The 60,948-nt window shown below is 44.6% G+C and overlaps 4 protein-coding genes across 6 annotated transcripts; all 4 read left to right on the top strand.

Annotated features, from left to right (window-relative positions):
• The first annotated feature begins 3,690 nt into the window (after positions 1–3,690).
• uba3 (ubiquitin-like modifier activating enzyme 3) lies at positions 3,691–8,967 on the top strand. 3 transcript variants are annotated; one of them, XM_084705014.1, is made up of 18 exons: positions 3,760–3,808; positions 3,934–3,972; positions 4,778–4,898; positions 5,039–5,119; positions 5,244–5,326; positions 5,429–5,509; positions 5,628–5,671; positions 5,755–5,819; positions 5,929–6,084; positions 6,208–6,310; positions 6,412–6,525; positions 6,758–6,811; positions 6,969–7,005; positions 7,116–7,197; positions 7,299–7,399; positions 7,523–7,586; positions 7,902–7,956; positions 8,526–8,967. In XM_084705014.1, exons 1-18 carry the CDS (start codon positions 3,789–3,791, stop codon positions 8,612–8,614), a joined length of 1,389 nt encoding a protein of 462 aa, XP_084561140.1. In that variant the 5' UTR covers positions 3,760–3,788; the 3' UTR covers positions 8,615–8,967. The 3 variants fall into 3 exon arrangements, with proteins under 3 accessions (XP_084561141.1, XP_084561140.1, XP_084561142.1); XM_084705015.1 differs by lacking the exon at positions 3,934–3,972 and having other exon boundaries at positions 3,691–3,808; XM_084705016.1 differs by lacking the exon at positions 3,760–3,808 and having other exon boundaries at positions 3,953–4,010.
• Positions 8,968–9,035: 68 nt separating this feature from the next.
• Positions 9,036–16,744, top strand: tmf1 (TATA element modulatory factor 1). Its single transcript, XM_084705012.1, is given in 18 exon segments — positions 9,036–9,850; positions 9,955–10,668; positions 10,671–11,338; positions 11,537–11,640; positions 11,973–12,099; positions 12,190–12,295; positions 12,377–12,519; positions 13,081–13,247; positions 13,397–13,553; positions 13,676–13,768; positions 13,935–14,091; positions 14,208–14,400; positions 14,572–14,641; positions 14,725–14,817; positions 14,935–15,057; positions 15,168–15,320; positions 15,474–15,599; positions 15,784–16,744. Coding segments are annotated over 18 exon segments (3,471 nt in total). The 5' UTR covers positions 9,036–9,714; the 3' UTR covers positions 15,925–16,744.
• A 217-nt stretch (positions 16,745–16,961) lies between these two features.
• On the top strand, positions 16,962–25,526 carry eogt (EGF domain-specific O-linked N-acetylglucosamine (GlcNAc) transferase). Its single transcript, XM_084706237.1, has 16 exons — positions 16,962–17,276; positions 18,180–18,423; positions 18,783–18,883; positions 19,098–19,206; positions 19,457–19,551; positions 19,642–19,746; positions 20,125–20,231; positions 20,327–20,430; positions 21,110–21,202; positions 21,405–21,476; positions 22,068–22,154; positions 23,113–23,181; positions 23,400–23,461; positions 23,734–23,853; positions 24,279–24,381; positions 24,624–25,526. Exons 2-16 carry the CDS (start codon positions 18,223–18,225, stop codon positions 24,768–24,770), a joined length of 1,575 nt encoding a protein of 524 aa, XP_084562363.1. The 5' UTR covers positions 16,962–17,276; positions 18,180–18,222; the 3' UTR covers positions 24,771–25,526.
• A 15,139-nt stretch (positions 25,527–40,665) lies between these two features.
• On the top strand, positions 40,666–56,670 carry tafa4b (TAFA chemokine like family member 4b). Its single transcript, XM_084705350.1, has 4 exons — positions 40,666–40,780; positions 47,159–47,314; positions 53,568–53,692; positions 55,391–56,670. Exons 1-4 carry the CDS (start codon positions 40,666–40,668, stop codon positions 55,400–55,402), a joined length of 408 nt encoding a protein of 135 aa, XP_084561476.1. The 3' UTR covers positions 55,403–56,670.
• Positions 56,671–60,948: the final 4,278 nt, after the last annotated feature.

Raw genomic sequence — 60,948 nt, 5'->3', positions numbered from 1 at the left:
GGGACCTCCTTTCAATCTTACAAAAGCTCTTGGGGACTAAACAGCGGGAAAAAACATGTGAGGCAAGGTCACTGTGAGCCCTCCGCCCCTCCAGGCAGGAAGTGCCTAGCACAAACTGCATGTGGGGCCCTGCCCATCAGAAACAGGAAGTAGAAAGTGCAAACCAGCAATGACGCCCCACCCCTCACACCAGGATTATGTATTATATTGTCCACTCTCCGGTTCTGGTCTTAAAGACTGATTTAGAATAAGCTCTCCCTTTATCTCTTCCTGGAGACTCCACCATCAATTTTGTGAACTGAGGGTTATCACATAAACAATGAGATGCCTTTCAGGGAGCGAAGCAACAAGTTTCAAGTGGAACACATGACTGTTCATGGCCATCAAATGATCACTTTTAAGACTGCATTCATGTTTATACTTGCAACGTATTCATGTCTGACCCCTTTTGGGTTTGGCTACTTTACACTACGTCAAACTGTTGGCATGGAGACAAACAGGAGCTAACGGACTTGAACCATCAAAAACAAAATGTCTTTATACAGCACGTGAGAAATATTTGCTGGACTTTAGAGTTACAATGAACACACCAGGCAATTTCATCTTATGAAGTAAACACATCCATCATATTCAATAATTTAATAAGTGTCTAATGTGCAACAGGGGACGTTTCCTGCTTTAATAAAATAAATTGGGGTAGTATGTTCCCTTGTTAATTTATTCAGACATACTTGACGAGAGTCAGGTTTTAAATCTTTCACAATATAATGCAAATGTTTTATGCACAACATACATTCAGTCAAACACACACACACACACACATTAGCAACAGGACAACCCAGTTTTATGGCGATAGTGTAATGATGTTGTGAGCAGTATAGATAAATCACATGGGCCTTAATCAGCCCACTGAGGCAGAGGAGTGATCCATCACTCTGGTGACTGTGAAGCACTCTGGGTGTGCCGAGCCCTTCTCCTTCCACTGACAGCATCGCTCAGTAACCTCCATAGGAGACAAGAATGACACCTCATCATTATCACTATCAACACTACTGGAGAGTGCACGTAGGCCACTTCTCAATTAACTGTAGTCTATGACACAGTGGTTCAAGTAGAGAGAGTCTCCTGGACAACATTCCATATGTTTCTTGGACTAGTTTGGTTGTTTAATAAGTTGCAGGTGTATCAGGGGTAGTCCTGCTACTTTTTGGATTCACTTAAACCTGAGCTTTACCCACACTGGGCTTCGAACTCTGAACCTCCGGCTTGCAAGCATGACTACTAACCAGCTTCACGCCCGAAAAACTAGCTTTTCCCTGATACGGGTCGACAGTACTTATACTGAGGAGGAGAGAGTTTACCAATTAATCTCAGCTACACAGACCCTAGCATAATATTTTTCCAAGAAAGATATGAGAGAAGCAGTAAAACTAACACAAGGTCACCTGCCTCTCCACCAAGGTTCTCCATCTAAGACCGTTTGATCCAACTGACTAGCCCTTGATGATGGAGTGGTGATCTAGATTCATTCTGCACACAGTCCTCCATGCATACAACTACCCTCACAGTGATGGACGAGAGACGATGCGGCCACCTCAAAGGCATTGTGACATTCAGAAGCTGCCTTTTTAAAGGCAGGAGAACTGATAAATGATGTGGAGGAATCTGTTTATAAGGCCATAGGTGGAAACTGGAATGGGTTTTGCTTGACAGTTTAAAAAGTATGTTACAGATTTGAAGCGCTGAACTATTACTGCTGTTTTATACATATATCGATGTGTTCAAAGACATTTTGTTGTTAACTTGAAAACCAAGTTCCCAGTAACAGGTTTTGATACGCTTTACAAGTAGAACTTTTAATACATTTTAGAAAGATTTGTCATGTTGCTGAAATATCTGCCACATTTAGATAGGTCTGTATAATCGAGAATAGAAGAGAGACCAAATCACAAGAGAGGCTGTCATGGTATCCAGTCAGCTATGAAGGTCAACTCTGAGTTACCATGCTTATTAAACATCAGTTTCCAGAGGCTGTCACTTGGAACAAAAATCTAATTAATATAAAAAAAGTCACAATCTTTGTCCGAATTGCATGAAGATTCATTCTTATAAATTATACTCAGATGCATGTGCTTCTGTACACACAGATGCAAGCAAGCACACACACACACACACACACACAATACAGTGTACATATATGTAAGTTCCGACATAGTGGAGTCTGACTTTGGTCTCAGCAGGAGGGGACAAGAGATACATTATCATAATGTAGTTGTGGGTGGACAATTAATGAGTTCATTAATTAATTATATGAATGGGCTAGTAGGCATGCGTCTAAACATGCAGTGAGGCACATCTAAGTTTTATTATAATCATTCTGGCATTAGATGAACCCCCAACATTCATGAGAACAATCTGGCTAGTTAATCAGATGACACTAGTTGGCAGTTGCGTAGACTGGTAAATAAATTATAATTAGGAACTTTAAAAGCTATTATCATTTTGAACTCCTAAAATTTCTCACCAGCCATGTATTAGCACAATATACACTAATACTTGCTTGACTTTGCTATGAGAACAATCTTCATTTTTAGAGAAAGTTTCTAAATATAACCACAAAGAGAAGAGTAATATATACTAGTCACCCCTGAATAATTGATCATGCTGAAGATTGCATTTAGGCCAATAAAGTCAACTAAGATTAATTGTCCCCTCTAAAGAGTCTTTGGAGATTTTTTCCAGATTTTCTCCTCCGTGTAAGATTGTTAACTGGTTTTATAGGTAATTACTAATTTTATTGGCCAAAACTCTAAAGAGCAGTGTAATAATCATCAGTGTCATTATAAAAAAACAATAACGAATAGACTACTTAAGTTTAAAGTATCTAACACGTTATACATTAGCTTGCACAGGTTAATGAAACTATTCAAAACGTGATCTTTCAAGGGTTGTTTTTTATGGAAGCAAATCAGTGACATAATGTTTTGAATTTTAAAAGGTATTGATTACGTAATATTTAAATTAAAACAACCCGAATTTGTTGGTTTTTAATTCACTTATTTAAGATGAATGTGTTTCAATTAAAAATCAAATAAACAAATGAAATCCAAAAATTAAAGTTTCAGAAATTCAAGTTGCTCAAATTCGAACAGTAAAATTCAGATCCCCAAAATTCAATTTAAAAAAATCTAATTGCAACATCCGGGATGGGATACCAAGGTATTGCCTGCCTCAGACCGGGTCTCTCTCCTCAGACCACAGGCTGAGTCGTGCAGTCATACAAGCACGACTGATCTGCATGTATGACTACACCAGGATGAGAAGGTCCTGAGGAGAGAGGTCTGCAGTTGGACCCGTTGGATGCTTCGATTGCATTCAGGCTCGATTGCCTTACCTACTAACCGTCCTTGGTATCCCGGATGTTGCAATCAGATTTTTTCTGGGCCCCAATTTATCCGTCCCCAAAATGAAATTTCCGGCCCCAAATGTAAATTTAAATATTAATTATTAAATGGTTTTTAAAATTCCAGACATTATGTTACTGATTTGCTTTCATAGTTTTTATTGTGTAGAAGAAACCACGAAATACAAATAGCTCTATTTATCCTGTATATTACACGGGACGTACAGTAAAAAGCTTGCGTGTATCTGGAAGCAAATACTGCCTTCCACTGGTGTTCCAGTGTGTGACGCTTTCTAATTTCCCCAGTGACTGATTTTCCAATGTCCTCAGATTGGTCTTCCACCGATCCTGCAGTGCATTGTGGTTGCATTTGAGTAACAAAAATATGGCGGATTCGGACGAGCCGTAAGTAGCTAGTTGCCGAAGAAACAAGCAAGAAATAGCAAATAACTGCCCGAACGATGCTTTCAAATCTCATTAACCGATGAAAGCAACGCATGAATCAACCTTCTTTTATTCTCTCTTTTTAGGGAGAAGAAAAGAAGGAGAGTAGTGGAGCTGACTGAGAAGTTAGTAATGATTTGCTAGAACTGGCAGTAGGTTTGAGGTTAGCATACTAGCTAGCGTGCAATGCACACTGCTGCACAGTCAAGGGCTAGACTGTCAGCTAGTTATAAACGTGATTCCATCTAAGGATTTGTTTATGGGCTTTAGGAGTCACGTAGGGTTGTAGTCTTCTTGACTACACAGCATAGGCAGCTGAGCTAAACAAGTTTGGATACGTCAATGAACTAACTAGTTAAGATAGCTACTGTACCTAACTAACTTGGCAGATGAGCTGTATGGTCACAGCTAACTGGCTAGTTAAACAAGCCTACAGTGATTTTTAATAATGAAACAATTATACATTGTCCTGTCCTCACCAAAAAAATGGCAGTGACGTTTTTTGGCTATGATCCTTTGGACACCATCTATTCCTGTGGGCAGGTTAGCTAGCGAAGTTAATTGAGCTTATTCTGCTGACACCACTACTCGAGCTTGTCAAGCTTACACAGTCGCCTTTACTTTAGCATCACGACTATTCTGTTCACCATCATTTTGTCTGAAAACAATTGGTTAGCTAGCTAGCCCCCCCCCTCTGTATATTGAAACAACACAATGTCAAGTTCACACTTAAGTTTAAATCAGCTCAAAAGCAAGTATTTGCATATATGTATTGTGCTGCACATTAACCTTCAGATATGCCGTACGTCATTTGCATGCTTTGTTGTGGAATTAACTTTATGACTTTAGGAGTTATGCAATTTTTAAGGAGATTGACTCAACCTTAATCTCTATTTATCCAATTCAGCTGAACTTTTGTGATGTTTACAGGATGGTGGTGGATGGTGGCAGTGGAGACCGGGGTGAATGGGAGGGCCGATGGAATCACATCAAGAAGTTTCTGGAGAGATCGGGACCTTTCACCCATCCAGATTTTGAAGCTAGCACAGAGGTAAAGTGGGCATCTTAGGTATAGTACAGGTACTACACCTGTACTGCAGGTGTTGGATTTGAACATAGTTGCATGCTGATACTGACAATTGTTTTTATTTCCCATGTGTTCTTCACTGATCCCTTGCACATCCCTCACAGACTCTTCAGTTTATATTGGATACCTGCAAAATTCTTGTGATCGGTGCAGGTGGCCTTGGATGTGAGCTTCTTAAGGATCTGGTATGACTCTAACGTCCATTTCATTAGACTAGATTTTACCTCTAAAATGATATGGCCTATGTAGTTTGTAGTCTTATTTGAGGTATAATTCAACTAATTGTCTTTTTCTTTTCCTTTGTACCAGGCTCTGTCTGCATTTCGTAACATACACGTTATAGACATGGATACCATTGACGTGTCAAACCTCAACAGACAGTTTCTCTTCAGGTCCAAACGTCCTTAAGACTGAGTTCCTTTCTCAGTTTCTATAAATGTTATATAAGTCAATATGGCAGTTTTTTTACTTTTTACTTTTGTTTATTCCCATAGACCTAAAGACGTTGGACAGCCTAAAGCAGATGTTGCAGCTGATTTCATCAACAGTCGTATTCCAGGATGCAGTGTAGTCCCGTATCCTATATACAAGAATGATATGCTGTGGGATTTATCATTAAACATTTTTTGGGGCATTTTTTATTTGTTATTATCCAGCAACCACTCAATGAAAGAATCCTTGATCCTTGTTTAGACATTTCAAGAAAATTCAAGACTTTGATGAGACATTTTACAGACGTAAGCCCCAAAGTTCTTTTTGATCTTCACCAAATACTGAACATTTTAAAATTAATTTGGTCCCTTCCCTATCCTTTCCTCAGAATTCCACATTATAGTTTGTGGACTGGACTCCATCATTGCCAGAAGGTGGATGAATGGCATGCTGGTACATATCCCTCAAATCCATTCTGTATTTAAACAGTTAAGAAGAACTTGACTGCTTGAATTTGAATGATTGTATGCCTGGTTGACTGTAGCTGTTCATCATTTCCTAGCTTTCTATGCTGGTCTATGACGATGGAGTTCTCGACCCTAGCTCCATCATCCCTCTGATCGATGGAGGAACTGAAGGTTTTAAAGGCAACGCTCGGGTGATCCTGCCTGGCATGACCGCCTGCATCGACTGCACCCTGGAGCTCTACCCTCCACAGGTCTGCAGCCACTGTCTTCTCAACAAAGTACCATGAAAGCGGATGATCTATTCAACCCATTCAACCAGCTGAAGTATGCCCCCCCCCCCCCTTATGCTAAAACCTATTGATTTCTCTTGTCAGATCAACTTCCCCATGTGTACGATAGCCTCCATGCCTCGGTTACCAGAACATTGTGTTGAGTATGTCCGCATGCTGCTCTGGCCTAAAGAGAAGCCCTTTGGAGGTGAGCATACAACTGCGTGGCCATAAAATGTTCACACTTCTAGAAACATCCCAGTGAGTGTTGTTATTGTGTGTTTGTATGGTGTGTGTTTGTACACACAGACGGTGTGGGTCTGGATGGAGATGACCCAGAGCACATCCAGTGGGTGTACCAGAGGTCTTTGGAAAGGGCAGCAGAGTTCAGCATCACAGGAGTGACCTACAGACTCACCCAGGGTGAGGACACACTATCCCTGTTCTTAAGTCTCCAAAGGGATCTGACCTAGAAAAAGAGATGATAAAAGTATCCTTTGTTCCCACTTGAATCAGTATATACTTAGGACAGATAGTTGCAAATTGATAGATAGTCTCTACGTAGGGTACTTACAATGTACATGCTCTTTTAGACCCTTGTGTGATATGTTAACCATTGTATGCCTGTTAATATTTACTTTATATCTCAATGCAGGTGTTGTAAAGAGGATAATTCCGGCTGTGGCATCCACAAACGCGGTCATTGCTGGTAAATCATAACATTTTCAACCCTGCGCCTGTCTGAAACTTAACAGGCTGTTGGATGTGGTTAACTATGGTACAGCACTGTAAGTGTGTCAATAATATTGACTGTTGGTACATTTATACTGTGTTCCTTTAACTTTTAGTTTTTCCTTTCATTTTAGCGGCCTGTGCCACAGAGGTTTTCAAAATAGCATCAAGGTGAGCTCTTGGTCCCTGGCTGACGGTCATCCAAAGCAGTCATACATGAATATGTCTAAAGTCAATGTTATGTTGATTGAGGAACTCCTGCTTTTCTACATTATTTGCAGTGCCTACATTCCTTTGAACAACTATATGGTTTTCAATGACGTTGACGGTCTCTACACCTATACGTTTGAGGCAGAGAGAAAGGTGGGTTCTTCTGCTGCTTTCAGATTGTGAATGTGATGTAGCTACAGTACCAGCTACTCAGTTATAGACCAGCTGTTCTGTGTTTGTGATGTCCACCTCAGGATAACTGTTCAGCCTGCAGCCAGGTGCCTCAAAAGCTGCACTTCCCCCCCACAGCGAAGCTTCAGCAGCTGCTGGACTATCTGACAGAGGACGCCTCGCTGTAGGTTCAGCTGTCACGATACTACAGAGCCCACATATTTTGTGCTCTTTACACCGGCTCTGTAATTAAATTAAAGTGTATCTTGTATTTTGTTGTAATGTGTAAAATCATGACTTTTTTCAGACAAATGAAATCGCCTGCTATCACAGCAACAGTGGACGGAAAAAACAAAACATTGTACTTACAGGTGATTACCCACATTAACATTTTAGTCATTTAGCAGACACTCTTATCCAGAGCGACTTACAGTAAGTACAGGGACATTCCCCCGAGGCAAGTAGAGTGAAGTGCCTTGCCCCCAAGTACACAACGTAATTTGGCAACTCTTTTGATTAATATTATGATTCCCTAACCGCTCAGCCATCTGACTCCCACATTACTTCCATATTTTTTATGTTTCTACCTTGAAATGTTTCCGTAAGCGTTCTAGCCCAACACATCAGTCCTAGTTGTCAGACCTTTTTATCTGATAGCCTTATGAAGATTTATTTTTCTTTTACAGAGTATTGCTTCAATTGAACAGAGGACACGTCCAAATCTGTCTAAAACGCTGAAAGGTGAGATTATTGAACTATATTTATTCAAACTAAACATGCATGCAGTATAGTACTGTGGGATACTTTTGGCACTGAAGTATTCTGCAACACTTTACATCAAGGCTACATAAACTACAAATGTAAGTACATAGCAATACCTATAGTACCAACATTGTCGTTACATAGTACTTCATTATAGTTGATCTTTAGTAAGTTATTACGCAAGTGAGACTTTGGTGAGAAGTTGGGCTTTCCAGTGGTAAGTGGATATTATTAATGATCTTGTTTAATACACAATATTCAACTCCCCCTTTACCAACACCTTCCATATTGTGGCTTCTTATACTTTTGTAACAACCTATACCACTAACTCTTAAATAGCAATGACTATTTTCCTACAATATTGTTCCTACAGGTCTTGCTATGTATTACTGTACTGTAAAGTACTATTGCCTTCGTTTTCATTCTGGGAATAAGTGGCCATCCTTCTAAACTGGTTTTGCCCTTGTTTATTTTAGCTAGTTAGAGTTGCGAACTCTTCTGCTCTCATTTATCCAATGATTTTATTAATGTATACTTGTGTTTTTTAGAACTTGGTCTTACAGATGGACAGGAGCTGGCTGTAGCTGATGTCACCACTCCCCAGACCTTAATCTTCAAAATCAGTTTCACTTCATAGGACATATTCTTTATAACAGTTATAAAGGTGTATTTAAGTACAATTATGTAAATAGGAATGTGTCCATTTCTCTTATTGATTTGTGCGCCCATATCTGATTGCAATGTTTCCAATGACATGTTTTGGTGATGCTCTTTTACTGTTAAGGATATTTACAGTATGTGTAACATGCACTGTAAACTCACAACCGCCGTTACATGGTGAAAAATAGGTGGTTCATTTAAAATGGTGATACTCTACTTCTGTTTTTATTTATTTTGTTAGTGTTTTTATTTGACCTGCAATTACTCTGGTACTCCAGAAACGAAAGAGGTGCAATGTAAACAGGAAATAAATGTTTTCCTATACACTGACACTGCCTTGGGGGTGTGTCTTTGTGGAGTGTGTGTTGGATCGTTTATCAGATATTTTATTGTACTGTTCTGTGGCTAATACACAGTATTCTGGATTAAGAACATACTTTGCGAAGATCCGTGGCATATTCATGATGACACTATCAAAGTAGGTCATGAGACTTGACTGGCTCACTGCTGGCTAGTTCATCAGCTCGGATAATTACGTCATGGTGCTACGTGGAAAGGAAGTGCTAGGCTAGCTAGATGGCAAGCGTACAGTAACCAAAACATTGCAACTTGGCAAGCTTCAACACCAAGGAAGAAAACAGTCATGCCTCGACTAAGGCACGGAATTGACCTGCGATGTATGGATTTTCTATATCTATTTATTTGGCACTGACGTGTGAATGTAGCAAGCTAGCCAGCTAAATTTGTTCACGATTGTTATGGTGATTGCTGCTTCGCCATCCAAGCCAAGCAAAGGACTGCGGAGAAGCTAGCGCGTTAGCTAGCTATCTAGCTAGCAAGCAAACCAGACTCGATTTTATAACAAACTAGCTTGTGGACCAGCTTGGTGACTACATTGGCTTTTCTGGATGCAATTGTGTCTATCTCTTTACATAACCAGATTGTCGTTAACATGTGTGATATGTCTGGTCAAAAAGGTGGTCTGCTTTACTAGCTAGCTAGCTACCAGTACAAGCCAACAGTATTATTAGCAAAGTGTGCTAAGTTAGCTCGGACCAAAACAGAAGAAGAGCAAGAATGAGTTGGTTCAACGCTTCCCACCTATCAAGTTTTGCCAAACAAGCATTAACAACAGCTCAGAAGTCCATTGACAGAGTCCTGGATATCAAAGAAGAGGACCAATGGGCTGACACTGTAGTAATGCCTTATGACGGTAAGTCGGAGATTTTGTTTGTTGCAATACAGCATGCAATATAATATTAGCCTAAGGGAAATGTGATAATATGGTGCTCTGTCTTGTCCTTGTTTTGTTGTTAGATTTACCTGTAAAGACTCCATTAAGTGGAGGATGGGGGATGACTGAGTGGGACCCCCCTGCAGAGGAGAACACAACTACCCCTCCCGTGTCGTCTGAGGCAATCACCACCCCTGTCACTCGTACAGTTGTGGATGAGACTGAGAACTTCTTCAGTGCCTTTTTGCCCCCAGGGGAGCTACAGGGCAGCAAGAGCACTCATGTGGTGTCTGTGCCACCTGCCAAGTCCCACAGACGGCCACAGGAAGATGAAGAGAACGGCACAGATGAAGGGGTCAAAGCTGAAGGGGACCCTCACCAGCCAGGGCTGACAGAGCCTGACAGTCAAGAGAACTGCGAGCCTGGTGAGTGCAAGGAAGTCCAATCTGAGCCTATAAAGTCAGGGCCTGCTGCAGATACCGCCCCTATTCACCCAGACCCTCCAATGCCAGCTCAAGACGATTGTCTGGATGACTCGGACAGTCAGACAGTCATGGTAGAAGAGAGCTTGTTAGATGCGGATGTCACAGCTACCGTCTCTGAAGATTCACCAGCAGAGCAGTTACTGAACCCTTCAGACCCTCCCCCTGCCGATGACGTCATTGACTACCCTGAATCGTCTGGTGTTTCTTCTGAACCCAATAACCCCTCCCCAACCCCCTCTCTACTTACACCCCCTAAGGAGATTCTTTTAAATCCCAAAGACCCCAAAGCAGAGGACAGGCAAAGTGATACCCCTTCCCCCCAGTCAGTGCCTTTTCTTCTGGCACTTCCACCACCAGTGACATTGAGGTTTTGGACCACGAGAGTGTGCTGAGTGAGAGCTCGGCCAGCTCAAGGCAGGAGACTGCAGAGGCCAAGGCAGGCCTCCACTTGATGCAGGGCTCCTTCCAGCTGCTCTCGGCCTCTGCCTGTGGAGAGTTCCCTCGTCTGGAGGACTACACCAAGCTGACTGAGAGCTCTGGCTCGTCCTCTGATGCCTTTGAGCGCATCGACTCGTTCAGCATGCAGTCTCTCGACAGCCGGAGCGTCAGCGAGGTCAACTCCGATGACGATATCCCTGGAAGCAGGACCCTGGCATCTGTCACTTCTGGGTCCACTCCCACACCTGTTCTGCCAGCAGCAGCACTGCGAAACCAGGAAGACAAAGAGGAGAAGAAGGAAGAGGAGAAAGAAGAAGAGGAGGAGCTCTTGGAGATGATGAAGGAGCAGTCAGTGGATGAGATGGAGGAGAGCGGACGCAGTGCCACACCTGTGAACAGTGAGCAGCCCGAGGAGCTGACTGAACAGGAACAGGAAGACTCGGAGGCGGATATATCTTTGTCTGCTCCCCCAGAGGATTTTATTCCACCAATCACAGAGCAGAAGCGAAGTGTTTCAACCTGTCAGATTCTGGAGCTTCAAAAGGTAGACAAACTTAGACTTTTTCTGCTTAACTTGTAACACCAGACTTCATTAATTTGGCACAGCAAAGCTTTATTTACTTTACAAACTTAATCTGTCTTTGAGAAGCACAAGTCTTTGCTGATGGTTGCTGTTCCCTCCCTAGACAAGGTTGCCTACCACATTTCTTATGCGTGTGATTTAAAGTCATGTCCTCTGCAGGTGATTGATGAGCTGTCAAGCCGTTTGGAAAAAAGAGAGTCTCAGCTCTTGGCAGCCAGTAAAGACAAAGCAAGACTGGAGGAGGAGTGTGACAACCTTAAAGAGTGAGTTTGAGAGTCACGATACCTCATATATGACATTGACAGGCAGAAAGCACCATTCCATAAAGGTGTCTATGATAAACGGCTTTAAACCTGTCATGCCATTGCAAATATTTGCCTCACTCTCTGTCAAACAAAAACGCAGGTGTTGCACATCGTACAATCGTGGACAAGTTCTCTGTTCACTCCCAGGCATTGACTGAACGCATTCCAACGTTTCAGAAGTTTCCAATATTCATTGTTTGATTGAAACTACAACAATTCTATTGGAAGGATTGTGAAGCCATATAACTTTGTTTATTGTGTGTGATGTTTGTGACTGATGGCTGCGGCAGTGAGGTGGTCAGCTTGAAGGACGAGAGCTCCTCAGTCCAGTCTCTAAAGGATGAGTTTACCCAGCGCATTGCAGACGCAGAGAGGAAGGCCCAGCTGGCCTGCAAGGAGAGGGACATTGCTAAGAAGGTAACACCCAAGCCTACAAGCACACACCTGTAATTTCCGGTTCAATCGGTTCAGCTTTTTCTTGACATTTATCTCGGAATTCCTCTGTAGGAGATAAAGAACATGAGAGAGGAGCTGTCCACCAGACTGAACTCCAATGAAACCATGGAGATCATTCGTGAGAAGGAGGACCAGATCAGAGGACTTCTTGAGGAGGGTGAGTTATACAGGAGGATGAAATCTGTCATAGGTGTCAGCCATACGCCAGGTTGCCGACGTCTCCTTACTTTTCTCTTAGGTGAGAAGCTGTCCAAGCAGCAGCTGCAGCACTGTAACATCATAAAGAAGCTGCGTGTGAAGGAGAAGGAGATTGAAGCGAAAATCACCAATCAGAACAAGAAGCTCAAGGATCAAGAGGAGGAACTGAAACACCTGCAGCAGGTCTCTGTCTGTTTCCACTGTAGCCTACTACCCTCACTTTCTGTTAGGTGAAAATGTTGTATTGGATTGGGGAGTGGTTTGTTGGATGTCTTCTACAGGTCATGTCATTGTGTGTTGTTGATTTAATAAGGAAAAACACTGGGAACACATGCAGCTCCATCCAGCTTTCTCTAGCTTCATTGTTTCCTCTCTTCTTAGTGTCTAGTGCCCCCTAGCTGCCAGATTCCTCAGTCACACCTATACTAACCCCACAGTTGAACCTGAGGGTCAGATGGCTGAGCGGTTAGGCAGTCGGGCTATTAATCAGAAGGTTGTTGGTTCGATTCCCGGCTGTGCAAAATAACGTTGTGTCTTTGGACAAGGCACTTTCCCCTACTTGCCTCGGGGAAAATGTCCCTGCGACTTACAGTAAGTACAGGGACATTCCCCCCGAGGCAAGTTCCCCCCGAGGCAAGTTAAGAGCATCTGCTAAATGACTAAATGTAAACGGGACCTCACAGGCTGCAGTTTGGTATCCCTTTGTGTGGATAAGAGGGCTTGAACAATGTTTCTTGGCCGTAGGTTCTGGATGGAAAGGAGGAGGTGGAGAAGCAGCACCGTGAGAGCATCAAGAAGCTGAATGCTGTTGTGGAACGCCAGGAAAGGGAGATGACCTCCCAGCGGACCGACTCTGAGGAACTGCAGGAGAAGACCAGGAGCCTGCAGGTTGCCCTCGACAACTCCTACAAGTAATCAAACACACCCCACCTCAACTTGCTGGTGTCTGTGGAAGAAATGAAAACAGAATCGTTACCGTAACACTGATCTTTTCCACCTGTAACTGTAGCTATTCTGCAGATTGATCTTGTGTAGTGACGGGGTATTTCTCCAACTGCAGGGAGCTCGCTGAGCTGCACAAGGCCAAAGCCACCAAGGCCAGTGAGGTGCAGGAAGCGGCTTTGAGCAGGGAGACCCAGGCCAAAGAAGCCTTGAGTCTGGCCCTGGAGCAGGCCCAGGAAGAGGCGCGCATGCAGCAGGAGGCCCTCATCAACCAGGTGAGACCATTTGTTTGTGATCAGATTCATCTGACTATATAATAATTCTAGCTCTGTGGGCATAATACATTGAGGTCCAGTCCTGAGAGCAGCCCTCTCGTTAACCCTGTGTGGCCCTGCAGGTAGCTGACCTGAGGCTGGCTCTGCAGAGAGCAGAGCAGCAGCAGGCTAGGAAGGAAGACTACCTGAGGGAGGAGATCAGTGAGCTGCAGCAGGTAACTTCATGTCCATACATACTTGGTTCCCCAACACACTCATGACCAAATCAGTTTTTAAAGCCGTTCAGTGTATGCTTTTGCTATTAACCATCAAAAACAATAATAGTTGCTGAATGACTGATGTGCTGCCTTGTATTGATGTGATTTCTGACTGACACCATAGAGACTACAAGAAGCTGAAACCAGGAACCAGGAGTTGAGCCAGACCGTGACCTCAGCAACACGACCCTTGCTCCGGCAGATTGAGAACCTGCAGGCTTCCCTGGGGGGGCAGACTGCATCATGGGAGAAACTGGAGAAGAACATCTCAGATCGCCTAGGTGAGAACTCTGCCTTTAACTGACACAAAGTTTCACAGGCTGTGTTGTACAACTTAACAAGCAGCAATGTTTGTTCTGTTCTTGTCTCTCCTTGTCTGTTCTTGAACTCTGACCAGTGGATGCCCAAGCCCAGTTGGCGGTTGCAGTGGAGAAGGAGCGCGCAGCCACGGATGAGCTACAGACAATCAAGGCCCAGCTGGTCTCATTGGAATCCCAGAATTCCTTGCTCCGTCAAGAGAAGAGCCGTGTCCTCTGCCAGCTGGACGCAGAGAAGGGCAGGAGAGAGAAACTGGAGGATGACAGCAGCAGGTACGTGGATTTACTGAAAGATTATACCATTATTGATTGTAGCCTTTTGTTTATGATTTCTTGAGGTTAACCGACTAACTATCCATGACAAAAGGTCAGTCTGTGGGATATCCTGTGACCTCAACAATTGTAGATCTCTTTTTATAGTTTGAATCTGTCTGGTTTTTGTAGAGAACATATTGAGCTAGAGAACCTGAGGGGCCAGCACAATAGAGTCCTGGAAGAGGCCAAGAAGGAAAAGGTATAGTATGTTCCAGCCTGACCTTTCAACATCACCAGGTCTGTAGGAATACTTCCTTATACACTGCTGTCTTCTCCCACAAGCTGCTAATGACCAATCAGCTAGAAATGGAGAAAATGAAGGTGGAGCAAGAGAAGAAAAAATGCTACCTAGCACAAGAGGCCCTCAAAGAAAAGGTAGATTTTTGGGGGCGTTCTTTTTAAAGCAATTGACCTGCTATTGAACACAATTCCTAAACCAATGTAGCGTGTGAATGAAACAGTCAGGTGATATCAGATGATGTTTCCCTCCAGGAGAGGAAGGTGATGGTCCTCTCTGCAGGGGAGCCCCCAGCCTCCTCCACACCTTCCCTGTCCCGCTCCAACTCTGTCAGTGGGATGGAGCACACTGGCCTTCACAACTCCTTCCTCTCCCTGGTACTCTACCCTGACAGAACTCAGCTCCCAGTCCTAGCCCACCTACCATTTGACCAAGCGATGTCATTTGTTTCAGTGATAATAACATTTCAGTGGCTCATGTTTGTTAGGATGACCCTCTGGATCACTCAATGGGGAGCATGTCCATGTCTATAAGCGGGACCAACCTGTACGAGGCAGCTCGGCTAAGTGGAGGCTCGAGTGTCATTGAGAACCTCCAGTCACAGCTCAAACTTCGAGAGGGAGAAATCGCGCATCTGCAGGTAGCTGGATCCAGATGAACACAACATAGTTGTAGCATTAATATTTGATGTTTACCGTGGATGTATTTCATGTATCTTTTTTTTATTTATTATTATTATTTTTTATTACAATTCTAAACTACACTTTATTTCTCTTTCCTTTTTTCTGCCCAGCTGGAGATCTCTAGTCTGGAGAGGAGTCGTTCTGTCATGGCAGAGGAGATAGTGCGACTAACCAATCAGAACGATGAATTAGAGGACTCGGTGAAGGAGATCCCCAAGCTGAAAGTTCAACTAAAGGTGAGCAGAGGATCCAATTAAATTAAACAACTTAGTAAAATAGACGATGGGATAATTTGAGTTGTTATGGGGGAGAGGAGGGTGGAAGATTCAGTTGTTTTTACAATGTTTTTCTACAAGAATCCAGGTATTCTTAACAGACACAGAGAAGTAGTCACTGTTTGTGTGTGTGTGTGTGTGTCAGGACCTGGAGCAGAGGCACAACACTATCCTTCAAATGTACGGGGAGAAAGCAGAGGAGGCTGACGAATTGAAGCTAGACCTGGAAGACGTGAAGAACATGTACAAAACCCAGATCGACGAACTGCTGAAGAACCAGAAATAGACTGACCGCTCCTCACTGCCAGGACAACAACTCATGGACAGATACTGTCAAATAAGAATTGACATTTTACTGATAGTTTGATTGTGATTTCTCAATAGTGTAGTTTTAAGAAATTCCATCTGATTATTTTTGTTTCAAATTTAAATATCAGAAAGTCTAACTATTAAATAAGGAGTAATGGATGGATGGTACATGGGTAGCCAATCAACATCAAAACATATACAGGTACATTCAAGAAAATGGATATGGAAATACTCAGTACAACTAATTGCTTTTTAGGATTGAATGGCTGAAAGCAAATTGGACTATCAAGTTATATTGACAGTTTATCAGTTTCTTCTTTACAAGGCATATTGATTGTCAGTATGTCATTCTGATGGCTCTAGATCTTTCATAAGGACAATGACATGATCATGCAGAGTATTTATTGGTCTAGGAAATAGACAACAAAGGTTTGTATGGATGAAAAGGAAGTAGATAATGCATTTTACACTGTGAAGGACAGTGGGATCACTGCTACTGGACTTTATTTTATTAAGAGAAGCATTTTCCTGTCAATTAAATTTTCTGTTCATCTGAAATATAATATATTTTGGAAAATAGGCAGGTGATTGCACTAAATTGTAATCTCTTCATTTGTGGCTAGGCCTAAATGTAACCTGAGACTGTTAAATCTGTCAAAAACACTTGCTTAAACGTATGTATGTTGATCAGAAATCAGGTCGTGAATCATGTGGAGAAATTGTCTGATGCTTCTGCTGAACGTTCTGAAGATTTTGCTCTGTACAGATATGTAAATAAACATTTAGTGGGATGGTGACTTCGACATGGCTAAACAATTTTCTCGGGACCAATGTTTCTCAGGCATTAATTGTACATTTTTAAGTCATTTAAAAACATTCAAAAATTAAGAACTACCCAGAATACAGAGTACAACTTTTTCGAATTAGACACTGAAATGGGAAGTGCTCTCTGGCCACAGAGAGTTCGCCATATTTTCTCAGTTATACTACAGTAGCTATAGGTTGAATTCAATTTTTCACGCAAGAGGGGTGCTATGCCTTGCCTATAATATCAGGGCAAGTTCCTTTCCTAAGAAATATTTTAGCATTACAATTGTACTGAACCCAGGATAGTAAATTAAATCGGATCTGTAAGCATTGGTCACAAAGTTGAGTTTTGTCGTCCAAAAGTGACATAGGCTAATATTTGGGGTTGAGTCATAGGTGTCACAGCCACAGGGGTCTTTAGTTGCCACACAACCCCACCTTGTGGCGAAGAATATACTGCATGCCGGTGTGAGGTTTCCGGTGTTATGGCGCCTTTCCTCATCAACATCTTTGAGAAAGAAGGTAAGTGTGTATTCGTTTTTCAGTTGTATGCATTTGTTTTTTAGTTGTGTTGATTCCTGAAGCATTTTTTCTGATTTAGGGTAGCCTACCTCTTGCCATTTGGAATACATAAGGTCCGTTCCCTACAACATATGCTACAAAGAATGTTGCCTTTCAGCGATGCAACATAATTCTTCTTAGGCTACTGTAGGTTTTAGACAGTTAAATTGAAACAACTCACTGAGTGTTCACTACAATAAAATGAGTTGTTGGTTGTAACTGGGGATATAGGCTTTAAACAATTCCTGGTGTGGCCGTTATTTTTGCAATATTTTACTAATTGTTGCTTTTACGAACGTAGTAATGGTGCGTTATTGTGAAGAGATTGGTTGGAATTTGAAAAACGAATTTATTGTACTAGTTTGATGGCACGATAGCAGTGTCAAATCGAACTGAATTACTTCAATTGTGCACCATGCACATTGTTCCAAGCAATCCATTCGATGGACTGTTGGAATGTACCCAAGCAGTCAAACGTATTAAGTAGGCCTCATTGCGATAAGTCCAAAAGTTTCGTTGTCAGTATTTTTTTATTGACAAACAAGTTTCCTGTTCTCACGCAGAACAGCATGGGAATGAGTCCCATGCATTTCACCTCTAGCTGTAATGGTTCACATGCACCCAAACTTGTTTTCGATGTCAACTTCCCCTATTCCTGCCGTGATTGCCCAAAACAATGGTAGGAAAAAGGTCACTAATATTTCCTGCAACAGGACCTCTCTTATAGGCTAGGTATTGAGATCTCCTTTGGGGCTGGTTCCCACACAAATCCAATACCCACATGTATGTAAACCGTGGCATTACTCCCTAACCAAGATTACAGTCTCCATCTCTCTCTCGCGCTCTCTCTCTCTCTGACTGAAGTGAACTGTAAGCAAGGACGCCTCTCTCCTATGGTTGCGTGTGTATGACTATGCTGCTGCTGGTAGCACTGGGCATGGTCTGTACTTACACTGTGGTCAGTGCAGAAGAGGCTGAGAACACTAGCCGCAAACCACCATTCAACTACAGTAGCTTCTCCTTGCCACCGGAGCATGTACCCTACTTCCTGTACAGCAACAAGAGAGTGGCCAAGATCTGTCGTCAGGATCCACTTTGCCCCTTTAAAGTAAGATATACATTAATACACCCTGCCATTTTTAATCACAGACACAACTCTTTGTTATGGTGTTATATTTAATGTGTTAAATTGTGTTCCACACGGTTGCCAAGTTCTTACAGGCTTTTCCACATGGGCTGTTCGTGATCTTTTTTTGACAATTCAACTCAGTTGAACCAAACGCAAGATAAACCCTGCCGTCTGAGAGTGGGAAAAGCTCAGGGCTTAGGCTTAAGAGTCAAGACAGCTTGCAGTGTTTGTTTGCTGTGTCAAGGAGGAATCGAATGGTCTAATCTGCAGAGGTATATGCAAGATGTATCACCTCCAGGTTTGCTCATTTGCTTTTTTATGTATTTTGTTCACAATAGGATGCTCTGCTGGATGTTTCAGCTTGTTGGGGCTATGAGAAGAAATGTGCCCCAGAAAACCGCTTTAGCTATCCTGTATGCACCAAGGTGGACCCTGCATGGTACTGTGTTCACTACTGCATTTGCAAACAAAGAAACCGTTATTCTTTTCTTTTAACCTTTAACCCATACTATGGCTCTAGCACATCCTCTAAACCCTGATTCATAGTCATAGAAAAATGCTGTGGCATTCAATATTTTGCTATTTTCCTTGAAACAATATAATGTCCCTTCTTATTTGACCCAACCAAGATGTCCTGGATCTCTCTGTACCAGGGTCAGCTCAGTGGAGGCAGCCCAGGATGTGTTCTGGACGCAGGCAGACTTTGGTTACGTCAAGGAGCGCCTCAGTGAAATGAAGACTCTCTGCAAGGCCTCCAGTCCTGTATGCCCCTCCTCTAGTCTCCACAGTCCAGCTAGACGCAGGGGTCTGGAATCAACAGAAATAAACAATATGAATAAGCTAAAGAAAAAGCATACCTCCTAAATATCTGTCAAATGTAACCTCACAGCCCCATTTGAGGGGTGTGGTTGAGTAACGATAGCTCTAAACCCGCCATTCATTTTGGTTGTCTATTTCAGTGCTTTGAAAATGCTGAATTTGAAGTGTTGAAGTGGTAATGATGTACTTTTAGGAGGACTCGTCTCTGAAATGCTCCAGCCACACACGGTTCTGCCGGGCAACCAACCTCTACCTGGACCTACGGAACCCCCCGAGAGGTCATGAGAGGTCAGTGCCTCTGACTGGGTTAGATGTTGTGTGGGCCTGGGAGCTGAGAAACTGACCTTGTCCAGTGGCTCACCAGTGTTTACTGTGCAGGTATAAGGAGGACTTCCTTCAACAGGGAGAGATTGGAGGACACTGCAGACTGAACAAGAGAGCGCTGTCTGCAGAGGGAGACCACAAGAGCCCCCTACAGTCCTGGTGAGAACGAAGGACTAAGAACCACTCGTTTTGACGCATGTGAAGAATGTGCATTTGTACAATTTGGCACGTCGACTTCTCTCTCACTATAGCAAACACGCTGGCTCATTGACAGAAATAGTCACCAAACCTTTGCTATAGATAAATGTGTAATATTGGATACTTGTCGATAGTAAATGTACATTTATTCATTTAGCAGGCACTTTTATCCAAAGCGACTTCCAAGAGAGAGCTTTACAAAGTGCATAGGTCACTGATAATAACAACAAGATAGAACCAAAGCATTGCGGGTAGCCAAAACAAGAAGCACACATTGTGAACAACCAAAAACCCAAAAGATAGTAGAAATGATGCTGAATACCGTTCATCCTGGTCAAGGTATGCTGAACTGCAGACGTACACAGAGTTAGACTTCTACCCCACCGGGCACGAGCACTGTGATGTCATCATAGAGAAACCCACCATATTCATGAAGCTGGATGCAGGTGAGAGATCTTATCTCCAGCAGAGGACACTCTTGCACACGGATACTACTGAGAGGGATTGGTATGACAACTACCTGAATGTGTTCTTATTTCAGGTGTGAACATGTACCATCACTTTTGTGACTTTGTCAACCTGTACATCTCTCAGCACATCAACAACTCCTTCAGCCGAGACGTCAGCATCGTCATGTGGGACACGGTGGGTCCACTTCGTCGCCCACCTTCCATATCACACCACTTTTCTTTATAAAGTTGTTTCCCAGTGATCGTCTGAGAGCACACTCGATCTGCTGTAGCTCATATCCCACCGTGGTGTTAACGGACCTTGTTTGGTGTGTTTAAGTGGAAGGAAAACAATGTAACTCTAGTGAGTCAGAACTGGTGTTTCTCACTTTCCAAGGAGGTCACATGCTTGAGGAGTGGATCAAAGGGAAGCGTAGGTGGGAAACCAGAATGATTTATGGGAAACCTTATCCTGTCTATTGTCAACCAAACACCCCCACCTCCTCACCATCACAATTGTGGAGGTGAAGGAAGAGAGGAAGGAAAGAAAGAAAGAGAGAGAACAGAGAAGGAATGGAATCATCTGACAAACGATAAGTCTGGGCATGCCCATTAAACATGTGGTGGCCCTGAGAACACCAAGATAAGACAGACTTCCTCCAGACACTACTGAACCACAGCTCCAATTCAAGGGAAAGCATGACAAAACGATTTTAATATATTTTGCTGACTTATGACGGAAATTGGTATAGTGGCCCAAGGATGAAGGTTGAATTATGTGTTTGTTGTTTTTACTGTGTGCTGACTCACATGATAGCTCTTCATTAACTTACATACTGTCCCTATTGTCCTTCGTGTATGCTTGTCCTTTTCAGAGTTTTTATGGATATGGCGATTTATTCAGTGAAACATGGAAGGTCTTTTCTGACTATGATATCATCCATTTGAAAACTTTTGACTCTAAAAGGGTAAGTTCCTTGGTACATTTGTTTGAGCAAGAGTGCTTGCTTGCAATGGTGGGGTTATGCACACGTGAGTGTGCATACAGTACCTGTATGGGTGTGTGTGTTTGTGTGTGTGTATATCTGCCTGTCTGTGTGGGAGCTATGTGTGTTGCATAAAAACCTGAGCTATGCTTTGTTGAATAAAATCTATTTTATATTTTATCAGGTGTGTTTCAAAGACTCCTTCTTCTCGCTCCTCCCAAGAATGAGATACGGCCTGTTTTACAACACACCTCTGGTAGGCATCCCCTATCTCGGTGTATATTGAAAATGCTATGATAGCATTTCTTCATTTTCAGGAGATTTGAATGTCTTTGAAGAGCTCAGACTGCCACCGCCTGTCTGAGGCTCTCTTATTTTTTATAAAGTCAGCTTTTTGTGTGTCTTTTTTCCTCCCAGAGCCTTCCTCTTGCAGGGAAACCCTGTTTGGTCGTGTCATGCAATTTGGGTCAAATATTTATGTTATTTATTGAGTGTGTCCAGCTCCTATGTTATTTAAATGATAATTTCAAGGAGATTTGTGTAAAGATCTTATCATGTAAATATGTTAGCCTTGCAGAGGGCAGCCTTGAAGTGTGAAATATTGATATGTTAGCCTCATATCCGATGCTTTCGATTGCCCCAGCTGCGTACATCATGTTTATATTCATGTGCTCATATTTACGACTGCTGTGCTCGGGCCTATAAGAGTATATAGTCATGCAATGCTATGCATGGGTTTGTTTGATGTAGTTTTTAGTGTGTGGGTATGACATTTGAAAACTTGTATCTCATTAGGAATATGCGTGAGGTAGAGGGCTGATGGATTTCTGTGGTGTGTTGATGACAGATATCTGAGTGCCACAGTGAAGGGATGTTCAGGGCTTTCTCCCAGCATGTCTTACATCGACTCAACATTTCACAGGAACGATCCCAGGTAGGAAATACAGCATAGCATTTAAGGTCACTCTACCACTCCTTCCTTCACTCACTCACTCACTCACTCACTCACTCACTCACTCACTCACTCACCCTCTACCACTCACACATGGACAAAACACACAACCCCTCTCGAATATATCCCTCATCAAATACCATTAACTGGTTTTCTAACCACAACCTGAAAACATTTGACTGTCTTTACCCCCACCTGCTACAGTTGTGGTGCAACAGCTTATTCAGTATTCGCAAATGATTCAGAAAATATGCTAATAGCTCTGTGGTGAGATAGCAGCTGTAGCTCCTGGGAGCTTGATGACAGTTTTGCCTGACCCTGCTTCCTGCAGCTGATGAACGACACAGGGAGACATAGAGCTGTTCTCTCCACTGTTCTCTTCTCTGTTCTCTCCTTTGTTCTCTCCTTGTCATATTTGGCCTCCTCATCCACACTAGTTTACCTATTTATTCACCCATTTAAAAACACTGAAAGCAAATCATGCAGATTTTTATGATAAGGTTTTACAGAGTTGTTGGCGGATTTTAGAATGTGGTGTTTTAATGCTAGCTGTGGTGTTCTCTCTTGGCTGAGAGCACTGTCTCAGAGGGAGGTACTTATGCTGCAGGTGTGGAGATGCTTTCAGCCACTAGATGGCAATGGTGTATAAGATGGACTACCATTCTGTTTGTAGTCGAGGCTTATAATGCCCCGTTAATGCACATTAAAACAAGTGCCTTCCGGTTGAAAAGAATCTTTCCTGAGAATGTTCCATTCACCATCACATTTATGACTTTACATTAGAACATACAATTAAAGAAAATGTGAATGTACTGTATTTAATGCACTGTTTTATCCCCTGCTGCATGGTGAATATGGCTGTTCACTCATCCCTGGAGTGGATGAATCTGTGTTACCCTGGGCCAGACTGATTGATCAGTGTTTGTGTTTCTGCTTCCAGGAGGGGCGTGTTCGTGTCACCCTGTTAGCACGAAGCACAGAGTACCGTAGGATATTAAACCTGCAGGAGGTGAGTCCAGCACTGCCCACTCTCTTTCGCCCATCCTCCCTTCATCCCTCCCTCTCTGCTTCCTCTCATTGATTTACTGCCTTACGTTCTAAACTGGCCATTTAAAATCGTATTTGCTATAAACTGCAAGAGTAAAAGACCTGTGATTTATACTGCCGCTAGCCCTGTTTGTTTGGTCTTTCATTGATCAGAGAAAACATCTCACTGTGTCCCTGCAGCTCGTAAACGGCCTGAAGACTGTGCCTTTATTGGAGGTCAAAGTGTTGGATTACAAATACAAGTGAGTGAGGCTGAGTTTGTATTCCTCTGACAGGCCCAGTGGATTAATAGTGGATTAAAGGTAAGGTCCTGCCAGGAGGAAGGGCAAGGCAGAGGGACTGAGTGACAAGTCCATATTACCATGCAGTGCATGGCGAGTACCAAAGACTACATGTTGACACAGAGTAAAGGGTGTTGATTGTACATTGTAGATGTACTGTATGAGATGAGCTGTATGTCGTTGGTGAGAACGCAGTGTTGGTAATGCTGGTGTGTGTTTTTGTCTGTCTCAAGGGACCTTCCATTCCTGGAGCAGCTCAGGACCACCCACAACTCTGACATCTTCATTGGGATGCATGGGGCGGGGCTGACACATCTCCTCTTCCTCCCTGATTGGGCGGTCATTTTCGAGCTGTCAGTACACTTTTTGGGGTTCTGTTTTGAACTGTCTGTCTGTCTGTTTGTTGATCTGTCCGTGTCATGTAAATGTCTGCTCCTTTCCGTATTTAAGTGTAAATGTCTCCATCCATCTTTTTGCTTGGCTGCCTGTCTGTCAAACCTCCCAGCCTACTGAGGATGGTTGTACATAGAGGGGAAACTGGGACAGGTGTGTGTGTGTGTGTGTGTGTCTGTGTGTGCAGCACGAGACCTGGCTGCATGCTGTGCTCTGTTAGCCCTTAGTCATGCAGCATAACGGTGAAGTACAGCCCAATTAACCAGACATCCATCACGCCATCCAGGGCAGAGCTGGGAGGTTTAGGCCGGGGAGCTCAGGGGGGTGTAGAGGTGAGAGAGGTAGAGAAAGCAGAAGATGAAGTGTCTGCATCTGTTCTCCACAGATTTAATTGTGAGGATGAGAGCTGCTATCGAGATTTGGCTCGGCTGCGGGGGATTCGATACGTGACTTGGCAGAAAAGGGACAAAGTGCTCCCGCAGGACAAGGTGGGGAAACTCCAACCGGCTGTCTGCTGTAACGTCTGCTATAACCTCCAACACCTTCTGGGTCTCCACCCCAGATCCCTGGAGAGGCTTTACTGAGGCTCACCTGTAGCTGCAGCATTCATCACTACTGTCTGACTAACACACACACTTATACACACTGAGCAACCACAATAACTGGTCAGTCTCTGTAAATATATTTGCCTGTCAATCAATCATGATGTCTGTGTGTCTGACAAACACAGGGCCATCATCCCACTCTGGGGGACCATCCGAAGTTCACCAACTACTCCTTCAACGTGGAGGAGTTCATGCGTCTGGTTCTGGAGGCAGCTGACTATGTCACGCAGCACCACAGGTGGCGGTCGCGGCCTCGACGTGAAGAACTGTAGGTCTGCAGCACAGTGGGACTCATGTCTGGCTGCTTCCACTAACCCTCTGCCAACATCATTACTGAAAACAGTGTTTGTAAACACTTTGGCTTGTTTCCAAAGTTGAGGTAGACTTAAGGAAACACAGCATTTTCCAAAACCTTCATCAAAAGTATTTGTGTGTGTGTTGACTTATCAGCCAGAGCCTTACCTGTACCACTGTCATACAGTTACTATGTTAATCATGCTAATACTGGGCCTGATAGGCATCGAAGGGAGGACAATGATACCACCTGACTAACCTTTGCTCCTTGAATTTTTTTTATTTTTATATATATAGCATTTTAGTGTGTCTGCATGTGTCTTCATGTGTGCACTCCACACACTAAGCAGGTGTGTCACACACTACGTGTTTTAAACTGGTCAGTATTTTCCCTGACACATCAGTCGGTCTGTAAATGAATATAAGATGGCATTTGTTACACAGAATGTTCCTTTTGCCCACTGTTCAGCCACAGTAGCCCCTCATTAACTGGTGTAATGTCAGTGATATAACCAGACAACTTAACTTTCTTGCAGAGAAATTATATGAAAAATAATTAATATTATACTTCAACAGTATTCCAAAATGATCTGTGTGTGTTTTAAAGAGTATCAATGTTTTATTTATTAGTGTAATACAGTTCAACTGAGTCAGACGTTTCTGTCAAGGATGTACAAGATTTGTAATTTCATATTCAAAAAACGTAATATTTTTTAATAAATATTTTCTAAAAAGCTGGTATCACTTCTGCTGTTATTTTCTAAACCTTCGAATACAAATATTAGTTGATTTTCAATGTATTTAATACTTTTTTGACGTGTGACCTTGAACGTTGAAAATGGGGTATATCTAGAAAATATTTGGCAATTTCCGAGACAAGTTTGCTGTTCGTTTCATTATTTTAGCGCGGTTGGGCCTGAGGTAGAGAAGCTTTCCACAAAAGGGCACTAGTTCAATTTTCCCTGTCACCGCCATAAATCTGAATGACCTCAAAACCACCACACCCTGCGCTTTCAACGTGTACAAGGAACCACTGGATGGCAGTACAACACCGCACATGATTCAAACGTCAAAACAATGAGACCATTATCGTTCCTTTGAAAAGTTGCTTGTGGCAGCCGGTTAAAGACTAAAAGAAGTATCTTCCATGTTTAATCTATTGTTGATATCGTGTTGATGCTTGGTATGGTCCACACTATCTTTAATTCAAGTGTAGTAAGAGTTATCGCATCTGAGATTAAGACAATTTCAATTAAATAGATGTGTATTTCAGGACTATCAAAAACAGTCCAACTTTTGTATTACTGCATGCTAATCAGCCATGACAAGGCTACATATCTGACTTGCTCTCCGCGGATGTTGTGGCTGAATTTACTCGTATTGACAGACACTGGGGCTGTCTGGGATGGACACTATTTATGGCCCTGCTCAGGTTTCTGCCTTTGACCTCTTAAAGAAATGAACAATATCCACGCGGGGGGATCAAAACCAAGATTTCTTCTCTTATTAACCTTCATGGCGGGTCTAAATCGATGCCCATAGCTGCATTACCCACGTTTCATCCTTGCAGTAAAACTATGGTAACCCCAGGTGAGTAAATAGACTATATTATTTCGTGCCAAGTGTGTGTGTGTGTGTGTGTGTGTGTGCGCGCGCACGAGAGAGATGCAATACTCCATTGGAACAGCCAGCGGTAGTTATTGGCCGTCAGCGCCCAGCGTGAATGTCCGCTTGCTGTGTAATTAGTCCATGTGCTGGGTGAGTTATGGTCTTACTGCGCATAGAAGTCTCTCTCACCACTCGTTAACGATGCGTCGCACACATTACTGCTTATGACAGCGGTTTTGGGATATTTTCTCGAGGTGTCCCACGCAGTGCTCTCTAAGAGGGCTGCTTGGGTGGCCTTATTTTGTCATGTTAGAAGTAATAGTCTGTGCATTCCATAGCAGTGTTGTAATACCTCGCCCCGTGTCGGCCTGGCGGGCCTTATGGGGCAAAGAAATGAGGTAGAAATGCAGGGCACTGGGAGTGCTCCTTCAAAGTAAGCCTGAAGCTTAATCAGGCGGATGTGTGCTGTGCGTAAAAAGTCATTAGCCACATCTGAGGCAGTGATTCAGACATCAACATCAGGGAGATATACCCCCAAGTTGAGTTTTTAAAAGGCCTGCTCTAACTGAAGTGCATGCTGAAGGCTAGAGCTGCTATAGATTGTGTTGCATTAGGGTTATATGAGGCTTTAATAGGACTTAAACTAGTCCTGTTGCCCAATATTTGATTTAACTTCCACCACACCTAATCCCTCGTCAATTTCCCATTGTCTTAATGCATCATGCCCATTATATTGTGTATCAACCAGGCTTAATCTAATTTATCTTATAAAGCTAATATTTCTCACCACTGAACACAGAGAAATCAATTACATTACGCTCATCTTACGCCGCCATATACAGGCTTCCCACCCGGCAGGAAAACATTCTCTTTCAGGGGGATAAATGTGGAAATATTGATTGAGTGGGAAGACATATTCCTCAAGTTATGACCAGATATTTCCATAATGTTTTTCTCCCCGGGGCAACGATTATGGGGAGAAATAGTCCCAGAGGGGATCCTATAACCTAAGTCTCTGATACAGGAGAAGCCAAACTCTTTATACTCAAATCTGACCCTTTCAGCAGTATTAGGACTCTCCTTTAAAATTCTAACATGCCATTTAGGTTTAAAGATTTGGGTGTCAAAAGTGGAACATGGTCAGTTGAAGTGTATCATGAAATTTGCCAATTGTCTGGGTTTATAAGGAATTGCTGGTGAGACTGGAAATAATTTGACGACGCTTAATGCTCCAAGGAGAATCAAATAGAGTAAATTGAATTTCACACAATTTAACCTCATGCCGTAATGCCTAGTAAAGTGTTTTCTAGTATGGTTTGGTTCAATTCAAACAGTGAATAGTTTAAGTGGAGCACAGATGAGATTAGTGCTGTTGCTAAAATAGTACAAAATGGTAGCATCTTTAATATGTTAACTTATGGAGCTTTTCCATACTCTAAGCTTGGAATTTGATCTGATAATCGCATTGCTGTCAGGTACGTGTCCCTTTAATAACATAAGCTTTCGAGAGACACGTATAAGTATTTCACAACAGAACAACATTTGACTTTTCATTTTTCTGTGCCCAGCACCATTACAGACATAAGCATGCTGTATCTACTGATTGCACGGTAGCTGTCTGTGGTGCAGAAGCAATTTTCTCAAAGCAAGTTTCCAGCAAAGTTCTACTGTTGCTCTTAGGTTGTAAAGACTGAAACACAACCATATTATTTGGACAGTCTGTGGAGTTCACCAACTACTTATGTGCATGTAGTGAATAGAGTTCTGATGAGTTACTGTGCATGTGTTTGACTGTGTACTGCAAGTTGGTTGGTAATCTAATGCTTATTGAAGGTCATCAACAAATAATTCATCCCTTCTCGATCTCACATATTTCCTTGTGGGGCTTGAGAATGTCAACCTGGCATATCCACTAAGCCTGAGGATATAAACATTGTGTGTGTTTAAAACTGAGGCCTCCAACTGCAACCCATTAGCCTTTTGGCCGCTGGCTGCCTAACAATCATGGAGTCCAGCAGAATTGTTTGTGGTAGCCTATTCTAAATATTTTATTAGATAAATGTCTAGGGCACTATGGGAAATGTGCTTGATGTTGGAAAGTTACTAGTTGATATACGATGGAATAATAGGCTAGCCTGAGCACCACCATTGCAAACTATGCAGGACTATGCCATATTCCATTCTGACTGTACTTGAGTGGAATATGCAGGCCTAGGACTACAGGCCTGAATGTGAGTAGGAAGAAGAAGTTTGACGCCTGAATCTATGGCATATGAACGTATTGGATCCTGCTTACCTTAGGTCGTTAGCGAGGATCGACTTTTCTAAAGCTTAATGACTACAACAGCGCAAAGCAATCAATCCCAAACCTCTCACTGGAATATTCCATGCATCAGATCATTCATAGGCGATCCCTTGAAGCGTATCGGCGAAGCGGAGGTGATTAAATTCTGTTTAACATCACTGTGGGGGTTTAGATTTACATCTACACGCTTACAGCTGAGTTCAAAATCAAGAATCGATATCAATAGGCAACACATTTGTAATCTGATCGAAAATGAAGTGGGCTATCTTATTAGGCTACGTAGAGTTGAGTCGAACTATGGTTGAGGCCATTCCAAGCCGTCAGGAAACATTAAAAGTAACTTCCGAATATAATATTGCCTGCATGGAGATGAGTGGATGTTACATAGGCTATTTGCGTCATCCTCTAGTTTTAATATTATTACTAGACTTGTCTGTCGTAATTAGTCTAACTACAGTAAACCCTCACAAGTTGTAAACTATGACATCACTGAGCCTGTACTTGAGATATGGCAAATGGGGCGGGCGCAGCGCACGTGTTCAGAATGGAGAAGACTGACTCGCATTTCTCATGTCAAATCGATCCCTGCTCGGGAGGAGCGCGGGGAGCGCAACTATCATTCTACCATCAACATCACTCTCATCTCTCCAGCGACCAAAACAGCTGTCTGACGGCCATCGGCTGGGTATATTGTCAATAGTACAATGAACTTGTGCGGAACACTGAGAAAACATTAATGTATGATCGCTTATATGGATTTATTCACTTTTGACGACTTTTTTCCTGTCAGGCGCGAATGACATCTTCTCCATGCCAATGTCTTCGTTTGGTATACTCTCTAATGGGACGCCGTAAGATAACGAGAAGAAGGATCTTGTTGATACCCAAACGTGTTTCTCTTATTTGGCTTTAAAGCGCCGGCTCTGCATCAGCCCTCCCGCACCCCGCAAGAGTGTGCGCTCCGCGGAAGATGGGCATGCAGCTTGAAGGATTGACCTCCACTCGGAAACTGGAATCAGTGGCGTGAAGAAAAAGTAAGGCATATCAAAACGTTCTTTTTGGACCACTAAATGATCCCTGAGTTATTGATTATGCCTCTGCTGTCATAGACTTGGGTAAGATATTGTTTTAATTCCTGTCCATTGCATTTTGTATAGATCTCCCTGTTTTATATCAATTTTTTCCCTGACTAAAGTGAATGATGGATACACGAATCACACTCAGGTCAAAAGGTTTGTTTTTTAGAAGATTGTGTGTTTGCCTTATAGTTATAATAACATTAAGGTACTTGCAAGACAATAAACTTTGATGCTTGCGCTTGGTTTAGGACAATTTAAGACTTATTAGGCTATATATTCAAAGATCACCCTTGTGAAAGCACGGTTATGTAAAAAAAAAAAAAGGAATTTATCCAGGTCTTTTGACATTAAAGTGACGCTAGATTATTCTCTTAATACCGAAATTTAACCATAAAGAACGCAACTTCACTATAATCCAACCCACTGTCTGTAGAATGCTTTCGCAGTATTGGAGGAGGATGAGAGGCAGAGTTGAGATTGATGCAGTTTTCTGTGCGAGGTTAAATAAGCGATCGGTGGCTCTTTGTGCTGCTTAGCACCTATTGAGTGGTCTGGAAGGCTGATCCGCTGATCCGGCGCTTTTTCACGAGCTTCTAATCGCTCGGAGTGGATCCTGGTCGGGCGGGAAGAAGGGAGCGCTGCGCGACTGTACCGGAGAAACACATAGCTTCTACGGACCTTTCTACGGAGTTACAGGAAATGCGCGGACACACACGCGCAAGCGCGCACATACACCCATTCTCTCCATCTATCAGTCTCCCTTTACCTCACTGTGTGACTGTTTTAAACACACACACACACACGCACACACACCTACACACACTCAATGTGGAAAATGACTTGGTGCATGTTAATGGGGGCAGTAATGAGACCAGCCCCTATCATGTTAGAATTGTTAGTCATCCTTGTCTCCAGCCCTCCTTTCTCATTCCTCCTCTTGTCCCCTCTTCAGCTCTGCAATTTGTACAGCACTGAATGAGTGTAATTATCTGGCCATTGTTTTGCTGTGCGGTCATAGTCCAGAGAAACCTGTGTCATCAGTATGACAGGGGAGAGTGAGCACGGTGGTGCGAGGAGCGGTTTGGGGACTTAATTCTCATTGACAGTCACATTAACAGAGGAGCAGCTCCTTTAATCCTGCGGAGATTACTCTCTTAAACCTGGTAGCCTATTTGACCGAGCCATTCTCTGCACACACACACACACACACACACACACACACACACACACACACACAGACGCATGAATCACCGTCATTATTATCTTTTAACCTCATACTGAGAACTGCCTCCCTGCGATGGATGTCTTGTCCTCAATCCCATCGCGCCTCTGTGGTCCCATCTCATCTCCCCACTCCCCACCACGACGCCCACCCACCCCCTCTTAGACCCTCGGCTTCCCCTCACTGAAAATAGGGTCTATCCTCCAGGGGCCCGACACCCTCTGTCCCATCCTGGAGACGGCTGCTCTGGCTGACGGGCTGTGAATGAGGGAGGAGTTTGCTGTCTGCGTCTGTGATCGTGGCACAAATACATATCTGAGCAAGGAGGCAGACCTGAGAAGGGTCGAGGGCAAAGAGAGGGAGGGAGAGAGAGTGAAAGAGGGAGTGAGAATGTTGGAGTGAGAGTGAAAAACAAAATGGCAAGGCCACTTCTTGGTAATGGGCTAGATGACAAACAGGGATCTAGGCTGTGTTCAGAGCAGTGAGGCAGACCTGAGATCAGCTCTGTCTGGCCCCAGTGGACCGACCAGAGCCCTGTCTGTGATGGATGCTTCTCCACTAAGGAAAGAGGGAAGCAGAAGAGTTCTCTCAGCAGGGAAGGAGAGGAGTGAAACGATGGAGGGATGAGGGCCTTTCATCAGCAAGGTAGATTGGTCCTGATGGCCATTCATCCTCTCAGAATTTTTCCATGCTCTGGGCAAATCATGCTGATGTAGCAGAGTCGCTGAACTGAAGCACCAGAATACCACTCTATCTGTGCTTTCACAGGCCAGCCTTGGTGGAACTGGGGCTAGACAACATGGTTCCTTCTTGTGGTAGAGGACAAATGGATTATCTATGGGCCTCTTCAAGGAGGATTACTGAAAGGACCTGCCTGTACTATGAACTGCAAGAGCAAGAGGTTAAATAAAGGTTATTGGTGGGGTCAAATGGTACTGGATTTAACAATGCCTTGTTATTGCTGTAAAAAAAAATCTGAGGGGACTGAACTTTGATCCTCTGAGCTCCTTGTTTGGTGAATCAAAGACAGTGTGTCTCTCTAGAGAATGATCAGCCAAGGACTAGCGCCCTCTCTGTCTATTATTCTCTCTCTCTCTCTCTCTCTCTCTCTCTCTCTCTCTCTCTCTCTCTCTCTCTCTCTCTCTCTCTCTCTCACACACACACATTGTATGTCTCTCTGGATCCCTCTCCGGGTGTGTGTATACCCCAGGAGGCTACAGTAATACAGGGAGACATGAGAATGTGGGGTGTCTAATTGAATGGAAAAGGAGTGTGTGAATCAGGAAGAGGAACCCCGGAGGACAGATGGAGAGAATGAGACGGAGAGAGAGAGAGAGAGAGAGAGAGAGAGAGAGAGAGAGAGAGAGAGAGAGAGAGAGAGAGAGAGAGAGAGAGAGAGAGAGAGAGAGAGAGAGAGAGAGAGAGAGAGAGAGAGAGAGTAGAGTGAGAAAAGCATTGGACAGCTCAGAAGTTTTGCTCCGGTTCCACCACCTCCAAGGACTGTGTGTGTGTGTGTGTGTGTGAGACAGGTGCCCTCACACCAGCTGATTGAGTCTGAGGTGCCTTTGTGTGCGATGCGTCTGTTTGGCCATTCCAACCAAGGTCTAATTCCATTTAACAGCCTCCATTTTGACAGACAGTTCAAGCTGGTTCCTTTCGGCTCAGGGAACAGGGAGAGGGCAGTGACATCGCTACACAAATGTGTTTTGGCAGTGGGGTGATTGGTCAAATGAAAGGGTGTGTGTGTATGTGATCTACAAACTGTATACACATCGAGTTGAAAATAATTTGACAGTATTTTTCAAAAGAACCTATTAGAGTCAATTTGGTGTGCAAACTCTTTATTTTCCTATTCTTTTAGGACGATCGATGCATTATATGACATGTCATGCAGAAGCAATGGTGGTGACTAAACAGATACTGCTCCTACTCAGGATGCTGTCTCCTGCTGTGTGTTTGTGAGGATGTGTGCGTGTGTGTCCCTACCTGATTTGGCAGCTGGCAGATGTGCAGGAAACACTGAACGTGTGTGTGTGTGTGTGTGTGTGTGTGTGTGTGTGTGAAGGATGATGAAACCCCCCCAGTGTGTGGCGTCGTGTGGGGCCACTCAGTGTGCGGTCGCATTGACCAGCAGTGCCTGTCGTATGAGCTGACACCACGGAAACGCAGACCAGCAGCAGAGACCAGGAGGGGAGGCAGCTGGAGGCGCGCGGACCTCATCGATGGAGGGGCAAAGACGGAAGGATGGAGGAGCTCTTGCGTGTGTGTGTGTGTGTGTGTGTTGGTGCGTCGATGAGAGAGAGTGAGGAAGAGAGACAGTGCACAAGAGCAAGCCCGACGTTCCGCGTGTGAGAGTGAGAAACTGATTTGAACTGTCAGTATGTAAGCACTAAGTGATGACGTCAAAGTAGGTGATTTGGTGAGTGTGTGCTGGCAGTTCTAAGACCAGTCTGTATGAGCATAGGGTCAGTGAGTTTGAGTTGATGGGTTTGTAATGGAAGCTTCAGGCAGCAAGTGGTCAAGGGACTGTTTCTGAGGACCAACGATGTCACTCACAGAATCAGTGAACAACACTCCCCAAGGAGGAGGATGAGAGAGAATTCAATTTGTGCGTGGGTGTTTATTTGTGTGTGTGTGTGTGTGTGTGTGTCCTTCTACTTGTATCCATGCATAAGTATATGTGCATGTGAGTACTTTTTAAATGAGTGTGTGAGTCTGTGTGTATGTGTGTCTACATATTGTGTGTGTGTTGCCTTGATATTGGGTTTGAGGGTTTGAGGCCTGTTCGTCTCGAGGGGAACCGAGCGATACGGTGTCATGCACTGGAGACCCACAGACAAATTAATTCACTTATTGACATCGCTGACACGTCTCACTGACTTTGTAAAATGAACAATTGATCAGCCTCCCTCTGTCTCTCCATCTCTATTTCTTTTTCTTTTGGACCTCTCTCTCGCTTCCATTCTTGTTCACTGGACCCTCTCTTCCTACTGCTCCTCTCTTCCCTCCCTCCCTCCCTCCCTCCCTCCCTCCCTCCCTCCCTCCCTCCCTCCCTCCCTCCCTCCCTCCCTCCCTCCCTCCCTCCCTCCCTCCCTCCCTCCCTCCCTCCCTCCCTCCCTCCCTCCCTCCTCTCTATCTCTCACCCCCTCTCTGTTTTCTCTCTTTCCTGGCTCTCTCTGTTCTTGCTTCTCTCTCTCTCGTTCCCTCCATCCCTTGTTCTCTCCCTCCCTCTCTCTCTTTGGTTGTCCAGTTTGCACGCGTGGCACGTTTGGTCATTAATATAATTACGTACTTGCCGGCACCAGGCTGGTCATTAGCAGCGGAGGGGGCTGAAATAATCAGGATGTCGGCCCTGTATATGTGCGTGTCTGCGAGGGCCGTTCGGGGCGAGGGCCGACGCCTCTGCCCTCCTCTCCTTCTCTGAGACCCGTCCCATTGATTGGCCTGTTCCATGAGTATGCAGCACGTAGCGCAGTGGGCTGAGGAGTCAATGAGAACAGTGCATTCCTTATCGCTAAAGACCCTGTATTAGCAGCCAATGTAGGAGGGAGGCCGCAGAGGCAGGCGCAGAAAAATCAAACCCCGCTCCACATCAAGGTTGTTTATTTTTCATTAATCATAATTTGGACTCAAAGCCTGATGAATGGCTGCGTCTCTCAGGCGCTTTGCTGTCAGAGTGCCTCCTGGCTCTGCATGTCTGTGAAGTTCGATTCGATAGACCGAGGAGGGCTGGACCACAGTCTCTCTGTCTCTCTCTCCTTTTCTCTCTCTCTGTCTCTCTCTCCTTTTCTCTCTCTGTCTCTCTCTCTTTTTCTGTCTCACTCTCACTCTCTGTCTCTCTCTCTCCCTTGGTGACTCATTGTTGGACACACACGGTATCTTTCATCAGACGATGGGTAATTACTGCTCTGCTCTGCCAGGTTTAGGACCTTCCTCACAACTTTCCCAGCCTCTGATCCCTCAACAGCCTGGGATGAATGTGAGAGAAAGAGAGAGAAATACAGAGACAAATGCAGAGAGAAACATGTAGCATTAGAGGGAAGGAGGAAGAGAAGGAAGTAGAGAGTGAAGTATTTCAATCACGCTAGGTAGACAGGCGATCCATCGCTATAGTCAGAGGATGGTGAGCAGAGTAGTCCATACAATTTTACATCATTGTTATACCACCTGCGGAAACATCCATAAACAACTTGCTCTCACTCTTCCAGCATTCCACCAAGTGTTTTGGCAGAGGCTGAGAAACAGGTGTTTAGACGTACACCTGTTAAACTCCCTGTCTGCCTCCTATTCATATCCCTTCCCTGAGGGATGCTGACTTTTAATGGTCTTTTATTGCTTTATTAGAGAGAGCTGGATTTATGACTCAGGCCGTGACTCTGTCTGTCTGAGCTGGAGGAACACTGCTCTGATCTATGTCAGCCCACGTCGGCTGTCTGGCTTTACAACCCCGCCCTCGTAAAGAACCTAGCGCCGGGGCTGTGTTGGTCGGAGCTGGGCCTGGGTCCCGGCCGTGGGCATGCCCGGAGAGTGCGCTAATGTTTATTAGCTTGTTAGCGTCTGTGTCTGTTGTTCCATAAAGCATGGAGCAGGCTGCATCCATCTACCCTGCCTCAACAGGAGAGGCTCACTTCAGCTGGCTGCTCCGCCCCACACGGTCGTCAAATACAACACCTGGCTGAGAACACACTGTAGAAGGCGTGTTGGGTGCGTCCGTGTCTAATGCGGTTGAATTTGTGTGTGTTTCTGTGTGACTGTATGTGTCAGCAGGGTGGGTGCAGACTCCCTGGAGCTGTCGGTAACCTGCTTAGACATATGACACACGCTAAGGCACCCTGGTCACGTCTGCTTTTCTTCCATGGTGCAGAAAAAGGAGGAGGGCAGGGAAAAAAAGACCCCTGAAAACCCTAAGAATAAAAACACACGCACACACACGCACACACACACATCTGGCCGAGTCACCGGATCCTGGAGGGGCTGAGACTATGGTCTGTGCAACAAGCTGAGGATTGGGACTTAAGTGCAGGCCGATCAATTGTGCTGTAATGGTACCTTACCACCAGTGCCATCTCTGAACCCTGCAGTCAATACCACCGAGAGGGCCACAGCAGGTAATGGCCCCGGATCCTGCAGCCGTTCCTCCAAACTCGGGGCTGATCCTAGATTAATTGCTTGTGGGTGTCCAGGAGTGTTTGCTACAGAAAGACTATGTCTGGCTTGCCGGCCTCTGACCTCTTTGGTTGCCCACATGCCTACAGTACAGCCAGTTTGTTGTTTAGGGGTGGAATAGACCGTGTTTAGATGACCATAGGTCAACGCTTGCAATGTAAAGACTGAGCAAGACACACACGAGTACAAACACACTCACATACAAACTTTCATATGCGCACAAGCACATAAAGAGGAATGCAGAGACTCCACAACAGAGCAAATCAATTGGTCCGTCATGATTAGAAATAGCAGCGGGGAGATAGTGAGTGTGGAGCTTACAGTGGAAAGAGAGAGAAAGAGAGAGGTGGATATTGTGCTTCCTAAATGATGTGTGTCCTTGTATGTATGGGACCTATCTATGTGCAGCCAAAGGAGCAGGAGGGGAGAGGAACATGCAGTAATGGGCTCCTCGCAAAGCCAGATAAATGCACACCAACACGATGCTACGCCCCAACAGCATTTTAATATTATCCACATCTGCGGAGATCTCAGAAGTCTCTATCAGGCCTGTGTGTCTGTGCGGTTCATTTTTAATATCTTTCCGCTGTGGGAAGGCACAGTTTGTTTCACACAGATACGGGTTTTCGTCTGCTCTGTTTGTGTCCAGACTCCGAGAATCCCTATTTAGAGATAGGGATGTCATGTGTCTCTGTTGAACTACACACACACACACACACACACACACACACACACATGCACGGACACATAAACACATGCATACATCCTTTAACAGGGATTACCTAGATGAGACTGTGCCAGGAGTATGTATGTTCAGGTTTGATAAACAGATTTAGCTTTGAACGAAAAACTGATCCTCATTTCCTATAGCACCTTTGGGTATGTTTTGAAGACTGGGTAGGTTATCATTCACCTGATCTGCTCCTCTAACTATAGTGTTTTATAATGGTACAGAACAACACAAAAGGCTGTTTTGCAAAGTATGACATGTTAATTGCATGTTTGTGAATGTGAACATGTTAAATGAGAATATTCTTCACGTGTGTGCATTGGAAATAGAGTTTATGTGAGTTTTGGTATTAATATATTGTATTGGTGTTATGCAGGGCACAAGGTGACATCTGTGTCTTAGGTAGGTCTGGTGTCACTGCATGTCAATGAGGACATCAGTCACCTGATGCCCCATCTCACCTCAAAGGAGTGTGAGAGAAGCAGGGATGGAAATAGAGGGACAAGAGAAAGACGGGACAAGATGAGAATTAGTGGAGGACTTCAATTATAGCATGATAGTCTCTGTCTTGCTTATACCTTGTGTGTGCGTGCGTGTGTGTGTGTGTGTGTGTGTGCGTGTGTGTGTGTGTGTGTGTGTCTGTGTGTGTGTGTGTGTGTGTGCGTGCGTGTGCGTGTGCATGTGTGTGTGTGTGTGTGTGTCTGTGTGTGTGTGTGTGTGTGTGTGTGTGTGTACATTATGTATGTAGTATGTGGCCATTCCCCCCCCCATCTTGACTCTCCATGAAGACAGTGTCACAACCTGACCAGGTGTTCTGTCCAGCTGAGCCACACCTCTTAACCCCCCCCCCCACACACACACACACACACACACCTGGAAACATGGCATTATTCAAGCATATGTGTGTTTGAACTGTGCAAATGTGTGTTAACTCATAAATATTCCGAACCTGTTAAGTCTATCGTTTTGTGTATTTGTGTGTAGTTGAGTTGAGCATGTAAATGTGTTTTCTTGTGTGTGTGTGTGTGTTTTCCCCCGAAGGATGAATGGGAGGTGTTATGGAGGACAGCAGAGTGACAACAATGTGACTGACAGAACACTTTGTCCCTTGAGTCATAGGTAAAAGGACCTGCACCTGGAGAAAGAAGACAATGCATCAACCCACACACGAGCACGTACACACACACACACACACATAGACGAGCACGGGAACATGCACCACACGCACACGCACACACACACACACACACACCATTGTGCTCTTTTAATGAACGTGTCAGGGAACAAAGCTGATAAAAATGCACACCATGGACCTGCCTTTAGAAAGAGAATAGAAAATGTGCTACTGTGCTGTGGTGCAGCATGCCAAATCATTTCTCACAGACGCGGCACATGCACTGCCACACACTGCCATCTTCACACAGACACACACAGGCACACACACAGACACACACAGACACACACAGACAGACACAGACAGACACACACAGACACACACACACAGACACACACAAACACACACAGACACACACAGACACACACACAGACACACACAGATACACACAGACACTCACAGACACACACAGACACACATAGACACCGATAGGTACACCGACTCTGCCATCCCAACCCCCCCCCCCCCCACACACACACACACACACTAAAGTACTTGAGGATATCGCTTGTAGTAAAGGCTAACAAGCAGACACACACACACACACATCCACATTGTATGCTCAGATGTAGATGCACAATCAAGCCCTCGGTCACAGTATGTATAGTGTGTGTAAGGTACGTGTTTATGTTTGTGTACACACAGTATGGTGTCCCCGAGTCACGAGAAAACCGCCGCATCCTCAGATGTGCTGTCCTGTCATTCCTGGGTGACTGATCTTCCCACCTCTCCTTTCCTCTCTCTTTCCCTCCCTCCTGCTTCTTTGGCCCTTATTTCCTCCTTTCTCAGGCTGTAATCCCTTCATCTCTTGCATTCCTGCCACTCATTTTATCTTTTTCTCCCTCGCAGCTATGCAATATGGTTGGACATCTGTAGTTGGTCTTAGTTGATTATGTTCCCTCTCTCTCTACCTCTCTCTATTTCTCTCTCTATTTCTCTCTCTCTATTTCTCTCTCTCTATTTCTCTCTATTTCTCTCTCTCTATTTCTCTCTCTCTATTTCTCTCTCTCTATTTCTCTCTCTCTATCTCTCTCTCTCGCCCTCTCTCCACACCACAGTAACCTTGCAATCTGGCATAGGAAGCCAGCACTCACCTCTACACGCCATTGTCTGTATGCATAAATTGTACTGCATGAATATATATTATGACAATTTATCAAATACTTAAATTATTCATAGGGATGTTTTCAGATTCTATTTGCAATTATGGTTTGGGAACTTTATTTAACACTGTGGATGATCCCGTCATCAGAGTGTTTCAGAGTAGGGATTTATCCTGCTTTATCTCTTATTCGACCACCAGGGGGCAGTGGAATCCCACGTTGTTCACTTGGAGGTGGCACACTCGTTTGTAAATCATGCATCCTCACTAATAGGATCAATGTTTTGATGTTTTAAGTGAATATTTAACTTTAATACAGAGGGAAACAAACTTTGATTCAAGACTGTGTGGACTTTCAACCCTGGGTCTGTTAGCTGGGTAAAGAGACTGCTGTATCACAGGTATTGACACACTTATAATGAGGTCTGATTCTTTTTGATGAGTGTGTGTATGTGTGCGTGTGTGTGTGTACAGACACTTTAAATCCTGTCACTCAGCAGTTATAAGAGAGAGCTTGTATTTACTTTGCAAACATTCTCTGTGTGTTTGTGTGAGACTTGAAAGTGTGTGTGTAAGATTTGAAAGTGTGTGTTTATTTGTGTAAGATTTGGAAGTGTGTGTGTGGGAAGGTGGGTGGGGGTTGTTTGTTCCAAGAGTGCAGCTTTGCATGTTTGTTTTTGATGAATACGTTGTTTGTATGCTTTTCATGTAGTTAGTGTACATTTATTTGAGTGAATAATTTAGCTAATTTCTGTGTACAATGTTGTCAACCCATACCACTGTGTGGGGTTTGTATCTATCTGTGTGTGTGTGTCAATGTGTGAGGCGTTTAAGCCACCTGCCTCTCTGCTGCTGTACTTCTCAGAGTTGTGATGTAGAGCCGTGGATCGCGTTCAGCCGGGGGGTTAGGGTTAGCCCACTGTAAACCATGGATCTAACACGGCCCGCCCTCTTAGACACACCCCTCACTGGGAGGCGGGGAGGCGGGAAGGGTGGGAGGGTGGGAGGGTGGGAGGCGGGGAGGCGGGGAGGGTGGGAGGGTGGGAGGCGGGGAGGCGGGGAGGGTGGGAGGGTGGGAGGCGGGGAGGGTGGGAGGCGACGAGGGTGGGTGGGAGGGTGGGTGGGAGGCGGGGAGGGTGGAAGGCGGGGACACACAGGGCCCCTGGGGGCCGTCGAGCACCTCAAAATGGACCGCCGTGCCTCAGCTCTGACCCTGTTGTGCTGTGCCTCTCCTAGGACCCGGAGGAGAGTGAGAAGAGGAAGAGCAGGAGAGTGTGTGTGCAGTTATGGCTCATCCCCCAGGCCTATAGAAGACCAGCTCAGAGAAAGATCAGAGAGGAGTAGAACTGAGGACCAAAGGTAAAAATGTACACCTGACCTCAACCGTTGCTCATTCATTCCTACTTTTCTCTCTATTCTTTGAAGAACCTCTGTCTGTATCTACTCCCCCTCCTCTATCCCTCCCCCACCCCTCCCTCTCTTGCAGGATGAAGCCGTGGGGGAGGTCAACATGGCCGTTGCAGGTGGCCTTTCTTGTCGCCGCGGTGATGCTATGCGGTGGTCCCGTGTCTGCTGGCAACCGTAACCATCGGGGACAGACAGGTATAGCAGGTCCTGCTTTTAACCCCAACCCCACATGAGGTTAATTACTCTGTCCTGATGCCAACACAGCAGTCCCCTTAGCCTGTCACCAGGCACGGCTCCCAGAGTGCAGGGTCTCACAGGTGACAGCTCCTTTGTCCCTCACAGTCACACAGCGGGCCATCGAGAGCTGCCTGTTCTAAAGCCTGCATGCAAAACACACCACGATTGAATGATGCAGGCTGGAGCAAAAAGCCCTTTAGCTGTCAAACACACAGCTGACTCAGAGTGTGACGGTGATCTGATCTACAGAGCAGAGCAGCAGGACGGAGGTGACCACTAGCACTCTGCTAATACTCTCTGTGGTTCCGTTTCAGACTTAGAATCAGACTAAGGCCCAGGATCGGGTATAGGTAAGGACAGCTTCCCTGTAGAGAGTTCCAAGAAATAGCCTTAGAACTGCTCTATGAGTACACCTATAACCATGCATTGATTTAACTATCAGGCCAGTGGTGAAACATCATCCACCACACCCCTGTCTACTCAAAACACACACTCACAGAGAGAGAGAGACACACACACACACACTCACTCACAGAGAGAGAGAGAGACACACACACACACTCACAGAGAGAGAGACACACACACACACTCACAGAGAGAGAGACACACACACACACAGAGAGAGAGAGAGAGAGAGACACACACACACACACACTCACAGAGACACACTCACACTCGCAATCCCCAACCTCAACTATTCCAATTATCACCCACTAATAAAAACCACTTCCCAAGATAAAATCAGTATGTATGTATATATGCGTTGGTTAGACCAACATTAATTGACACCCACAAGCTAACATGCTCTAATTTGCATGATTCATTATAACCTCCCCCTGTGTCCGAGTGACCAACAGAAGCCAATAAAAATATCACCACGCCTGGCGGTAGCTACAGGGCCACAGGGACCGTTCTGCTAAGTCACTCACCCCCCCCCCCCTCCCTCCCGCCCACATCCACACACACCCCAGCACCCCACATCTCACACCTCCTTCAGAGTCACCCCTCTCCTACTTAATTATGACTATTTCCTTAATTATCCTCTTGTTTCCTAGCAGCATCCTGGAGTTCTGCCTCCCGATGCAAGGTGACCTTTGTGTGGCCCAGAAATGCCATCAGCATCTCCTCACCAGTGACTGATGGTATTAGTTTTCTTTTGATGGCGCGGAGGCTGCCTGTGCTACACCAGTCTTTCAGCATGAACGCCACTAATTGCAGTCCCAATCTGTTGTGAAGGTCAGCTGCGGTCTCTTCTCCCCTCTGATTTCACACCGTTTCAGAGGAAACGGCAGACGACTTGTTTCCGCTCCAACCACAGACGTCCGTTAGAGGATTCCCACTAATTGGTCGACGCTTAAGACTTGTTTGCTGTAAAGCTGTGCAATACACAGACGGCACTGTGAAGGGGGAAAACAATAATTGGATGGGCATCGCAATACCTACATTTGTTTTCCTCTGTTCTCTATCTTAGGTTTCTCTGTAAGGCTATTTGTAGACTAGGCTATAGTCAGATTAGGCCCGATCAGTGTGCTGTTGTACCAATTGTTGCCACATGGTGGCTCTGGAGGTCAAAAAATACCTAATTGAAGGACTTTACTCCATCTTTAGGTTTGTTTACTCAAGATTGTTCTGTATGACACTTCAGAACTCCTTAGGATAAGTAACACATAATAACACTAATAGAAGTGTATAAAATAAGTTTCATCTTTCATCTCAGTTTCACCACCCTGGCAGGGTGTGTTTGGATCAGCCAGTAGTGATCTCTGAGGAAACTATTACACGTAAGGTTCTTTTTTTCTCTGCCAATGTTCTTTCGGGCTTGAAAGACAATAAGCCTTAGTCATCGACAGACACTCAGACATAGGCACGCACACACATACCCACATACACGCACCCACACACCCACCCACATACCCACACACACACAGACATACATACCCACACACAGGCACCTTTTTGTGCGTACGGCTTATCACTCTTCACAACCACACAGACAGATCCCAGTTAGATGGCTACCAAGTACGGGTTTCTCAGGGTGAAAACCAATTTGTGTTCGCTCCCTTTCCTTTCCTTTTTTTCCCTTGTTTTTTTCTGCTTCAGCCACAATGGCTTTTGATCAGGGCCTGGGAAGACTGGAGGGTTAGGAGCGCTGTGTGGAAGAAGGCCGCTCAACATATCCACCACTTGATGATAAAATGTTTTTTTTGGAACACCTTGTTAAAAGTAACAAAAAACAACGGAGAAAGCGTTTTCTCACTTGTTCACTGCCAAAACTGTGCCTTCCTGTCCCCAGCTGTCCTAATGGGCCCCTGCCCTAGGCCAGGTGTGTTCTAGCTGAGGAAGGTAGCGGGTCTGTGAAAGGAACAGTAACATTCTGTTTCAGCTCTAGCGGAGCCACATCAAAGTCAATCAGGCCAGAGATGTGCAGCATACAGCAAATGTTTACTCCTCGACAGGTCTGCAAACGCCTTTGTAAACCGAGATTTGTTCAAACGTTTGTTAACCGAGACCGTAGATCGAGGTTTACAAACAAATCGTTTTAACAAATCGAGGCGACAAAGCGTTTGGTGACCTGTCGAATAGTAAACATTTGGTTTCTTATATACTACAACAATACGTGGGAAGATCCCAAACAAACACGTCGAATCTGGAGCAGACGCCATGTTGTCAGAGCAATCAGCTGCACTTGCACTGGTGACGTCACAACATCTCCAAGGCAACATATCAACAGCTGAACAGAACAACTCTCTGATTGGTTAAAAACGTTTATTTACCTCCGCAAACATTCGGGAGGTCAATAAACGGATTTATTAATTTTGAGAACGTCTTCTGGACCAATAGGAACAGCGTATTGGTCCAATTATTACACTGGTATATAAGAAACTCATTTACAAGGTCACCTTGACGAGACAGTATGGCCCCACTGAGTGAAGGTACACACACTAACCTCAGTCTCAGAGGTTAGTGTGTGTTTGGCATTCTGTTCTTACCGTTATCTAGACACAACACAAAAGTCAGTGCTGTACATCGTTTGTATGAATGACTAACATTACTTGTCTGTATTCCATAGTCTGGTATTGAGAGTCCCATTACGGCCCAACAGCATCCCATTACCGTCAAACAACTCCCCTAAGAACCCCCAGAGCAGAGGGATAACAGCTACAGGCCACAGACACAGAAACAAGAGAGGATTTGTGGACCTTAAGACTGGTTTGAATGAGTAGCGTGTCGGTCTGTGCTCGGCTTGCAGACGTGCGTGTGTGTGTGTGTGTGTGTGTGAGTGAGTGTGTGTGTGAGTGTGCGTTTTCCTTCTTGACAAACAGTGCTCCCCAGTCACAGTGAGTGGGTTTTATTGGGGATAGATTTGCGTATAAATGAGGTGGCTGCGTAGGAGCACTCAGCCGTGCAAACAACCTGTTAGATTAGCATACATCTGTGGATGGGGCCTGATTTGGACCTGTTAAACACAGATAATGTCAATGTGATTGATGGTGCATGCGGGGCAGCTCTGCACAGAGGCAAGGGGGCTGGAAAGGGGAAAGGAAGGAGAGATGGACAGAAGAGGTTTGGTTATATCCAAGGGAGGGAGAGAGAGGGAGAGAGGGGGAGGGAGAGAATGGAGGATGAGGGGACAGTAGGTGAGAGGAAAGCCGAGCTGGAGGTCAGGGGTCGTGTGCGGTAGAAGTGGGAAGAGGAAGAGAATAGTGAGGTGTGTTCCTCTGTAAGTCAAGCAGGGTCCACGTAGTCAAAGACAATGTTCAACCGCAAATCCACCCTCACAAGCACAATCCACTGTTTACTCATGGAGTCTGGATTGATCGTGCTATCATCCTCCGATAGAGGGGTCCATGTCTGCTATCCTCCTGCACGTCCCCTGCATCAACGCTTGCGTCTCTGCCCGAGATGGTAAACGCCTGGCCTTTAGCCGCAGACGACTTGTCACATATCGACAGAGGAAAGACACGCTTTTTGATAAATTGCACAATGCTTTGTCTGCCGCTGTCTGTCAGAATACATTAGTCGCCTGGCTGCCCCATCATTTCAAGGTAGCGCTGCTTTGTTTAGAGCACAGTAAACCTTCAGCCGTCACAGGAATAGAAGCATTTACCCATGCTTGAGAATCCAGCCCGTTTCAGCCTGAGTTGAGATTTATTACGTTAAGACTGCTGTAAGACCCATGTGGGAACATGATGGTTTACTTTGAGCACTGCAACACTGATTACTGTGTGACCATGGCCTTTTTAAACCTGTGCTTACACTTTCAAAACAACGTAAACACATCAGGGACAGGTGAGAGTTTCACACATGGATACGGGAGATACAGAAAGAAGAGTGAGAACAAGAAAAAGATCAAAACAGAGAGAGATAGAGACCAAAAAAAGGAGAGGAAAGAGTTATAGAGAAAGAGAGAAAGAAATTGGGACTGAAGATTTCTGCCCCTGTGACCTCATTATGCCACCAGGAAGAAGCCTTACCTCTGTCCTCCCCTCTGTCAGAGACAGAGACCCACGCCTACAGACCTTCCTGCTTCACACACACACACACACACACACACACACACACACACACACACACACACACACAGGCATGCACACATACTGACACACTCCTACAGTACATCTATACCCATATACATATGTATTTGTGTGTGTGTGTGTGTCTGTACAAATGACTTTTTGCTTCGACTCTCATGACGCGGTTTTGTCATGACATGGTGGGAGGTATACAGTGGTGGATCCACAGCTGTGTTTCAGTAACGGACATTTGAACCACTGTGATCCTCTTATGTTCACTCTGAAATGTATGGAATGCATGCAATGAGGCAGAACTATTTCACAGCACAAGTCTATCTCTTAGAATACTATTTGGCATAGTGATGGAATTCTTCTGTTTTATCCATCACTTTGTATTCTGGTTCAGTGGGAGTTTGCACAAGCGTTTTAGCTCTCTCTCTCTCTATTCTGCAGGATTCTCTCTATAACATTGTTATGCTCCGTGGTGTCTAGGAGTGTAAACGTGCCTCAGCTTGGACGTTGGAGTGCCAATACAGTATGTTTCACTCTGCGTGTATGAGATGGCTGATGCGTGTGCATGTTCACGTGTGTGTTTTTTGGTGTGTGTGTGAGTATGTCCGTGCTCATGCTCGTGTAGGCTACATGTGCGTGTGTGTCTGGGTGTGTTTGCAGTGATAATCCGCCAGCTCCTCTATTCCCAGGGGAGACGGGGACAGAGGACTGTGGGAAATGAAAACAGAGGGATGATGGCGGAGGAGTGCCCTGTGAGAGGGTGGGATCATTGAGAGGGCTCTCTGGAGAAGACAACAAACAAACTATAAATCAGGAAGGATGAGAGAGGCCATGGCCTTCTGAAATAGAACTCAATATTGTGTGTGTGTGTGTGTGTGTTTGGTTTGAGAGGAAATGAGTATCTCAAAGCTTATTCAACACAAGTTAAGAATTAATGGATCACTTTTTTACCTGTCCATGCATGAGGAGGATGTTTTAGTTTTATTTTCCAGGCCACTCTTAGACCACTCTTACAGAATTTGCATTGATTCATTTATCCAACGATAGATACTATTGTATAGACTCCCTATCCAAGCCCACACTGTAACTTATCTGACCAGAAAAGCTTACATCACAATAACTATCATTCCAATATTCATTAATTTCATTAGTTAGAAACACCATTACAAATATTTGGTGAAACACTCTTGGATTTCCCAAGGCGAGCTGTGGATTTGCATATTCAGTTGTTTGTCACACCTCCTAATATTCTCCATACATTATAAATGCACCAACCCAGCCACTATCTTGTTGTTTTTATTTACAGGAAGACCCAGACTAATTACACTAGGACTGCTAATGAACCAGTCTGGCTGAGGATGGAGCTAAAGCCCTGGCATAACAACAGTGGCTTGTGTTGAAAGACTAGTCGCGAGAGGTTGAAGAACCTTCTCTACTGTTTATACGGCTGTGAATAATTCAACAGATTTTTATTGTATAAACCCTGAATACTCAATGCAATATATGTACTTTTTGGGGGGTTTAATTTGAATGTGGTTTGTCACTAATGCATGTTATATGCATTAGAATACCACAGTAGACCACATTAACTCAACTGGATGGCTTTGAATAATATCTCTACCCCCTCTCCTCCCTCCCTCTCCTCCTCTCACCCTCCCCTCCCCTCCCCTCCCCTCCCCTCCCCTCCCCTCCCCTCCCCTCCCCTCCCCTCCCCTCCCCTCCCCTCCCCTCCCCTCCCCTCCCCTCCCCTCCCCTCCCCTCCCCTCCCCTCCCCTCCCCTCCCCTCCCCTCCCCTCCCCTCCCCTCCCAGCTTCTTACCAGGTAAAGCAGGGCACCTGTGATGTAGTGGCCATTCACCGCTGCTGTAACAAGAACAAGATCGAAGAACGCTCTCAGACTGTCAAGTGCTCCTGCTTCCCTGGCCAAGTCGCTGGCACAACCAGGGCTAGGCCCTCCTGTGTGGAAGGTAAAAGCAGAGTGTGTATGTGTGTGTGTATGTAAGTGTGTGTGTTTCCTGTTTTCACCGCAACCTATATTCTCTGGAACGGCACCAATCACATATTCTATTGTTAATGCACCTCATGAAATATTCACCATGCAGCAAAACACATCCACTTCCTGCAGGGACAGGAAGCTGGCAGTCGTTTCTACGCACTCACTTTCGTCCCGTGACAAAGACAGGCTGCACGTCTCTGTGCCCTCAGCCTTTATCTCTGCTAGATCAGGTAACATTAAAGGTTATGGCCACAGCCAGCTAATGCAGGTGATAAAAGATCTCCTGTCCCTTATCCCCAGTGCTAGGAGGACGGAGAGGGAAATACACCACAGCTGTCACAGGCTGCCTGCTTTTGCCCAAGGCTTGAAATCAAAACCACAATTTGAAAGGCATGATTTCATTTGGGAAAGCCTTCTATTTCATATCTGTTGAGGCTATTTGTCCATATATCAGGAAATAATAGAGAGAAATTATTTTACGGTCTGTTGCACTCAATCATATCCCTACACTCAACCCTATAAGATCATGTTTACACAAATAAAACGCTGACCATGGAAAATGGATTACACTGAAAAAACTGAAGATATAGATATACGCTGTGCAAACTTTGGTGTGTGGATTGGAGACGGCGAGGGTGGGGTCGTCGTGGAGAAAGAAAGATGGGGGAGGGGGAAAGAAATGCAGAGCTTGAGTTGTGAATGGTTGAGGCTGTTGTTTCTGTAATGATGAAGAGGAGATGGACCTGGTGTCTGCCTGTCTTCAGGGGTGGTTCCCTAGTGAGGGACAGACTGAGTGTCATTGACCTCCATCAGGAGTACAACTCCTTCTGCCTATCCCTTGAGAACACACACACTCACTCACACACACACACACTCACACACACACACACACCATCGCCAGATGTATTAACCCCTCCTCCCGAGGGAAATAGAAATGTGTCCCGTACGTGAGCGGAGTGTGCGAATCAGACAGAGAGGTGGAGAGGGAGTCAGAGGTAGAGTAACCTCTGGCACTGACTTCAATGTCTCTGTTTATCTTCAGTAAAGCCTCTTTCCCTTTTCTTCTTCCCACAAGAAAGCTGTTTGTGCCAAGGTCAGCTGAGTTAGATCCAGAGCTGAACGTCTTGCATTCTCTCTGGCTCCCAGTCTTGCTGTGATGCACTGTGATGTTTCATCGTCTCATACAGCTGAAATGACACAGTAAATATTATACTGAATATCGATAATGTATATGCCCAGTGTTTGCAATAAAATAGGATTTGAAAATAATTAAGTACAGATATTGCGGGACAGGGACTACTCATGTGAATTTGTGCATGTGTGCACTTTGAGTTCTTGATTATTTGCTGTTGTTACTATATGCACTATTTGTAGGTTGTTTTGGATAGTAGTATTAATGAAATGCTAAAAAAAAGTAGTTTGGGTAGATTTCTGGACTGCTGTTCCCATGTCTGGCCAGTAGATGGTGTTGTTTCTTTCCTTTTCAAATGATTTGACATGCTTCAAATGCTTCCCTGTATTTATTTTGTCTTCTAAATAAGCAGAAATTTTGCATTCATCTAATTTATTGAGATTTTCAGACTGGAACGATAGTTTGATAATGCACCCAGTCAACCAGACCTAAGGTAAATTACTCTGAATTAGAAAGTTAGGTAGAGAAATTGTGCTCCAAAATGTCATCACTATACTTCAGGTTCCTAGGTGGTGTATGACTCATACACATTTGATATTGCTCTGCATCACGGCCCACCATAAGACCCAAAGGACTCAACTATGCTCTGTTCTAAGTTAATGCCCTGTAGGGAGCACTGGAAGACGTGGCCCATAGCACAGTGAATGACATGTTCAGGGAAGGGAATCATCCCTGACTGAGGTGCTCCGTCTCTTCCGCCAGTGTTTGGACTCTGGAGCTGGTGATGAGGTTCTCATGTGGAGCTGTACCACATGAGAAGACAGAGTGAGCCTGAGTCTTTTAATGATGGCCGATGACATGAACGTCTGGCTTTGTGCCAGGCCCCTGGCAGCTTTGACACCTTAGAGAACTGGCTGCCGCTCCTGTTTATCCCGGCTTACATCAGTCTCTGGCTGCTCTCCTTCCTCTCTCTCCTCCTCTCCTGCCTTGCTCTGTGTGAACTCGATCCTGAATCCCACTCCCACGAGGTTGCACGGGAGAATCACTCCTCAGCTGTCTTTGAAAGAGTCTGTGGTGCAAGCACAAGCGTTGCGAGGGGGAAGTCTCTCGATGTCTCAACTTCTAACATGGCGCCTCAAAAATGGAATGGATGGGGTCAAAGTCATAATAGCCAATAAGCAAAGGTCGAGAGGGGCGTCTCTATTTGTCAAGGCGCTCCGTGGGGAGGCGGTGTGTGTGTGTGTGTGCCCTTTGGAGCCTGCTAAGGATTGTGCTGCATTATTAGTATACCACATTAACTGTTGAAAGACAGAGCCAGTGACCTGAGTCAGTAGCAGTGGAACTTCAGGCTTGGTGACGCTGGGTCGGGCTAGGGGGGCTGAGGGGTGGTGGTAGTGGTGGGGGGTGGGGGTTGGGGTGGCGGTAGGTCTAACCTGATGGAGAGAAAAGGAGGAAGGGATTGATGGGTTTAGAAGGGGGAGGTCAGGTGGAGCTCAAAGAAAGAACTAGGAGAGATGCTGTGGGTTTGTTTCACATGACGCAGCTCTGCTGTTCTCCTGGCTGTCTCTCTGCAGTTCTCCTGGCTGTCTCTCTGCAGTTCTCCTGGCTGTCTCTCTGCAGTTCTCCTGGCTGTCTCTCTGTAGTTCTCCTGGCTGTCTCTCTGCAGTTCTCCTGGCTGTCTCTCTGCAGTTCTCCTGGCTGTCTCTCTGCAGTTCTCCTGGCTGTCTCTCTGCTGTGGTTTGTCCTTTCAGTTTGTGAGCGTCTGGGTGGTTGTCTTGTTTTGTCCGTTACTGGCAGTGAGCAGGATGCTCTTTGTGGTCAAAGGGACGGTTTGTAAATGTCACAGAGGCAATGTTCTCCTTAATTCTCCTCTTCTGTGTGTGTGGCTTTGTTGGTTTGTGTTTATGTGAATCTCAATATCTTTAAATAATGTAATAACGCTCCTCATGTTAGAGCCTGACAATACCCTCTCTCAGTCACACACAAGCGCTCACATACACAGTTCACAGTGAAAAGTTTTAATTGGTGACGACCCTTTAAAAGCGTTACGCTCGGATGAACATATTGTATCCTGGCTCCCATCAAGCCACCAGCAGCAGAATGTTACAGTGTCAGTGATGTGGGCCCCACAGAGAAATACGTGCTTTAGCAAGACTAATCTATTATTCCCTATGTGTTCAGTACATGATGATGAAAGGGGGAGGGTTAAGTAGCTCTCTTTGAAGTACGGTGGTGGATTATGTATATCTATTTTCATCTCATGCTCAGCATTCCCCAGGTCAGCCGTCAAAAGGCACTTTCATTGTGCCTGTAATTGATTAAATCATGCTTATTTTGTTGCGCTATGTGTACCACAGAGAAAGCCCTGTTGATATTGAGTGTACCATATGTTAGACAGATTTGCGTTTCAGTCGAGTTCACCTGTCAACACAGTGATAGCTGGTGTTATAGATGAGTTTGCATGTTTGTTTTTCCCCACTGTGGTTTCAGCATCGATGGTATGCCACTGGACCATGTTGGGTGTGGGTGGTGACAGGTCTGTTTCTATGTGACTCTATGTAGTCATACCTGCAGTTTTAACTTTGTCCACATGATGTCACACACATTCAACAACAACGCTGGAGTCACATAGAAAAACACACACACAAGCGGACACACATGCCGACACACACAAACACCAAGTGTTTTGACAGAATGTGCATTCAGGGATACACTGATTGAATATGTTGCGTTGTGTGACATTTGTCAGTGCTATTGTAGATTGACATATCATCATCAGTGATATGAGACAGTCCTCTAGGCAGCCTTGAGGGTTGACACCTCCATAGACCTTATTTAGACAGACAGCCCCGAGACAAGCCAGAGCCTTAGCAGTTTGACAGAACAGGCATCACCGAACCCATACCTGCAGCTTTCATCCTCAGCTGCCAAAGACAAGATTAAACGTTTTGAGACATTTTTCGATGAAGAGTATTACATTACTCATATATATGTAAATAATCAAGTTATTAGTTAATACTAGATTTGCTTGTGTTGCTGCGTCTGTTATTGAGGTAACAGAACTGAATCTGACGCTGGTTTGCCTACTCATTAGTTGCAGCTTAGAGCTGGATGACATCTTTCTTGAGTCTTTGTCAGTAAATATGGAGGATAAACCAAATACAAATTTTGATTATGCAGCGTGTTGGAAAATTAATTGTATCTAATTGATCTATGGCGGAGATTTTCTGCATCACCAACAGCCTTTTAACCTTACCATGACAACACAATCATTTTGCCGTTCCTGTTTCTGAAATGACAGACAGGTGCGTAGATGTTCTCCCACGGCCCGATACCCCCCCCCCCCCACCACCACCACCCTAGAAGAAGGGAGGAGAGTGTCACACTAACTCTATAATGGCTCTTACAGGCTATGCTCATTAGCTCTAAATAACATCCTTGGAGCGATAAGCACCATCGGCCGACACCATAATGGCAACATTAACGAGCATTATACAGCCATTGGTTTTTAGAACCACTTACTGCCACCGAGCTCGTGCATCATAACAGCATGTTCCTCAGTGCTGTGTGACGGTTTGGGTAATTGATTGTGGATTGTGCTGCATCTTTTTGAACAGTGACAGTCCCTCTCTTATTTCTGCTGTAACCTTTCCTCTCCCCTGGCTTTCTCTTTCTTTCTCAAAATCTCTTTTTTTTTCTTTTCACTTTTCACTTTTTACTCTCACTCTTCCTCCCCTTCTTTCTCCACCTGTGGCTCTCGTTCCTCATTCCATTTTCTTCTTTTCCTTCTTCCGTCATTTAGCTCTTTCATTGGTCCCAAAAACACTGTTTTGGTGAACTTCCCATTCACTTACACCCGCTATTTATCTCTCGCACTCTCAATCACATTTTCTTTCTCACACCCTTTCCCTTATTCTGTCCCTACTTCTCTTTACCTAACACTCTCTCTCTCTCTCTCTCTCCCTTCTTCTTACATGACAATTGAGGGGATTTGCTCATGTTCTTTTGCATAATTCTAAAGAAAGCCCATTTTGCAGCAGATTTGACTCCCTCCTCCCTTTGTTGGAAATAATTGTTCGCAACAACCCTGTATGTGAGACAGACCACAACCCCCTATCTCCCCCTTTTACAGTAATTGATTAGTCAGTCATTGATTAGTCAATCAAAGTAGGGAATACGCTAGCAACTTAACGCGATGCTGCCCATATTATCAGTCCTTATTAGTGGAATGGATGGCGACAGATTTTTGTCCACTGAGGTCTACACCATGAGGTCAGATGAGATGGTTATCTTAACAGTGATGCGTCCGCTCTGAGAGAAGGGAAGCCATAGTTTAAGGCACCACCCAACCCAGATCTGGGTCAGGTCCAAGACAGTCTACTCTGACAGGCTCTCCAACTGTAGCATTATACATGCCACCTTCCTCACTGTGATTCTTCACTAAACGTGTTCTCTATCACCTTGTTTAAAATCACAACCTCTTTGTCACAGGGTACTTCATGGCTTTGGTGTAATTGCTGCTGAACATATTCCACTAATCTAGAAGTGTGCATGGTGTCACTCTTCAATGACGATCGCTCATGTGCCGATAAAGTTTAACAGCTCTTCATCACGAGGTAACACTTAGAGTGTGTCAGTGCCGTACTTCTCACCCTCTCAGGTAGAGCTCAGGCATTGACAGAGAAGTCACCTCTTCACAGCGTCAACATGATAGACTTTTTATGTGATCGCGGTAAAAGCCATGTCTAACATGTGAGACGATCAATTCTGTGCATATTGTTACTGTATACAGTGCAAGGCATGCTGTATTACTAAGCCATTGTAAGTTAACACCAATGAACTCATGCAATTTCAATGTATCTGGTGAAACTGGTCTAACATTGTTGAAATCAGTGTAGCACCATTGGACTGCCACTAAGCCACAAAGTTCCAGTGTCAAAGGTCACTCTAAACCTCACATCTTCCTATGGTACCTCTACTCTCTAAACCCAATCTGCACTATTCTGTGCTAATCTATTCTGTACTAGTCTCCTCTCTTTGGCTTAGTCCACTGAATGCCCCTTCCCCTCTCCTTTCCCCCTCTCGTCTCCAGCCTCCATCGTGCTGCAGAAGTGGTGGTGTCAGATGCACCCCTGCCTGGATGGAGAGGAGTGTAAGGTGCTCCCCGACCTCACTGGCTGGTCCTGCAGTACTGGGAACAAAGTCAAAACCACCAAGGTGAGATGAGGGCGTGCGTGTGTGTGGTTTGTTTCATGTGTGTGTTTTTGTGTGTGTGTGTGTGTACAGTATTCACCATGTGTATTTATACCAGGTGAACTGCAAGTAAGTGTCACAGGAAAACATTGAAAGAGTTTTTCTTTTGGTCTTCATATTGTATACAACAGCAAATGTGTGTGTACTGTTAAACTACTCCAAATTAAATGTACTTTGATTATGATTCAAATTTTAATCCCTCAGAATTTCAAATGTTATTTAAAAACAAAGGGACTTAATATTATAAATATTTTCAGCAGCTTCCCTCTTGGGAAACATCAGATGTTAATGAAACACTTTGGATCAATTCTGCGCCTGGATGAGTAAATGTTGACGTTCATTCAATTGACAGCCCCTGTTCTCTATAAAAAAAATCTTGTATGAATCATACTGAGAAATATAACGTGAACATAAAGTGAAGATAAACATAAACATAAAGGGACTGAATTAAGGCTCATTTTCTAAATAAAAAATATTTTGATTTTGAATACATTTAGTGAATGGACTGTAATTTCAGAATTGATGTGAGACATAAAGGAAATTAAAAATATGAAGAGAAAGAGCGAATCAACAACCGAGTTAGGCTTGTTTGTAAATCTATAAAGATCAAGAAAGACGAAGGGTAAATGCTTGGAGAAAACTGGACATACAATGGTATGTTGATTTTCGCTATTCAGACAGGGTCAATTGTTTTAAATGAAAGTCCTTCATGGCCCTTTGTAATCAGTCGAAGTGTGAAAGTTAATTTGCGGGATTGACGGCCAGGGTGTGTGTGTTGTGGGACGAGGCAGGTGTGGTTTACTCACAGGTGAAAAAGGAACAGAGAGGCAGTTGTGGAGAACACCATAGGCTCCATAAGAGTAATTGTTCGGAGAGACGGAATACAGTGGAACATCTGTCGCATTCATTAGAATGCATTATGGCTGGGGGGTTCCGCAGAGAGTTTCAAATTAAGAGCCCTAATTAAAGTGGTGAGAGGGCTCAACGAAGGTGTGAACGCACGCTGGAAAAGACAAGGCTGTTTGAATGAACGACTCCGGGACAGTGCAGGAATGAACAACCGATGGTGGAGTCATTGTGAAAGTCTACCATGTCCCTCCCTCTCTCTGCTCTCTTTATCTGACTGTCTAGCCAATCGGCTGTTTAGGGAGTGAGGGACGGCTGACTGCATCACTAGACATTAATTGCACATTTGCTTGGCATTGTGGGATAAGGAGCCCAGTTACTAGGAGACTTTATGGCAGATGTCACAGGAGATTGTTCCATGAAGCCGATGCCAAGGCAACTGCTCTTCCCCACGACCACTCTCTCTCCTTCTCCCTCGCCCTCGCCATACCCATGACCTTCTTTCTCTATTCTGTCTCCCCTCTGTTATGTGACGTGGAGGGCTCCACCTCTCCTTTGGCCTGTGTCCCTCACACCCACACTGCAGAGGTGTGGATTGTTCCCCCTGGGGCGGCAGGCAGAGTTGAACCTGCAGAATAAATTGTCCTGATCAAGTCACTCTCCTATCCCACTACACTGAACTATGCTGTCAGAGACTTTGTATGAGCAACTACATGAGAAGATTCTCTTAGTCAATCAGAGATAATTGAACGTCTCTGTGTCAGGGTTTCAACTGTGTGATGCCTTATCTCTACTGTTTTTCCCTCTCTGTTTTAGGTCACCCGATAGCAAGATAATTGGTGAGCTGTTAAGCCAATCAAGACTCAGAGATTATCTCCATATGTAAAGACCTGCTGACACATCTAATAATGAAACTGTCAGTGTCAACTACAGGAAGACATTACATCATATCAAGGTTTTGCAACATGTACTGGAACACACAAAGAAGGCAGTGATGATTGGAGACTTTGGGGATGCGAGGAAACACACTGCTCCAAAAGGACTACAATAGACCATTGATGGATACCCAGGGCATGTTTGGACCGAGCATTGGAAATCGAAGATACAAAGACTTTATATCGTCTTCGACTGAATCATGTAACGGACTCACAGGAGTGGCCAACGAGAGGTTATTTGGAAGCAACTGAAGGGTCCAAATAGAAGGTTGATTCAACCAAGCTTTTGTGGGGGAGAAGATGTGGTGGATTTAGAGACTGTGTGTTTGGATGGATCTGTGGAAAGATCTGGACTACTAAAACAAACAATCTGTTGTGATGGTTTCTCTTCAGCTGCGAGGAGGAGGAAGAGACAGCTCATAACTAGTGAAACACAGTTATTGTCTATTACTTACTCTTGTGGTTCAATTCACTATCATGAAAACTGTTTTCTGAGAGGCATTTTGCAGCTCTAATTATGGTTGCTGAGTAGGCTCATAACAGCATATTAATGATTCATGTAACATATTTGCACTAGTTGAAATCGTTTTGGGAATGTTTTGTTTTTCTAGTTATCTGGAGTATTTTGCTGTAGATGTCACATGAAATCAAAGAAAGGAAGATATTTTGTCAAATGTCTACCTTTATTGGTAAAGTTGAGTATGTCATTCCAATCCGCCCTCCTTGGCATTGTAGCATTACTGGTTTAATACAGTAAAAAACATGTTAGTATAAACTACGACCATTACAACATTTAAAAAGCCTTACAGTAATTAGCGTGGTGCTCGACTGTGAACTAGCAAAGTGGCTAATGCTTTATTTGGATAGTCCCTGTTGATCATTTGTAGATGCTGGAAACTATGAACAGAATGTCCCAAATGTGATTCTCTGCTGATACTCAACACATGAGGAGGGTTAGACTGAGGCTTAGTTGATAGTTACGTTATTCATTTCTTGATTGTTCATTGAGCATCCACAGTACAGTACTAAGAACTACCATCTACAATGGGATTATCTAAACAAAGGATAAGACACATCTCCCTATTTCAGCCCAGAGATGATTTGAAAGTTTGAATAAACAGCCTCTGTGACATCTCGTAAGTTAGCTGTAAAATAAAAAAAAGCCCATAAAACAATGGAAATGGTTCTGCGTATGTCGTTTTATGTTGTGCTGAGACTGTAGGTGAAAGGATTTTCTTTCTAAAATGTGACATTCACATTCTCTGCTTCACCTTCCAGTCCCTTATGTGGGAAATATAGGATTTGTTGTCATACTTTTTCCTCATCTGAAAGTTGCTGAATTCTGCTGAATGGTACCTTTCACTCACACCAGAGCTCTGCCCGAAACAAAAACCATTAGAATGCTTAGAAAATGCTTAACTTACGTATAACCTGTGGATTCTCCCTCCACAGGCATCTCTCTCTCTCTCTCTCTCTCTCTCTCTCTCTCTCTCTCTCTCTCTCTCTCTCTCTCTCTCTCTCTATCCCTCTCTCTCTGTCTCTCTCTCTCTCTCTCTCTCTCTATCCCTCTCTCTCTGTCTCTCTCTCTCTCTGTCCCTCTCTCTCTGTCCCTCTCTCTCTGTCTCTCTCTCTCTGTCTCTCTCTCTCTCTGTCCCTCTCTCTCTGTCTCTCTCTCTCTGTCTCTCTCTCTCTGTCTCTCTCTCTCTGTGCGTTACCATCCCTTCCCCTCCCAGTAGTGTCTATCTCCCTTGATCTGCGTCTCTGCTGTATCTGTGTATCAGTGTTGGGTCAGTGTGCCCCGGGGCCTGGCCCTGCTGGCTGAGAGGCCCTTCAGACAGCCTGCTTTGTGAGCTATGATAAATCTATCTGAGCCGGAGCTTTCCCAGTGCCGAAGCCCTGGGCCAGAGGGATCCAGGGACAGAAGGGCTAGTGGCAGCTCCACTCTCTCATTACTGAGTCCTGGATAGCACACACCCTCTCCCGGGAACACTGATATGTATTTTTATTCTTACTGTATGTGCAGTTAGGGCAGTCGAACCACAATGGCCCGCTACTTCCCGCTCTCTTTCAACTCCAATGGTCCACTTAAAGAACTCATTTTTTCTTATTTGCACCTATCTTTTCAAATGGTCACACTCAAACTGGCTAAGAATGTGCTCTCTTCTTTCCCGTCAGTCATCCCTCTATTCCTCCCTTTCTTTCTTTCTTCCTCTCTATCTCTCTCTTTACTTCACTCTTCTCTGACGCTGGCCTCCGGAGGTTCAGTGTTCTGGTGATGAGCCTGGTGCCAGGGCCCGTCCTACATGGTTCTCTGTAGCAGAATCAATATTTGAGGACAATTTGCGCTGCGCTGCTCCCTGGTGGCTGGGGCCGTATTCTGCACCTCAGCTCCTGGTCCAGCCGGGCTTGGAGAAGGGGAACGAGACCTGCAAGAGCACCTCTGAGAGCCCATCTCCAGTCACCATTATTGAAGAGAAACTGCACAGCACACCATGTATACAAGTACAGCTGCGATGCATTGAAGACACCTATGCAGAAGACAAAACCCTGTATATGTAATATGTAAAGCTGAAACTAGAAATGTAAACTGCAGTCATGGCAACTTGCTAATGAAAGAGCTTGAGAGAGAAAGAGAGACAGTCATAGACGGAGGGAGAGAGACAGAGAGGGAGAGAGGGAGAGACACAGGCAGAGGGAGAGAGACAGACAGATGAAAGACAGGCACACAGAGAGACATTAGGAGAGATGAGCCAGTCAAGGGAACAAACAGGATAGCGATAAAGAGGCAGAGATGGAGAGAGAGAAGAGTGAAGAGTATTTTAAGTGTGCCATTGTTTATGTGCTAAGCCTGGTAGTTCCCGAGAGGCCTTTTGCTTCGGCAAACTAGGCAGCTCGGGTGGTCCGTCAACACTCTCCTCAGCAATTTACACAATCACTACCTGAGGGGGGAAATAAACGCAAGATGCAGCGCTGCTTTGACTCCTCTGTCATCTTTTGTCAAGTCCATTTTGTATTACCCTCCAGCCCAATCCTGGAAACGCAGGGCGTATTCATGTTCAATGAGAAGCATAATCTTCAGATGAACATGTGCAGTGATATGGGTGACAATTAACTTATCGTAGCGGAGAATCCTGAGTAAAGCCTTCTCAGTGTGACACTGATTTAATGGACATTGTCAATCTCAGATTAAGCTAATAAGGATGTGATGGAGACGGTGTTATCTCCGTCAGTATAGCTGTCATTGGCAATGTCACTAGCTGTCACATTAAGTCTACGGAACAGAGGGTTCCATCTTTAAAGTTACTGTATAAGTCACTATGAATAAATGTTTCTTATTCATAGCTGTTATTCATATCCAATGTTTTTGCAATACACTTTATACAAAGAGCACTCAAACTGCACTAAGAACACTTCACTCTGAATTCTTGAGATTCTTGACATATTGTTATGCGTACTATGGTCACATGACTTTATTGGCTGACACAATCCTTTAGTCTCCAGGAGGCATTGAGGATAAACTACATTAGTTACAGTCCTTCACACAGCATGAGGTGCAGGAAAAACACAACAACCTAGACCATTAACATTCACTTGAACCCACAAACAAACAAAAAAACAGCGAAAAAACAAAACAATCAAAAGCGTTTAATATTCATCTGCTCATGCCTGCGTTGTACTGATATTGACGCTGGAGCGAGCAAAGATTCATTAACTTCCTGTCCCCTCCCCTTCCTGAGCCTCTCTCTGCTGCGTCGTCAAAGTCACTTATCTCTCCCAGGCAATTAGCCACTGGAGGCTCCATTGACCTGGACCATTGTTGGACTGGGCCCCTTCATTAGCATGGCCACAGCTCGTGCAGAGCAGCCCGGCCCAGGCGCTGCCAAAGGAGGTGCCAATGTGACCAGCGGAGATAAAGCCGAGCCCTGCGGCAAGCGTGTGAGACGGATAAGGAGAACAGGAGCTATATGAATATTAACTAGCCAGTGCCACTGTGTCCAATAGGATTGAAGCAACCAAGGAGGCATTAGTCATGAAGACTGTGGGGGTGTGTGCCAGGAAGGGAAAACAGAGGATGAAAGTAAGCAGGCGATGTAAGTGATTTGTAATTCAGATGGAGTATGATATGGTGGTGTGGTTGTTTATTTTTATACAGCATGTGTATTTGGGCATGTTTGTGTGTGTGTGTGGGTGTGTTTTTGTGTGTAGGTCTTTGTGTGCCATTGTGTGTTTCCGTGACTGTGTGTTTGTGGGTGAGCCGTCCTTGTAGACTGCTACAGAAAAACTCCAAACCTAAGTATGCGACATAGCTTAATCATTTGCATGTGACCTCACACAACACTGAATATAGATTTATAAATCTATGGCTTATTTTGGACCAGTATGAGACTTAACTGTGTTAATTAGCCGAGCGGCACATGTTCCCACAGCAATAACAACAGCTTGCGATCGCTGTCTAGTCTTCAGCCTATCATTTGCCTACCAAATCAGAATACAGTATTGTGCACAGTACACAGCCTAGGGTGGCCAGCCTCCAAATGCAGAGTGCCAGCAGTGCTATTTAAAGCACACCACTAATTTGTATCAAAAGCATTTACTGTCATACTCGATCATAGTCAAACACACAGCAAGCACCCTGACATGAGAAAACACAAGAGCAGAACAACCCTGGGCCATAGTGAGGATGAATATGAAAATCACTGTCAGGAAAATAATTTAAAATATTGTATGCAAAGTAGAGAAATGGTTTCCATGCAAGAGATTCTACTGTATGTGGTTACCAATCACAACAATGCTTAAATATCATGTCATAATTGATAGTCAGAGCACACACTTTCTCTCTTCCTTATTTCCCAAATTTGTGTTTTTTGTTTTCTTGACACAACGTCTCTCTTCTGCTATGTTCAAGTTCAAGTTCAAGTCTTTTATTTGTCAGGTACACAGAACAACACAAGGTCAGACTGGACACTGAAATTCTTAAGACAAGACAACGCAACCACCTGGCATAACGTAACATATAAGTACACAGAACATCATTCTTACGTTATGCCAGGTGCTTGTGTTGGAGGATGTGGAGTGGATGTAGTGTGCCCGGACAGCAGTGGCATGCAGCATTTCAAACAACAGAAACGAAATAAACAAGAACAGTTTGAGCTGATGTTGACCACAGGAAAAGATTAAATATCTTGTTTTTACAACATGAAGCAGTGTTCCACATAAATAACACGGAGATCAGCCTCTGTGCTCTCAAGGTAAACCACATCCTGATAGCTATCGCCATCCCTTGGCACTCTGGCATTCTGTCAATAGTCAGGGTCTGTAGGCATTGGCAGTGAGCATGGCAGATGATGGCCCCTCACCCTGACCTGACCCTCTGTCTGTTTCCATGGGTGGCCAGAGCCTTGACCCTTCTCCACCCACCTCTCCCCCCACGCCCGGGGC

Source organism: Hypomesus nipponensis, chromosome 9 (genome assembly GCF_054491055.1).
Source record: "Hypomesus nipponensis isolate SF chromosome 9, ASM5449105v1, whole genome shotgun sequence".
NCBI classification, from domain to species: domain Eukaryota; kingdom Metazoa; phylum Chordata; class Actinopteri; order Osmeriformes; family Osmeridae; genus Hypomesus; species Hypomesus nipponensis.
Note: the sequence above shows the minus strand (reverse complement) of the source record. Positions and strands in the feature narration are given on the sequence as shown.

What these genes read in the sequence shown, in the direction of transcription:
- uba3 (XM_084705014.1), top strand. Translation starts at nt 3,789, where the DNA reads ATGGCGGATTCGGACGAGCC. An exon ending in CCAGGATGCAGTGTAGTCCC is followed by an intron (nt 5,510 to 5,627) that starts GTATCCTATATA and finishes ATCCTTGTTTAG; the next exon opens with ACATTTCAAGAAAATTCAAG. An exon ending in CACAAACGCGGTCATTGCTG is followed by an intron (nt 6,812 to 6,968) that starts GTAAATCATAAC and finishes CTTTCATTTTAG; the next exon opens with CGGCCTGTGCCACAGAGGTT.
- eogt (XM_084706237.1), top strand. Translation starts at nt 18,223, where the DNA reads ATGACTATGCTGCTGCTGGTAGCACTGGGCATGGTCTGTACTTACACT. An exon ending in GCATCGTCATGTGGGACACG is followed by an intron (nt 20,431 to 21,109) that starts GTGGGTCCACTT and finishes TGTCCTTTTCAG; the next exon opens with AGTTTTTATGGATATGGCGA. An exon ending in AAACTTTTGACTCTAAAAGG is followed by an intron (nt 21,203 to 21,404) that starts GTAAGTTCCTTG and finishes ATATTTTATCAG; the next exon opens with GTGTGTTTCAAAGACTCCTT.
- tafa4b (XM_084705350.1), top strand. Translation starts at nt 40,666, where the DNA reads ATGAAGCCGTGGGGGAGGTCAACATGGCCGTTGCAGGTGGCCTTTCTT. An exon ending in TAACCATCGGGGACAGACAG is followed by an intron (nt 40,781 to 47,158) that starts GTATAGCAGGTC and finishes CTCCCCTCCCAG; the next exon opens with CTTCTTACCAGGTAAAGCAG. An exon ending in TAGGCCCTCCTGTGTGGAAG is followed by an intron (nt 47,315 to 53,567) that starts GTAAAAGCAGAG and finishes TCTCGTCTCCAG; the next exon opens with CCTCCATCGTGCTGCAGAAG.